The sequence below is a fragment of the Schistocerca nitens genome, chromosome 2, assembly GCF_023898315.1.
Source record: "Schistocerca nitens isolate TAMUIC-IGC-003100 chromosome 2, iqSchNite1.1, whole genome shotgun sequence".
Lineage (NCBI taxonomy): Eukaryota > Metazoa > Arthropoda > Insecta > Orthoptera > Acrididae > Schistocerca > Schistocerca nitens.
Genome location: NC_064615.1, coordinates 606999615 through 607071703, shown reverse-complemented (window position 1 = coordinate 607071703; position 72089 = coordinate 606999615). Strand labels below are relative to the sequence as shown.

General features: G+C 42.8%; 1 pseudogene; it reads left to right on the top strand.

The window, feature by feature from the left end:
* Positions 1 to 48717: 48717 nt before the first annotated feature.
* LOC126238611 (5S ribosomal RNA) lies at positions 48718 to 48835 on the top strand (annotated as a pseudogene).
* Positions 48836 to 72089: the final 23254 nt, after the last annotated feature.

Sequence of the window (72089 nt, the reverse complement as noted above, 5' to 3'; positions counted from 1 at the left end):
TTTTTAAATCGCCTCGGGACCGTAGACGTTAACATGTGACATAAATTTAAAACTGGTACGTCAACCCATTTGTGAGAAAAAGGGTTTCTAACAGTCGGAGAGACAGACAGACAAACAAACGTACAACATAGTAATCCTATAAGGGTTCCGCTCTTACAGATTGAGGTATGGAACCGTTGCAAACCAACTTTACAATACCTGCACAACAAGTTGGCCGACTGCACCAATGAAATGATTGTTACTTATCGGATCCAATCGGAACGGTTCGAGTCGGTAACCTTTTTGTCGCATGGCAGACAACGTCAACGACAAAGTCGTATCACCGCTAATTCCATGGCATTACAATAGCCTTATTTTAACTTCATATTCCTTTCTAAAAATAAGTGTCACATTTGAAGATGAAAGTCTGATTAATCGGCATTCACGAATCCATGTACTTAACGTGTACTATTTTCCCCATACCAGCTGTTGGGACGAGGCACGCTCGGCCGTATGTTGTAAGCCTTGATGACAAATACAAAAACATTTCCCTTCTTGCGTCTCGACACAACGCAGCGGCATTTCTGCTTTGCCTCAGAATATCAAACGCCCCGGTTCCATCGATCAACTTCTTGTGCCATTATTGTAGCAATAATACGACTATATTCCGATGTCGCCCTTGTTAATGATTACTGCACAGTCAATATAACATGCTATTATTAGACGGGTTACAGTCAATAAGTGGTTGAGGGAATCCCATTTAAGAAATCGGTGGGGCCATTATTAGAAGTAATACGAAAAAATGGCTCTGAGCACTATGGGACTCAACTTCTGAGGTCATTAGTCCCCTAGAACTTAGAACTAGTTAAACCTAACTAACCTAAGGACATCACAAACATCCATGCCCGAGGCAGGTTTCGAACCTGCGACCGTAGCGGTCTTGCGGTTCCAGACTGCAGTGCCTTTAACCGCACGGCCACTTCGGCCGGCTAGAAGTAATACGTCGAGGCTGCCTACTATAAATAATAAAGCTACCACACGAAGTTTCATTTTACGTCAAATCTGCCGCGCGGGATTAGCCGAGCGGTCTAGGGAGCTGCAGTCAAGGACTGTGCGGCTGGTCCCGGCGGAGGTTCGAGTCCTCCCTCGGGCATGGGTGTGTGTGTTTGTCCTCAGGATAATTTAGGTTAAGTACTGTGTAAGCTTAGTGACTGATGACCTTAGCAGTTAAGTCCCATAAGATTTCACAAACATTTGAACATTTTTCACGTCAAATTTCCCTAAATTCCTGTCAAAAAAAAAAAAAAAAAAAGATTTAAACCACGCGTAGTAAAGATGTTTCGCCTAAAAAAGGCCGAAATCTCTAAAAATGGAAATAATAGATATAAGTAAGCCGCGCTTTGTTCATCAGCGCATCTGTCGATTGTGACATGGCTGCCGATTATTGTAGCCGTTGGACACTATGAACCGACAGTATAAATTTCGGCTGTTTGTTCCCTTAATGTTTGATACATTTGCAGTGGTTAAAGCATGAGACTCATTAACCTTTGATGACATGTGTCAAGGCCATGACTGACAAAAATAAAATTGACTTAAACAAGCATAGTCGAACAAGTGAAACCTACACTGAGACTGAACTGGTTAGTGAAACAGCTGTAATTATACAAAATAGAACTGTAGCAAGTGAAACCACACTAACTGAAGTAAAGTAAACTGTGGGTGATGCACGTATACTGATAGGCGAAAACAGTCTGATCACAGTCTATTACGAGACTAAATGCCTCTAATGGCGTTGTGGGCATGTAATGCGGCAAGGAAACGATATCGTGCGAGCAGAGACGAATGGGGAATCATTTTAGCGACGATACAAGTCCCACATAGTGGCATACAGTAACAAAATGGTTCAAATGGCTCTAAGCACTATGGGACAACATCTGAGGTCATCAGTCCCCTAGACTTAGCACTACTTAAACCTAACTAACGTAAGGACATCACACACATCCATGCCCGAGGCAGGATTCGAACCTGCGACCGTAGCAACAGCATGGTTCCGGACTGAAGCGCCTAGAACCGCTGGGTCACAGCGGCCGGCGGCATACAATAACGTAAGCGACAGTTACAAATGACAGATGATTAGAGCCCGGGGCCTGGGAACGAGCATACCGGAAGCGTGTTAGCTGCTCGACTGTTCACGTGCTACTGTTACGAACAACTATGGAAACTGGAACAAGGATGGTGAATAACGAGCAGGCGGCACAATAGTGGACGCCCATGTGCCATCACATAACGTGGGGCTCTAAGGCTTGCCCGCTGTGTAAAGCAGGATAGGTGGCGATCTGTGGCACATACAACAACAGTGTGCAATGCGGTACTGGCACACGTGTTTCGAAGCACACCGTTCAGAACACGTTCTTGACCATGAGGATCTACAGCAGACGACCTTTTCGTGTTGCCATGTTGACCCAGCGACATTGTTGATTACCATTCCAGTGAGCAGAACAGAGTCGAAATTGGATCATGGATCAACGAAAACCAGTCGTCCGGTCAGATGAATCACGTTCCTTGTTAGACCAGGATGGTGGTCGCTTATGGGTATAGATACGTCGTCATCCAGCTGCTCAAGACAAGGACAGCGCCACAGATGCAGCCTGGTGAGTGGCAGTAATGTGCTATGGGGGACACTTACCTGGGCTTTCATAGGAGATTTGGTAGTAGCTGAAAGCGCCATGACAGCTGTAGACAATGTGAACATTATTGAGGAACTTCTGCATAACTTAGTGCTTTATTTTTTCCCCGGCTGCGATGGAAAATCCCAGCAGGATAGCTGTACATGTCACAAGATCAGAGCTTGATAGTGAACTCAGGTTGATGCCTAGGCCACTAAACTTCGCCTGATCCGAAACCGATGCTTTTCACGTTGGACGCTATTGGACGCCAGTTCTGAGTCCACAAATCAGCGGCCCGTAATTTATGACAACTGCTTGACCCGTGCCTGAAATCTGGTGGCACATACTTCTGTAAACCTACCAGGGACTGATTCAATTCACGCGGAATCGCTACTGAACTGCGTTCCAGAAGTGAACCAAGCAGTTGGTCGTAATGTTTTGGCTCATCAGTGGAAGTGGAAGGTGTAATGTACGAAGCAGTCTGGATAGCTATATTTGCATTATGTGCAGTTAGAAATGGTAAGTAAAAGAACTGTGATCATTCAGTACTATCAGTAATTAAAACTTCCGGGCTAAGAGGCCGTGAAAGCCTACACGCTATATTCAGTACTATGTTTGGGCAATAGCCGTATGTTCACTAAATTCTATTATTTCAGCGTGGTTCATATTCCTACATTTCTGGATGTTGTGTAGGACTTCATGTGCGTCTTCTTAGTGCGGCCTTCATTAAGCAAGTAATGTGCAAAGTGAATCCCCTTTCCTAATCTTGTAATGTTTATAATGTTTCTACAATCTGGTATATTTTGCTAGACTGATCTATCTAGATAATTTTATCATGGTTTTCGGCCGCAGTCATGTAATGCTTTTCAAATAAAAGTTCCACTATTTTGCTGTATTGATAATTTATTCTACTGTACAGTCGTTATTTCATCCTTTCTCCATTTTCAAGTACCAGAATGTAGGGCATGATCAGACTTCTGTAAACGAAGTCATCGTAGAAACATATTAAACTTGATGACGTAACGTTGGTGTCACAGCATAAAAACGAGTGCTAGACACTTTGTAAATACATTCTCGTTTTTATGTTGTGACACCGGCATCATACAACCAAGTTTAATACATCTCTACGACGACTTCGTTTATAGAAACATAATCATGCCCAACGTTGTGGTACTTGAAAATGGACAACGGTCGAAATCATTACTGTACACTACAATAAACGATATAAACAGTCAAGCGCTGGAAAGTTCATAAAACGGGCTACACAGAATTTCCACTATTACTTGTTATCTTGTAATTCCCACTCTTAGAAGATGTACCTTAATTAGCATTCAACAAAACGTGACCACTGGTGAGGTTCGCATAGAGTGACATACTAAAATTCCTAGATTTAAGATTCGTGGCCACATCCAGAGAGGATTTTCCTCAATAGGGAACTGTGCAGTATTCACTGAGGCCATGGGCCGAGTATGAAACCTGAGTCACAGAGCTGGGGAGTGCTATTGATAGCTCTCAGTGTTCTACATCTACGTTCATGTGCCTTCTCTGCAATTCACTCTCAAATGCCTGACAGAGGATTCATCGAGCCACCTTCTGACAATTTCTCTACCGCTCAGTTCTCGAGAAGCTCACAGTAAAAGGCGACATTTAAATCTTTCCGTGTGAGCTCTCATTTCCTTTATTTTATTACGATGATAATTTCTCCCTGTGTAGGATGGCGGTAACAAAATATTTTCACGTTCGAGAAAATTGGCGATTGTAATTTCGAGAAAAGGTCTGTCCACAACGAAAACGCCTATATTTTAATGATTGCCTCTCCAGCTCACGTATCGTATCCGTGAAACACTCTCCCCTATTTCTGATAGTACAAAACGAACTGCCCTTCTTTGCAGTTTCTCTGTCTTTCCTGTCTGTTAAGGATCCCACACCGCACAGTAGTACTCCAGAATAGGGCGGACAAGCCTAGTGTAAGCAGTCTCTTTGGTAGACCTGTTGCACCTCATAAGTCCTCTGCCAATGAATCGCAGTCTTTGGTTTGCTCTACCCATAATATTATCTATGTTATGGTTCCAATTTAGGTTATTTGTAATTGTAATCCCTAAGTATTTAGTTGAATTTACAGCCCTCAGATTTGTGTGAGTTATCGCGTTATCGAAATTTAGCTGACTTCTTTTAGTACTCATGTGAATAATTTCGCATTTTTCTTTATTCGGGATCAATTGCCACTTTTCGCACTATAGAGATACCTTATCTAAATCATTTTGCAAGTCGTTTTGTTCATCTGATGACTTTACAAGACGGTAAATGACAGCATCATCTACAAACGATCTAAGACGGCTACTGAGATTGTCTCCTACGTAGTTAATATAGATCAGGAACAATAGAGGGCCTATAACACTTCCTTGGGGAACGCCGGATATTCCTTCTGTTTTATTCGATAACTTTCCGTGTATTAGTACGAACTGTGACCTTTCTGTGGTGTCACTGCCAGACACCACACTTGCTAGGTGGTAGCTTAAATCGGCCGCGGTCCATTAGTACATGTCGGACCCGCGTGTCGCCACTGTGTGATCGCAGACCGAGCGCCACCACACGGCAGGTCTCGAGCGACGTACGAGAACTCGCCCCAGTTGTACGACGACGTTGCTAACGACTATACGGACGAAGCCTTTGCTCTCATTTGCCGAGAGACAGAATAGCCTTCAGCTAAGTTCATGTCTACGACCTAGCAAGGCGCCATTAGCCTTAGATAGCTTGTATCTAAAGAGTCGCACTTGTATCGCCACAATCTCCAGACGTCTCATCAAGAACGATGTATACAAAGGAAGGATTAAAAGTTAAGTAGTCCAGAAGATATGTACTTTTCTTTATAGCATTCATTAAGTCTCCTGTTTCAGACCTCACTCCATCCTTCGTGAGTTAGCGCGTGCATCTTGGCCTCCTCTTTCAATTAGTGTACGTAGTGTTGGCAAGTCTGCCGACACAACACTTTCTCACAGGAAATCACGAATCCAGTCGCACAACTAAGGCGATACTCCGTAGGCACGCAGTTTGATTAGAAGACGCTTGTGATGAACGGTGTCGAAAGCCTTCTGGAAATCTAAGAATATGGAATCAATTTGACATCCCCTTATGACTTATCATGAGTATAAAGAGCTAGTTGTGTTTTACAAGAACGATATTTTCTGAAACCGTGCTGACTATGTGTCAATAAATCGTTTTCTTCGAGGTACTTCATAATGTTCGAATACAGTATATGTTGTAAAACCCTACTGCAAATCGACGTTAGTGATATAGGCCTGTAATTCAGCGGATTACTCCTACTTCCCTTTTTGGGTACTGGTGCGACTTGAGCAATTTTCCAGTCTTTAGGTACGTATCTTTCTGTGAGCGAGTGGTTGTATATAATTGCTAAATATGGAGCTATTTAATCAGCATACTCTGAGAGGAACCTGACTGGTATACAATCTGGACCGGAGGCCTTGCCTTTATTAAGTGTTTTAAGCTGCTTTGTTACACCGAGGATATCTACGTCTATGTTTCTCATATTGGCAGTTGTTCTTGATTGGAATTCAAGAATATTTATTTCGTCTTCTTTGGTAAAGGAGTTTCGGAAAACCGTGTTTAATAACTCTGCTTTAGTGGCACTTTCATCAGTGACTTCACCGTTGTTATCGCGCAGTGAAGGTACCGGTATTGATTGTGTTTTGCCACGGTTGTGCTATATGTATGACCAGAATCTCTTTGGGTTTTCTGCCGGATTTCGAGACAGAATTTCGTTGTGGAAATTATTAAAAGCATCTCGCATTGAAGTACACGCCATATTTCGAACTTCTGTAAAATTTGGCCAATCTTGCGGATTTGCGTTCTTTTAAATTTGGCATGCTTTTTTCGTTGCTTCTGCAATAATGATCTGACCCGCTTTTGGGTACCATGGGGGATCAGTACCATCACTTATTAATTCATGTGGTATATATCTCTCAATTGCTGTTGATACTATCTCTTTGAAAACATTCCACAACTTTTCTACACTTACAGGATCAGATAGGAAGGAGTGAAGACTGTCTCTTAAAAAGGCGTTAAGAGCATTTTTATCAGCTTTTTTTAAATAGATATACTTTGCGTTGCTTTTTGATGGTTGTAGGTTTTACGGTATTCAGCCTAGCAGCAACTGCCTTGTGGTCGCTAATCCCTGTATTCGTCACAGCACTCACTATTTGTCCAGGATTATTTGTTGCTAAAAGGTCATGTACGCTTTCGCAACCATTTACGCTTCGAGTGGGCTCATGAACTAATTGTTCAAAGTAATTTTCTGAGGAAGCATTACGTACAATTTCGGATGATGTTTTATGCGTGCCGCCGACTTTAAACGTATAATTTTTCCAGCATATCGAGGGTAGATTGAAGTTACCACCGACTATAATTGTATGAGCGGGGTACTTATTTGAAATGAGACTCAGGTTTTCTTTGAACTGTTCAGCAACTATGTCTTCTGAGTCGGGGGGGGGGGGGGGGTCGGTAAAACAATCCAATTAATAGTTTAGTCCGATTATCAGGTATAACCTCTGCCCATACTATTTCACACGAACTATCTACTTCAATTTCGCTACAAGGCGAACTATCTCTGACAGCAATAAATACTCCACCACCAACTGTATTGAATCTATCCTTTCTGTACACTGTTAGAGCGTTTGAAAAAGTTTTGGCGGAGCTACAGTAAACAGTTACAAAAATAGATAGTTTTATATAATAGCTGATTGTTGGCATTCTTCTGTCAGCATTTCAGTTTATATGATCAGTGAAGTTTAATGATTGTCTATGCGGTCCGCAAAACGACTTTCTCGATAGAAGAAATAATTGAAATTGTGAAAGCATATGTGCAAACAGTTTCCATTAAAGAAACTCGCGAAATTTTCGGCGTCAAGTAACCGGACAGAGGACTACCAGCAAAGAGAGGAACACGGAATCTTTATAGCGACTGTCGCACCTACGGACCTGTGCAACAAGTAAAACGACTAAGAATTCCTCCAGCTGCACGCCAGCCATTACTGCAGACATTCGCCGAAGAATTATTAAGAGCCCAAAAAAGTCTACACTTAAGTTGACCCAACAGGCGCATATAAATAGGAGGACTTGGCATCGGATACTGAAAAGTCTTAATATGATGCTATATCGTGGGTCGGTGACGCAGCAGTTACGGGAGGATGATAGTAAGAAAAGTGTAAATTACGGCAAGTGGCTTCTGAATAACATCGGCGATGTTTTGCTGGACCCTTTCCATGAAATCATGAGCGATGAAGCCCGGTTTCATCTTTCCAGTCATGTGATTTCACAGAACACGAAGTACTGGGCAACGGATAACCCTGACATTGAGTGTCAGCAACAACTCGAAGATGAAAAAATCGGCGTATGGTGCGGTGTAGCAACCGACATTTTTTGACACTACCCTCAACACGGTTGCGTATACGGAAATATTTGATACATTTTGTGCTCGATTCACTGAATACGAAAGACAACACCGGTTCTTCGAGTAAGATGGGGCTACACGGCACACATCTAAGGTATCCATGGAAGGAGTTCATGGTGCCTTCAGTGAGAAACGCAGAGTCAGTAAACATTTACGTCACCACATTCGCCAGATCTAACAGCATGTGACTTTTCCTGTGGGGTCACTTGTAGAGCAATGTCTATGAAACAGATCCACACACAATACATGAAGTCGTGAAGCTGCCGCCGTCAGTATCCGAACTTTACGCCGGGTCTATCTGAATACACTTAGACGTGTACAGCAGTGTATCGATGTTGCAGGGGATCACATGAAACATCTTCTGTAAATGAATTTTTCAAGGTATTTTTCATTTTAAGTAAGTGGTAAGTCCCTTTCAACTCTTCGGTTCTGTAATTTCACTGAATTTCCTTTATACTTTCACGGGCTACTTTTGTCTGCGGCCCCCCTTACCGTGTATACGCGGTACTATAGCCCTCTGTATATGTACATATCGGTATCCCATGACTTTTTGCCAGTTAAGTGTGTTGTCTCTCTACTCAGCGAATCACACTGAGTAGTGTAGACCAGCAGAGATACATGCTACAAGCATGTTTTAAGAATTGTGTCCAGTAAATGTGATACTGGAGTGTCATCTGAATACATCATCTTGATACCAGCTCCAACTGAAGAGACCACAAATTTTTGCACGGTCATGATACTATTCTTTACCCTGCTGTCACAAGAAGTGGCTTAGAGACATCCGCATCTGTCCACGGCGCAGGCAGCAGTGCGTAAGGTGCGAGGCGGGCGGCCCGGCACCAGTGAAAAACCGCAGCCCCAGAGCCTGCTTGCCGCTCGAGGCGTGGGCCGTTCTTTGTTCAAGGGCGGGCAGGGTGCAGCTGTCACAGGGAGCTACTTTCTCGCCGTGTCGCCGCTGCCAGAGCCGGAGATTGAATGCAAATTAGGTTTCGCTTCCTTTGTAAAGTCACCTCCTCCATGACTTCTTTCACGCGACACCGAAGGATACCTTTTAAGCGCGAAAGAAACAGACTTGTTTGGTTATTTCAGCGCGGGAAGCCCGCCATCGCGAGCTGCCGCCGGAGCCTCAGTTCTCCGAAGCATAAAGGCGACCCGTAATTATTTTGTGAAATACGAAATGTAGCGAGACAAACATGCTTCCTTTCCAAGAGCTTTTAAATTACACCTACGCCGACATCTACATCTAGATTTACATCCGCATTTATACTCTGCAAACCGATGTGAAGTGTATGGTAGAGGGTACGTCCCACTCTACAAGTCATTATGGCTTTTTGCCGTACCATTCAGGTATGGAGTGCGGGAGTAATGATTAATAATACACCGCTACACGCGCTGTTGTTCATTTAATCTTGTCTTCGCGATCCCTACTGAATCAATAGACAGATTCGTCACTGAAACTTGGATCAAGAAACTTTATAAACAGCCTTTTACGGGAGAGCTTGCGTCTGTCTGGAATTTTTACTTGGTAGGACTGATAAAAGAAATAGAGAAGATACTACGACGAGCAGCGCGTTTCCCCACGTGATCGTTTGGTTGGCGCCAGAGCGTTACTGGGATTCTCAACAAACTCCAGTGGAACACGCTACAAGAAAAGTATTGTGCATCAGGAGAGGTTTACTACTGAAGTTCCGTGCGAGCACTCAACATATTGTAAGAGACTCCGATGCGAATGTGTAAGCACTGACTTGTAGGAGAGGGATTAGTGTGGCTTTCCTGTCTTTCCGATATCCATAAGATAAATGCGTAAACGTGATCTATGGTGATGTTATTACCAGATGCGCCCAAACAACACCAACGTGCTGTTATTATGTTATTGGCTTCCGAAGTTTCAAACACCGGCAGATATCCGTCGGAGAATGAAGAATTTGTATGGAGGAGCATGTGTGTCGAAAACTGCTGTCCGCGAAAACTGCGACAAGGGCTGCTGCTGCTTCATGAAAACGTACGTCCCCTATCGCAGATGTCGTAACTCAGAGGATTCACCAACTCAAGTTAGAATCAATTGGGCAGCCGCCCTCTAGTCTGGATCTCTACCCACGTAATTATTACACCTCCGGTCTCTAAAGAAAGGCCTTAAAGAGTCGACGATTCCTGTCGGACGTTGACGTGCAGCAATAAATTACGGACTTCTTCACGCGCAGGACATTGTGTTTTACTAAACGGGTATCTTGAAGCTGGTGCGTCGGTGTGACGGTTGCCTCAGTGCTTTTGCCCCATTGGCAAACCGAGTCTGGATTGCTCGGACTTCGAACGGGAAGTTTCTTTATCGCTCCTTATACTTCCCCCACATATATATCACGAAAAGACCACGAAAAGGATATTCGAGAAATTAGAGTTGGTACAGAGGCTTAAGATAACACAGGTCAACACTCATTTTCTTACCAAGGATATTTGAGTGGCTTTAGGATGGGTTAGTGGTGCTGAGGACGAATATAGCAACCATTTATGCAGTTTGGCTCTAGTTTTTGAGATAATGCATGATTTATTCAAAAAATTAGAAAAAATTGCTAATACTGAACTCGAGCGCTACAAACTGCAATGAAAAAAGAAAATAATCTTTATAAATAGCTTCTATGAAAACCTGATAGGCATTTGTCCACGTATAAAACATAATTGAAAAGTTTCTCTATAAGTATATCATTTTCCGTCCATGACGAACCGCTTCCTGCACGCTTTCCTTTTATAGGTCTCTTCAGAACAGTCACGTTGCAGATTCCAGCAATAATCTGCCATCATATGCCTGTCCCATCTTCCTTTATATCTTTCCTCTATTCCTTTCATATCTTGATGGAACCGCTCTCCTTGTTCCTCACTGAAATCACCTAGATTACGAGGAAATCAATCCAAGTGGCTGTGAAGGAAGTGCAATTTTATGCTCATGTTAGCTCCTAAGTTTTGAAAGTTAGTGAGCATGTTTTTGACCAGTTCCTCGTAATTGGGAGCTTTATGATTGGCCAAAAAACATTTTACAACAGCGACAAAACTGTTCCAGGCCGATGCTTCAGTGACAGTCATGACACTTGTAAAATTGGTATCGTTGATGAGCCTGCGAATTTGAGGACCATCAAATATTCCTGCCTTAAGTTTTTCACTACTGAGTCCAGGGAACGTATTGCAGATGTATGTGAAGCAATTACCATTTCTGTCTAAAGCTTTGGTGAATTGCTTCATTAGTCCTAACTTAATATGTAATGGTGGAAGAACAATCTTGTCCCTATTAACCAGAGGTTCATTAATGATGTTTGCTTCACCAACAGCCATATGTTCCCTTGGAGGCCATGTTTTCTGCTTCCAATGTTCGTGCTTTGCCCTACTATCCCACATGCAGATAAAACATGGGTGCTTTGTGTATCCACTTTGTTGTCCAAGCAAGAAGTTCACCATTTTCAAATCAACACAAATGAACCACTGGTGCTGCATATACTGAATTTTCTGCAGAACCATCTTGATGTTAGCATATGCTTCACAAAGTTTTGTTGAGTGGGCAATTGGAATAGATGCGTAACGATTGCCATTGTGTAGGAGAACACATTTTAAACTTCTAGTGGAACTGTCTATGAAGAGACGCCAGTCCTCTGGTCTATATTCCGGCAGCCCCAATTCAAGTAAAAGTCCAGGTATATTGCTGCAATACACTATAACCTCTTCTTGGTTGAAGTATGGAAGAAGGTTTTCTTCTCTCGTCCGGTAAGCTGTTATTTTAACACTTGGATGAAGACAGTTCTTTTCCTTAAGCCTGGATGCTAAGAGTTCTGATGCTTGCTTTGAAAGATTGAGTTCTCGTATCAAGTCACTGAGCTCCTTCTGGTCGAACTGCTGGGGTTGTGTCTCACATCCTTCGTATTCCGAACCACTACTTGTACATTCCTCGCCGTGCACAATGTCATCTGATGATGTTAGCGTGGGTAATGTTGTGAAGGTTGGTACAGGAACATCGTTGCTGTGCACCACCGGTCTTCTTGCTGACTCCAAATCGGGATATTCCCACTTTCGTTTTTTGAACCTATTAAAACCTTTCACATTAACAATGCAAAAATAGCAATCATCTGTATGATTCTTCTGCTCTCGCCATACCATAGGCACTCCGAAGTTTAAGCTTTTCCATTTTCGTTTTGTCCACTGCCGTAAGCACTCCACACAGCATTTACAAACTTTATGGGGTGCCCACGCCTTGTCTTGATCTCCAAGTTTAATTCCGAAATATGCCAGATACGCTTCCTTCACAAAAGGAGTGATATTCTTCCTGTTCTTTTGATGAACGTATTCACCACAAATGTAGCAGAACTCATCTGGATGGTTCACGCAAAGACGGCGTGAAGAACTCATGTTTCCCTAAAACAAAATTGCACAAATACTACATATTATGCAGAACTTTCTTGTATTTGCATGTCAATCACATCCAACAAACATCATTAATTGTTTTGTGTGAAATGAATACTCACCTCTTATTTGCTACGTCACGATGAAAAGGTTCTATCTCCTTGAAGCTGCACTGCACATGTGTGTGACTTTCGACCATCGCCATTTTTCTTGTTTACACTGAACGCTACCTATCGGCTGTTGCGGGGATTACCTCGGCCAACAAATGAATGTCGAGTACCGCCGAATTCAAATCTGCACAACCCTCAATATCTTCAACACACGCACCGCACAACAGGACTGAACACATGCTGACAGTGTGATGTTTGCATGATGTAATCCTCAACCACACAGATGCACTCCCTGAGCACAATTGTTTAATAAAGATAGTACAATATCACTAATTAAAAAACAGGTAGCAAATACATTACACCATATATGGACCCTGCAGTCGATATTATCCACATGAAACTCTCATTTCCACAAATAACCTATATCTCAAAAACCAGAGCCAATTTGGAAAAAGTACAAATATACTCGGAATGAGTATCATAACAATATCCCATTTTCGTTCAAACTTCCCTGGCAACGAAAAAAAAATTTTATTTTGTAGAGCTGTGTAATCATTCTTTCCAAGTACCATTGGCGTTTGGAGCAGGGAAAGATTCAGTTAGTGACACCATAACTACCATTCACCACACACCGTCAGGTTGCCAGAGCAGTATTGATGTAGATGATATAGATGTCTTAAACTATCTGCCACTGTATTTGTTTCAACATCTTCGTGGTTCGTACTAAACTGAGGCCATTCGTGCTGCTCTTCTTTGTGTTCGTTGAATAACCCTGTTAGTCCTATTTGGTACGGGTTCCACACATATGAGCAGTATTCTAAGATGATAAGGAGGAGTGTTTTGTATGAATATACTATGTTGATTGATTGTGTGTGTGCGTGTGTGTGTGTGTGTGTGTGTGTGTGTGTGTGTGTGTGTGTGTGTGTGTATGTATGTGTGTGTGTGTGTGTGGGTGTGCGGTTCACAGGCTCTCAAGTATTCTGACAACGACCCGCAGTGTGTCAGCTGCTTCATCTACAACTGAAACTCATTGTTGGATTTCACTTCTCTTAAATTGTTATACTAAGGTTTTTGGATGAGTTGGCCGATCCCAACTGTGAGTCAAGTGATAGTGTAATCATAGGATACTACATCTTTTTCTTTTTGTAAAGTGCACAGTTTTACTTTTCTCAACATCTTAACCAAACTGCAAATCTTTAACCCACATACAAATGTTATCAAGATCTGACTGAATTTTGGTGTAGCCTTTTGAAACAGTCCTGTCATCTCCGTCAAAAGGATAACGAAAAGGTATCATGCAATAACGTGAGATATTGACAGATTAAGAAAGAAATGTAAAAAATTATAATCTCGTATGTAGTAAACACCAGGCCGAGCTAAACGCACGCAAATCTAATAGAAGAGAAATTGACTGCAATAAAATAAGGCAAAGTATAAGGGCTACAGTATTATTATAAAAGAGGCGACAGATTCCTGGTTAATTGAAAATACTCCAGATATCAAAAGAAAACACTGGAAGGATGAGCACTTATAAATGGCTTAACAAGTTGTGCTAGGACGCTAAATAATGATCGATCAGAGAAACATCAATAGTTTCCGGAAAGTGGTGTTAGCGGGAAAATTTCATTTTATGCACAGGAAGCGAACACATGTAGTTTAATGGTACGTCGGAAACAGATAATCTGGCACTACAAAGAGCGGAAAGGGAAAGGGAGGATTCTAGGGTACAGACGATTATAACTCGTACAGTAGATTGTGAGTGATAGGGGATGCTGCATGCGAAAGACGTGAAAATATTAAAACAAGATGGAATGAGATGAAACGACTTGAAACCACTCGAAATACAAATCAGTTTATGATAAGTATTTCGTTTAGAATGTTGCTGTATTATACATCACCGTATACTATTATGATGACAGATAAATTTATCGAGATTATTCATGTCTCAATAAGGTCATTACCTATCTGTAAACTGGACATCAAAAGAACCAGAGCACCGGCACTTGTACTATCGATATTGCACTGCTGTGTTAGTAACTCCGCCATCATGCCCCGTGCATCATGTGTTGCCTGTGGGCTGCTTTGCTATCCTATTACAATTATGTAATTAATTAGTGACAAGGTTTGAAAGTAGTTTTGGTATAAATTTAGTGATAATTTCCCATCTCCATTTCAAAAACATTTTTGCAGTAAAGCACATAGGCTGTACTATTCTCAGATTGGTGGCGTATGGGATACGCCTATACCTACATTTCGGCGACGGGAGAGACATTCGCCATCAGAAGAAAACTACAATTTAATGATGCATTGATATTTGTCACACGTGGAGCCAATATAGCACTCAATAGATTGTCCCATATTTTCTGAAACATCCTTACGAAAGGTAAGAATATAAGTAATTTACCGTTATACAAAGACAGCAAAGATATGCACGTGACTTCAAGATGTGCAGTTGCCTTATGTAAATTGTACACTGAAGCGCCAGAGACATTCGTATAGGCATGCGTGTTCAAATACAGAGATAAGTAAATAGGCAGAATACGGCGCTGCGTTCGGCAACGCCTATATAAAAAACAAGTGCTGGCGCAGTTGTTAAATCGGTTACTGCTGCTACAATGGCAGGTTATCAAAATTTTTGTGACTCTGAACGTGGTGTTATAGTCGGTGAACGGGCGATGGAATACAGCATCTCCGAGACAGCGATGAAGTGGGTATTTTCTCGTACGATCATTTCATGAGCGTACCGCGAATATCAGGAATCCGGTAAAACATCAAATCTTTGTCATCACTGCGGCCGGAAAAAGATCCTGCAAGAACGAGAGCAACGACGACTGAAGAGAATCGTTCAACGTGACAGAAGTGAAACCCTTCCGCAAAATGCTGCAGATTTCAATGCTGGGCCATCAACAAGTGTCAGCGTGCGAACCATTACACGAAACATCATCGATGTGGGCTTTCGGAACCGAAGGCCCACTCGCCTGGGCGGGTCAAAATTGACATTGGACTGTTGATGACATGTTACCTGGTCGGACGAGTCTAGTTTCAATCGATATGTATCGAGCGGATGGACGTGTACGGGTATGGAGACAACCTCATGAATCCTTGGACCCTGCTTATCAGCACGGGACTGTTCAAGTTGGTGGAGTCTCTGTGATGGTGTGGGGCATGTGCAGTAGGAGTGATATGGTACCCCTTATACATATAGATACAAGTGACACTTACGTAAGCATCCTCTCTGATCACCTGTGTCTATTCATGTCTACTGTGCATTCCGACGGACTTGGGCGATTCCAGCAAGACAATGCGACACCCCACACGTCCAGAATTGCTCCAGAGTGGCTCCAGGAACACTCTTGTGATTTTAAACAATTCCTCTGGCCATCAAACTCCCCAGTCAGGAACATTATTGTGCATATCTTGGATGCCTTGCAACGTGCTGTTCAGAAGAGATCTCCCCACCTCCTCCCCCTCGTACTCTCATGGATTTATGTACAGCCCTGCAGGATTGATGGTGTCAGCTCCTTCCAGCACTACTTCAGACATTAGTCGAGTCCATGCCACGTCATGCTGAGTCACTTGTGCGTGCTCGCGGGGGCCCTACACGATATTAGGCAGGTGTACCAGCTACTTTGCCTCTTCAGTATGAGACGGATAAACAACCAAACTGTTACAGTAACCTACTGTAGATCTCAGCCGGTATACTCTCCTCACCACAGATCCCCGTAAAGACTCGAATTCCTATGTAAGACGCATCTCAATGTATATCGCCTGAGCGGGCCGCTGTGACCGATCGGTTCTAGGCGCTTCAGTCCGGAACCGCGCTGCTGCTACGCAGTTTCGAATCCTGCCTCGGACACGGATGTGTGTGATCTTCTTAGGTTAGTTAGGTTTAAGTAGTACTAAGTCTAGGGGACTGATGACCTCAGATGTTAAGTCCCATAGCGCTCAGAGCCATTTGAACCATTTATATCGCCTGAACTATGTTTCGTTCTTTGGTCTAATTCTGCAGACACAAGCATTTATACAAAGAATACAGTCTGCCAAATGTCTTGTGAATGCAGACTGAGGCAATAAATTAAACATCACGCCTTTTGCTGAAGTTTCGTTGGACGAAGAACGAAAATGCAGTAAGAAGTCAACATTTTTTCCTTTCATTACTTTGGGGTGGGTGTCAATTATTTTGTGGTCAGTGTCAACGAGAAAGTCAGTTGTTTTGTGTTGCGTGTCAGCGAGAAAATGTTAACAACAGTTAGATATCATTGTTGAAAGTCGCTATGTGCTCTCATTCTCAAATTCTGCACGAAAACAGTGTGGGTAATTTTCGGACTGTCGGCTTTGCTGCCACTAGACATACATACAGTTTCTAACTGTAATACTGGACCAAACGTGTGTATCCTTTAATATAAGATGAGACCTCTTAATCAGTAGGTTATGACAACGTTGTAAGTTTTTAAATTCGGTCATTAATTATATGAAATTTTCAAAATCAAGTTTTGTTGGCCTTCAAGCGTGAAGGGGTGTCCGTTTTAACCGTTTCAAGGGTCATGCACTAGAAAACCGATTTTTTTAAGGAGTCTATTACGAGACTGGTATACGATTTATTTATTTTCAACGTAGTCCCCCTCTACGCAGTTATGGCATCGCTGCAGAAGCTTCTCAATTCCATATGGAAAGAATACTTGGGGGCATGTCTTAACGACGTATGTATTGCAGCCTAGACCATCATCAGAGAACCTTGCGCCAATAAGAGCTTCTTTCAGTGGGTTAAAAGTGTGATAACATGAAGATGCCAGATCTGGGGAATGCAGGCTGATGTGGTAGTAGGAGGAAGGAGGATGGAGGGGAGCAACGAAACAAACATCAGGTCTCTTTACACATCAATTCTTTCATTCCTGGGCACAAATGTTTTGGAACCCACGTCCCACACACATTTTGACACATCAGTACGTCATGAAAAATATGCTGGGCTGATCCGACACTGATGTTCATCGTTACTGCAGTATCACTCACCGTAATGCGCCTGCTTTCACGTATCACGTCATTAACACTCTCAGTGTTGGTCTCCGTTGTTATATCCCGTGTGGACTGCTCACTCGTACACACGTGTTGGACTCAAACAAGTTTGACCATATTGCACTGCCTGGATGCACGGATGCCGCCATGTTGTTTCACTGATTCCCAACATTCCGTTTGTAAGGCAGGCGTGAGGACCCCATCTGATAATAGTTCTAGAGCACCCCCGAAAAGTAACAAAGAATGACAGACTCTGTCGAAATTTTGTATTTTTTATACAACTTTTCAGGTTATTTGTGGATTGTACCCTGTTTATTGCCCTTGTTGGTATGCTATGTTTGTCAAAATTTGCAACACAGAAAGGTGTATGGGGAATTTAGAGTTAAGACGGACATGCGAAAGGTTTGTAGGAAAGATGCACACGTCGTCAAGGGTTTGTTTATTCAGCGTGAGACTGTCACAGAAATGATTAACGTGCGAGACGAAACGAAAGAGACGTTGTACGTCGACGAGAGCCTTACAAAATTACGAGAACTCATGTTTGAAAACTAATAAGGAAACAGGAAACCTCTCAAACACACATCTTCTGTAATGATCACGGCAATGAAACTAGACCTGCAGCCTTCTCCCTGCGAACCATTTGTGAATCGAAACTGGAGGGGATGAAGCTGGTACTCCGCGTGCCCTCTGCCACATTCCGTGCAGTCGCAAGGGGAGCGCATATATTGATGGGCTCTTTTGTCTCTGTTAATCCCACTTCTCCGGGCTGGAAGAGAGATACGTAGAACGGTATGTGGTGCTACTGTCGGGTACCATTTGAATGAGCCACGATCTCGGAGTCTTAAAATAAATTTGAATGTTCTTGTTTATAGTACTTGCTAAAAACATCCCTCCTCTAGTGAACTTACTTCATATCTACGAAATCCTAGGAGGCCACAAAGTATAACCAGAACTACAGATTATACGCTAGTTATATGTATCTTCATCTACGTCTACATCTACATCGTACTCCGCAATCGACCTAACGGTGTGTGTGGAGAGTACTTCTCGTAACACTTACAGATCCCTCGTTCCACTCGCAAATGGCGGCGCGTGGGAAGAATGACTGTGGCCTCTGTATTAGCTCTAATTTCTCGTATTTTGTCATCGTGGTCATTTTAAGAGATGTATGTGGGAGGAAGTGATGAGTTGTCCGACTCTTCCCAGAAAGTACCACCTCCAAGTTTAAAAAGTAAACATAGTGAGTCGCAGAACGGAACTGAATTTGTATGCGATTGTCTCATATTTGCATGGAAGCTAGTGAACATTTCTTTGTGAACATGACGTTACACGAATGGCACTTCGAAGACAAGAAGAATCTCTTACTTCCGAATAGCTATTTCCTGGACTGATTCCCGGTTCCGGTCTTGGAGGCACTATGGCTAGCTTCTTAAAATGTACGTACTGAAGACTCATTCATGATCATTTCTGTCATCATCTCAGCAATTAGCGGCGGCAGGCAAACAGCTGTAACATATGTAAATTCCATATCCCAACAGTCAAAGGGAACTTAACCCGAGACACCCTTTTCATGAAGCAAATACGACAGTCCTGGACCACGCAAGTTCCCAGAACTATGCTTCCGCGCGCGGTGAAATGATGACAGCAGCCTCACTTCGCCAGCGGCTGTCTTTCATTTAAATGGACTCCGCTGGCTCCCGATTCTGCAAGCGCCATGCAGACTCAGTTCTCTCTCTTTTTACTCATTTCCAGACAGAAAAAATTTAGTTTCATAATGTGCGTCATGTATATCTAACATCTATGTGGTAAAGGTGTACTACCTGTCTCTCCATGTATTTATCGCTTCTGATAGTAACATCGACAAAGATATTTTTTTTTATATTCTTCAACCCCGAGAGGAGAGCTTCATTTACGAAGATTATAAATTCCACCCACCTTACGACACTAACTGCTAAATGATATTAAATAATTCCAGGAAACGTCTCGCTTCCTGCCCGCAAAAGAGAAGGTGTGAGTACACTTTCTCTCCAGGGTCGGCCTTCTCCGACACAAATATCGCCGTAAACGGCGCCGTGAAACAACTCTCCAGAAGAGACACACCTACAGCAGTCGCGGCTAATTTGCCCAATCCAATATAAATATTGGTACTGAGTCTAAAACCCGTTATTCATTAAGATAATGACTTTAAAACACTATAATATCGTTCCTTGACATAATTATTTCGTGGCATATACACTTCGCCAGTTGTACGGCTTGCACAAAACGTGAAAAATCAGTAGAGAATCTCAAAACTGTATCAGAGATTTGATGAACCGTTCTCAGTCTTCCTGATGTTTCAAATTTGGTTAAATACTTATCAAAAATTGCCCCTGCAAGAGACGGACGGCTCAACGACACATAACACTGTCGAAGACTTAGTATGGATAGATAGCCTCAGACATGGTTTAATTCAGATTCAGCATTTTTTCACTTGGGAGTGTACTGCACTTCATTTAATTCCAGATAAACAAAAGTGTTATGATTGTATAGAAACAGCAGTGAAAGTGTTAAAACGTTTGACTAGTATTTCGGAGCATCGGGATTAAAATGCTCTACTGACTGTAGTTTCGGAGTTTTCGCTGAATGATATCAAGTGACGAAATTAACCTTTTATTAAGGCTACTATATCATGTTTACCTTACGTCTGCAGATTTCGCCTATTGTTCTTCCTGCAGTAGCATAAGAGACGTAAGAACTATATATGAATAGAATCTGTCAAAATACTAGGTGAATTTATGGAGACGGTGAGCTCTTGTGACAGGACCATACGCCGAACCAGTGGTTACAACAAGCAGAATCAAAGGTTAGCGCTCGCTTCCCTTTCTTATTGCGGTTTATCGTGTTTTGTAGCTTTCTATTCAAGCACTCATGGAATAGTTCGTCAATAAGACTGTGGCCGATTTCGTAACTCTTTTTTCTTTAATTTGGTTCTAAACGAGTTGGTGCAACTTTACGGATCTCGACGTTGACACTGGGTTTGACCAGAACCTTCCTTTATTTTGTACTTTCCAGCTATGATAACGCGGAGAATATGAAGAGCCGTATGACGACAAATTGGGGACTTGCACGCAGTTACAGTTATCACTTGAGCGATCGCGACAGCAAAAACATAACACATAGCGTATAATACAGTTTTTCGTTATGCACAGAATCAGTTAATTTTGTGTGTTATATTATTTGTTTGTAACCCACTTCTAATGACGTGTATCTCGTTTTATTTTATGAGGAGCCTGCGAGAGACGCAGTCGTCTCCTGCAGAATCTTCACACTAGCAGCTGTATACGCTGAGCCGGACATTGCCACAACTTACATGATAACAAGCCATCACTTTACAGCGTTGCAGAACTCCACTTTCATCATTCTACACAGAAGAAAACTATAGTATTATGTAATATAATATATTGTGAATGATTGTAATGTACTGCATCTCAGTAGGAGTTTAGTCAGTTCCTTCCTAGTTGTCAATGAGACAGCAGATACTGTTTTATAACTTTGACCTAAAAGTAAGTCATTGATTTTAATAAATTCGAACTACCATGGTGAACATGTAAACAGATATACCTGAATAATTATTGTTTATTCACATCAGCCTTACTTACTGGAGGAGAATATTATTTATGGAAATTTGACAAAGTGGAAATATCTATGAAGATTTCTCATCTAATTGAGATTACTAAAGAAAATAATAAAAACTTACGTTGCTGTTAATACCTAATGCTAATAGGAACTCTAAGATTACCTCAATGATGAATTGTATAACACGAAAACTAATAGAGGTACCTGTGATTTTGACTATCACAGAAATAACGTAAACTTTTATCCTTCAAGGCATTCTAACCTACGTACAAGAAATACCTTCGACTGTTTAAAGGAAAACAACAGTTGTGAATTTAGAAATAAAGGTGAAAATAAGGTTCTTTTCAAGTTTCCGAGAGCCGACTGAATTCAATCATGTTCCAAACAGAGTCATAAGAAGAAACTATACCTTACAGAGCATAGATGGCATTGAATTACCGAGCTCAAAGAATCTGGACCTAAAATACGGAAACAGGGAAAATAATAAATAACTTGTTGTCACTACCAGCTATTCGCAAACTTATCTACAGCCTAATAAGTGAGGAATATACGAGTGATTACTTCAATAAGTTGTGTGTGCTGTATATGTTGGTATGAAACAATGATGAGGATGCATTGTGGTGCCGACTCATAGCCTATTCTCTAGAGTTACTCGAAAATATTCTCATCACATACAAAAACCAAGACGATCTATCAAAAAGATGTGTGAAGTGTTTTCTACAACTGCGGTAACAATTACCATTTATTATATATAAGTTAAAACGTTATGTTTTTTCTCGTCTCCTATTTTCTCTCCTAAATGAACGTAAGCTATAAGAAATCGCTACAGAAGTCACAGGAATAACAAAACGAGCGAAAACAGTTGAGCAAGGCGGTGGAGATATTTACATATTATGAGAGAATGGCGCTTAAAACCTCCGTTCCCCAATCTGTATGTTTTACGTCATTTATCTGAATTATTTCACGTCATGGTGAATGATTCCTTCAATGAAAAAAGCAATTTCTCTCCTATACTTGTCAAGCTGAGACAATGAGTAGTTCGGCTCGTTAACGATCTCGACGCCAGCGGCCATTAAATAACTACATTTCTTCCTCCCTGCAACTCCACTTGAAAGTGCAAAGTTATTATGTAAATCACCCAGTGACACCTAGCTTCGTTTTATTACTTCAGTCCTGAATTCTATTGCTTGTTAAACATGTGATGTTTGAGTGCAAGTAAAAAATTGCATTAAACAAAGTAAATCAGGCATTAATTTGTTAACATGGCTAAATGATTCTGGCAGCTAATGTGTCAGAGACAAAACGAATCGGAGCCCCATCCATTCATTAATTTCATTTATTAGGACCGCATTATTCGCGACATACGCAAAACCTGCACTTTCCTGCATGAGAACTCATCATTCACACTGCACAATGTATATTATTCGCAGGTTGTTGAACTATTATTGCGTTATATTTCCTTTCATTGGAGCAGTGACTCGAATTTGTAGTCATGTGGCAGGAGAGGTGCTTGTTCTATGAAACGTACATAAAAGAAATATACCATTTCTGTGCCGAGTTATATACAGGGTGTAATGGGTAAAATTGCAGATATTTTATATGTGCTACCTTACTATGTACACACATCTGTATGTTAGTGGCTTTTTCTCTGTGTCGGACAATCTTTCCAAAAACGTGTCACATGATTTACTAACTGATGTTTTCTGCATGGTCGAAACTGCACCACTAGGTGGACTACCTGTCAGTATAGACTAACCATTCTGCATCCACGTGTCCACACTTGAAGGCTGACCTGATGCCCAGGGAGAAAAGAAGCATTAATAGTTTGCTGCTGTAACATGTAGTTGGTGATATTACCCAACCTAAAAACATAGTTTACGACTAGTAATAACTATAATTATTAGTCTGAAAATATCGTAAATACTGATTTAATGTTTTCCTGAGTCACCAGTAGAAGTATCTGCACTTATACCTATTACTCCCTGTTCACGTCAGTTTGTTGTTCTAACGGTTCCTGTTGTACCTCTAGAGGGCATCATTCGCTCTTCAGTTTTAATAGCTGTTTCATATCCCATTTAGTTTTATGTTTTTACTCGCCACTGTATTTGTTTACTAATGGAGCAATACACATAGAGTATACGGATGCGGCTTTATTAACAACAGTATCCCAATCACCGTATTCAACATCACGCGCATCATTCTACGTACACTGATGTCTATCAACATCTGCATGAAACTGGGTCATTCAGTTGATTACCTGGGCAGGGAAATGGTCGCACAATACAAACTCTGCAATTTGAGGAAGCTGTCTTGCAGCATATGGACCAAGTTCCTTCGATCAACACTCGTGCAATTCGCGTAACATTGGGATGTCTTCATAAGCAATTGTTACATCTGTTTCATTTACAACGTGTGCAGAACCTTGAACCTGACTATTATCCTCTCAGAGCACAGTTTTCGCAGTGGTACCAGGAACAGTGTCAAATGTGCCCATACTGTGTGCTGTTTACTGACGAAGAAACGTCCGGGCGTGAAGGGCATTCAAAACCCCAATTCGCATGTTTCGAAGGAGTTTAATACACACGCCACATTTACTCGCGCTCATCAAGTGCGATTGTACATGAATGTGTGGGCAGGTGTTGTTGGTGACTCTTTAATTGGGCCATATTTTCTATCTTGGCCATTAAATGGCAGGTATTACTACAATCGGCACAATTGCTGGATGAAATGTCACTCGTTACAAGACAGCGCTTGTGGCTCCAGCAAGACAGGGCGCCGACAAATTCAGTCGTAGTGTCCGTCGATTCTTGAATCGACTTTTTCCATACAAGTGTATTGGCGGAGGTAATCCTGTAACATAGCCTACTCGTTTCCCTTATTTCTGATATCTCTCTACATTTTTATGCGGGGAGAGATGCGCACTCTGGTTTACGAAGCGCCTATTTGAATCAGAAGAGGACATGGTTGCTCAGAAGAAATTAAGAACATCCTGCAGTATTTGAACGTGATAGAAAATCGCCGGTTTACCTTTGTTTACAAGTCAGTGGAGGCATTTTTGAACGTCTAGTGCCACTGAAGCAATTCTGTTAATGCTATTGTCTCTTGGAAATTAGAATGGTTGGCCCGCTAGATGGCGCTGCCATAGGTCAAACGGATATCAATTGCGTTTTTTTTAAAATAGGAACCCACATTTTTAATACATATTCGTGTAGTACGTAAAGAAATATGAATGTTTTAGTTGGACCACTTTTTTCGCTTTGTGCTAGATGATTAGCTTTTCCGAGCATTCACACAAGGCTGGCGCCGGTGGCGACACCTACAACGTGCTGACATGAGGAAAGTTTCCAACCGATTTCTCATACACAAACAGCAGTTGACCGGCGTTACCTGGTGAAACGTTGTTGTGATGCCTCGTGTAAGGAGGAGAAATGCGTACCATCACGTTTCCGACTTTGATAAAGGTCGGATTGTAGCATATCGCGATTGCGGTTTATCGTATCGCGACATTGCTGCTCGCGTTGGCCGAGATCCAATGACTGTTAGCAGAATATGGAATCGGTGGGTTCAGGAGGTAATATGGAACGCCGTGCTGGATCCCAACGGCCTCGTATCACTAGCAGTCGAGATAAGAGGCATCTTATCCGCGTGGCTGTAACGGATCGTGCAGCCACATCTCGATCCCTGAGTCAACAGACGGGGAAGTTTGCAAGACAACAACCATCTGCACCAACAGTTCGACGACGTTTGCAGCAGCATGGACTATCAGCTTGGAGACCATGGCTGCGGTTACTCTTGACGCTGCATCACAGACAGGAGCGCCTGCGATGTTGTACTCAACGACGAACCTGATTGCGCGAATGGCAAAACGTCAGTTTTTCGGATGAACCCAGGTTCTGCTTACAGCATCATGATGGTCGCATCCGTGTTTGGCCACATCGCGGTGAACGCACATTGGAAGCGTGTATTCGTCATCGCCATATTGGCGTATCACCCGGCGTGATGGTATGGTGTGCCATTGGTTACACATCTCGGTCACCTCTTGTTCACATTGACGGCACTTTGAACAGTGGACGTTACATTTCAGATGTGATACGACCCGTGGCTCTATCCTTCATTCGATCCCTGCGAAACCATACATTTCAGCAAGATAATGCACGATCGCATGTTGCAGGTCCTGTACGGGAATTTCTGGATACAGAAAATGTTCGACTGCGGCCCTGGCCAGCACATTCTCCAGATCTCTCACCAATTGAAGACGTCTGGTCAATGGTGGCCGAGCAACTGGCTCGTCACAATACGCCAGTCTCTACTCTTGATGAACTGTGGTATCGTGTTGAAGCTGCATGGGCAGCTGCACCTGAGCACGCCATCCAAGCTCTGTTTGACTCAATGCCCAGGCGCAGCAAGGCCGTTATTACGGCCAGAGGTGGTTGTTCTGGTTACTGATTTCTCAGGATCTATGCACCCAAATTGGGTGAAAATGTAATCACGTGTCAGTTATAGTTTAATATAGTTGTCCAATGAATACCCGTTTATCATCTGCATTTCTCCTTGGTGTAGCAATTTTAATGCCCAGTAGTGTACATCTCAGCCAATTACATACCGCGTGACATTGAAAAAGCGTAGAATACAGTGTTTTCCTTGTAGGGAATGCTCTGCAGTAAGTTACTTTTTCCTAGGCTGGTGTCCTAGCAGTCATACTTCACTTCTAGAGATTTCTCCAGGCTCATCTGGGACTAGACGCTCTTATTTAGCTGTGGCGAACTTAGGTGCAGACAGAAATGAATTGTTGCTTCAGAGAGAATGACTGATATTGCAACCACTGTAGCCACCACTTGCAAACTATGAGTATGGAGCGAGTATGTCGTGCTGATGTGATATATCAGAAGCTATATCATTAAGGCCTGCTTTCCGATGATGTTGTGCACATTGATGGAAGAAAATGAACATGCTTAACTTATGTAACGGAAGAATTTATGCAGGGTGGTCCATTGATAGTGACCGGGCCAAATATCTTCTTCCTGTCGGTTAAATTTCGCGTCTGTAGCATGTCATCTTCGTGGTGTAGCAATTTTAATGGCCAGTAGTGTAGTTCTTGTGGGTGCAGAGCAATAAGAAGTTATCTTACAGATCATGGTCTCCCTCCCTATGTCGTGTTTCAAGTGGTTAACGAGCTGAAAATCTTGTTAGTATAGGGATCCAAAATATGTCCTACTTTCTCCCTCTCTCTGTTCCCCCTAGTTTCATGCGCCGAGCAGCCTGGAAAGGACCTCTGCTAGCATAGTCACACTCCTTACTCCCACTTCTAACTTTTTTTGTGAAACTAGAGTAGCTGTTTTTACAGTCCTTTAACCTGGGCAAGATGTCGGCGTCCCACGAACTTCAAAGGGACCCTAAACCTGCTATTCAAATTCCTCTTTCCAAGACGATCAATAGGGAATTTTGAAAGCCTGCTGTTTCTCTCCACCATTGTAGTTCTTCCGGGAGTCTGATGTTAAGTGCCATATAACCTGTGACCACAGAATACACTAAGAGCAGTGTCTGTTGTCGCTGCTCGTCGTTGGTACATAACCTGCATTGTCTAGCTGTGGATGATCGTCGTCAGGGCGGCCTCCTTTCGAAAAAACAGTCCGACCCGAACCTATGTCTGCTGGCGTAATCCTTCACCTGGGGACGAGCGGCGGTAGGGGACTGATTCCTTCCCTACAGCAGTTCCATCGTTCTCCACGGAGTCTGTTTCCATAGTGGCTTCTCATTTAGACTTGCCTGCAGTTTGATAAGGAAACGGTAATATAATTCGTTAAGTATCAGTACTCACTGTTACTCTTTAATATTTCATTATCTGGTGGAGATTAATTTCTTCCAATCAGATTTGACTCTTTCTAAGGGATTTTACCGAAGTTAAAGGGCGTTTTGAAAAAATGGTCACGTAACATTCCCAACTCGCGTATATCTAGGCTTTGTATAATGATGTTTTCCATAATATTTAGTTGCACTGTATACTCTCAGAACCTGACATATTAATGATCTACGCCCATGGTCAAAGATTTTAACTGGATAAATAAATACCAGTCTTAAGTTTAGATTCTTGTTATGTACTTAATAACAATTCTTCTGCTAGAATTGCATCTGCGAAGCATTTGCCTGCGTTAAGAACAAGAAGATTTTCTCCTACTGTTACTAACTAGAGAAGGACTTCATTTACCATACTTCGCTACACTTTTACGACATGCAAGGTATGTTTCACTTAATTACAAACATCGCATATGGTATACACACCTGATGAGTGTTGTTTCGACGAACACGTACAAGGTAGTTTGTACTGTTTTAAGGGAAAACATTAATACGTAATCTGTTCGGAAAGTAAGGTCCGTTCGGTCGCGAAGTGGAAAGCACAGCGAAGAAGCGGTGAAGCGCTGCACAGATACGTTGGGCAGCGTCTGTGACCATAGATCGCGTCACATCGCTCTTTCTTGTTCTGAGTGCATGGTGAGCACATAAAGGTGCCTAGCAAATTGTGTCTTCAGCCAAGCATGAGTGTTTGGTGAGAGACCTCGCCTTATTTCAAGCAGCCCATATAACGCAACTACCACACACTTCCTCCTTCATGACAATGCTTGGACGCACGCTGCAGGGGAAATGAAGGCGCTCCTCCGGCGTTTACGATGGAAGTGCTTGATCTCTCTGAATTTCATCTCTGCTCACAGCTGGCTATGAAGACAACATTTTGGTGTAGACAGTGAGCTGCAGACTAGCATCGAGAATTGCTGGAAAGCACAGGCACTTTCTATGACGAGGTTAGTGAAAAGTTAGTACAATGCTACGACAAATCTTTAAGTCGGATGGATGACTATGTAGCGAAGTAGCTAGAAAGCAAATAAATTTTCACTGTGGTTTCCATATAGCAACCGATTAGACGTTACTTTCCGAATAGCCCTCGTAGAATAACTGCTCGACTGAACCTTTATCACTACGTAAAAGCTAAGCTATCGAAAGCTTAAGTAAATAAACAATACTAATGCAATGAAGTGCAGTGGTATGGTATCATATTGTTTTGATCATGTATGAGGAAGATATGTCTGAGAATATTTTTGAAACACAGGATTGTATCTCGTAGCGAATCATTGTTCGTGTATGTGGAAGAATTTTATGAGAATGTACGTTTGAAATACAGGATTATATATCGTAGTGAGTCACATTTAAAATTAGGTCGACCGATAAGATAAGGAATGAAAAAGTTCTCCACAGATTCGGTGAAGAAAGGAGCGTATGTAAAACAAAAACATAATCAACAAGAAAAGGTAATATGATAGGATATAGAGGGTGTTTCAAAATGAACATACCGATTTTAAGGCGTTGTTGCATTTATTACGTTCAACTTACAATAGTAAATGATACACCAAATGAAAGAGCAACTCAAACAGTTTTGTTTGTATGTCTGTGCGCAATGGGAAGAGTACGGAATGACAAAGAGTGACTGAAAAACGTGTTGAACGAGTGCGAGTCTTTCACGCTTAGCCCCATGAAATATCCCAGTGGAAAGTTTATGGGCCTTTCTTTTTCGGTGAATCAACTGTAACTGATGTTTCTTATCCTGATATGCTACAGCTATGGCCTGTGCTTCAATGGGAAGAAGCTGAACAACACATCTTTATTTTGGAGCAAGGCGGTGCGCCGCCACACTGGCATAACTCAGTAGGCGACTGGTTAAACGACGTTGTATACGACCGGTGGATTGGCCGCAAGAGGCTGGTTGACACAGCATTTTATGCATGACCTCCACGTTCACACACGATCTCACGCGATCATGTGTATGTGCCTCCGGTACCAGCTGATCTATCCGACTTTAGAAACAGTGTTATTGCAACAGTTACTCATGACACATTGATCAAGGTTTCGGAACAACTCGCCTATCGACTCGATGTGTGATCGGTGTTCACACTGAATAATTGTAAGAAAAACTGTTTGTGTTTCTCTTTCATTTGGTGTATTATTTATAATTTTAAAGTGAATGTAATATGTGCTACAAAGCCTTAAAGCCCGTACATTCATTTTGAAACACCCTTTATATTAAGACATCACAGAACAACTTTTTTCCGCGATGCTAGAGGTAGCTGTAGAGGATAAAAACTGCAGGGAGAAACAGAAATTGGAACACTTCCAACAAATAATTGACGACATAAGGTGCATGTGCTACTCTGAAGTGAAGAGGTTGGTAAAAGAGAACAAACCTTGGCTATCAGCCTCAAATCATTTAAATGTCTGATGACTTACAAAGAAAAATATGACGACGTGCAAGTGGTCTCAAAGAAGCCTATCACAGCAGAACATAAGAACTGAGTAGCACTGTAGAAGAATCATTGGAGCCAAAGCATGCGTCACTAAAACATTTCTCGTGTGTACAGATCAACCACAAAAATGGCTTGTTGGCTACCTGATCTTTGTTCTAGGTGTCTCTGACCATCAGCTTAGAATCACTTGTATTTTGACCCTCCTAACCATCCTGCACGAAACTTCCTGATCTGAGGTACGGATCGTGTCCTTAACACCGCAGTAGTTTACTGCTGTACTCCCTGAAAGAGAATCCACATCATTAATTACCATCTAGCGTGAGCCTGCGTGGCTTCACGATCACTGCGTCCATCCTGCGTAAATCACACAAGCGAATTCCTGTGTGGTTAAAAGGTAGACACTTGTGATATCTGCTGTAGACGGAATTGTATAGTCAACGTGATATTTGCACATAACTCAAGCCAAGGAAGGAAAGCAATATCTAAAATATATCTTGGCTTCCACAAAACGTGATTGGTCACCAGTCTAGCTTCTGTCTTGGGTGTGATTGTGTCATAAGGTTTGTTCTGCCTACGAGAAACGAATTATGTACTTATTTATGTTTTGTACAAAATCATACTCACAATAGTAACCCATATTTCTAAAATTAATTAATTTGCGTACACATCGCACGTCGTCACAAAGACTCTTCTCGTGATAAGTTCCTACTAAATTATCTGGGTTGTCTCAAGAGAGATGCGCGTTCGTCGAATGTACAGTTTTAGTATATAACTCAGACTGTTATACTTAAAACCTTCCACACTGCCACTATAAAAAAACTTTATTACTTTAATTATAACCACTCAGGAGACATTATCCGACATATAAACTAGTTGAGAAATCCGCCGTTGCCCGGTAAGATTTATAGTTTTGCCCAAGACTTTATATGTGTGGAACTTGTTTTGGACTTACAAATCTTCTTCGTCTACACCGTTTGAGATAGTATTATTGGGAACATGAACGGAGAGCTTATTTTCTTCACTAACATGGGAGAGAACCATGCAGAGCCGGCCGTGTGAAGGACAAGTAACACTAAGATCCAAGCCGGCAGCATGCTGCGTCTAGCCTTTTGCTTTGTTAATGTTTATGACAGAACATAAAGTGATCATGAATTGTACATGTTTACTGCGAAAGGTAAAGTGTTAGGAATAAGTGGGGGGGGGGGGGGGGGGGTAGGATGGTTTGGGGAAGGAGACCAGACAGCGAGGTCATCGGTCTCATCAGATTAGGGAAGGACGGGGAAGGAAGTCGGCCGTGCCCTTTCAAAGGAACCATCCCGGCATTTGCCTGGAGCGATTTAGGGAAATCAGGGAAAACCTAAATCAGGATAGCCGGACGCGGGATTGAACCGTCGTCCTCCCGAATGCGAGTCGAGGAATAAGTGGAATTCGGGGTATAAAAACTTCCTGGTCGGCACCACCTCCTGTCAAACTTCCACTTGTAATATGTTACGTTCGAGAGAAATAACTATGAATGAAGGGTTCTGAGAAGAGAGATAATGCATGAGGCTCTGTATCAGAGTTACGTCATGCCTCGCTTTCAGGTGTTTCGTTAGAGCGAATCAAAGCCTCACGTTCTCGAGCCACAGCAAAGCCTTGCTTCATAATTATCGCTGGATTCTTCAGACTGCATAGTCCTCAGTTCGTCCTGGTGTATTCAGAAAGACGACTGTCTTATTGGCGTTTTTATGTGTAAACAAAACGAAACCAAAATTTAATGAGCAGGCACCCAAATCACAAACCAAACATAATAAAAGCATTTTTCCTAGCGAAGAATATACGGTACATAAAACCTATTGAAAGAAGCAAATCAGTGTCGTCAAATTTTTAATCCACAAGCAAAATTGGTAAATCTGTATATCCTAGCCAAGGAAATTCGCTGTTATTTTGTATTCGTAAAGGTAAGAGAGAGATGCTTAATTCTTTCACTAATACTAACTTCCGAAACTACATCTGTCACGAAGGTTAAAAAATTAGCATCGCCATCTATTTTGTGGTCGTGCGGTAGCGTTCTCGCTTCCCACGCCAAGGTTCCCGGGTTCGATTCCCGGCGGGGTCAGGGATTTTCTCTGCCTCGTGATGACTGGGTGTTGCGTGATGTCCTTAGGTTAGTTAGGTTTAAGTAGTTCTAAGTTCTAGGGGACTGATGACCATAGATGTTAAGTCCCATAGTGCTCAGAGCCATTTGAACCATTTGAGCCATCTATTTTTTCTTCGCTGTACTAGAAACTAACAGCGCCATATGTTCGTTCAGTGGTGTATTCTGACGTGATGATTAAACATCCAAACTACTGAGCTGTGGAGATGATTTCAGATAAAACATTAAATTACGATACTTTTTTTCTTCGTGATCTGATTTGGATGAAATAAAACCTACATGTTACCCAAGGATACGCTCAAGTTATCGTGTAAACGGCATGAAAATTCATCTAGTAGTTCTGACGTTCAGCGTATTTAAACACACAAAGAGGCAGAGACGACGGTTTTACAGTTTTGTTATCAGTAGAGATCTAATTCCTCTCCGTGTTTTCCTGTCTGTATGTGAAGGCCAAGCTTTGGAACTACTCTGGGGATTTTGATATGATTTTCACTAATAGGTACACTGATTCATTCGCTAACTTTAAAACATAATTTGTTACCGTTAGCACAGAGATGCCGTCCGGCTGTACATATTTAGCGCTACCCGTGTGAAGTGAGAGCAGATCGCTAGTCTGAGAACAAACAGTAAGAGGCTAAATCATAATTTCTTTTTTTTTTCTGTTGGTAGTTGCCGGTTCCGGTTATCATTACCATCACATAACCAAAATTAATTGTGCTATTATTGGTACTCTTTGCCACGTACAATATGCTAGCTATTGATCGTGGACAGATGTAGGTGAGTACTTGGTTTCCCGCTGATACTCTTCACAGGTTATTTCGTTACTAGTAAACCTCAGATTCCTTAAGTAATAGAATTCCGATGTCTAGAACAACTTTAAACGTCCGATTACTTTACAGAGGAGTTAATGTGTTAAGTAGCCTATTTGACGTTAAGCATGTAAGTGAGAAAAAGTTTAAAAAAGGTTTGAAATTGTTGTGGTTGGCAGGAGAGCCAACACCGTGTTATTAGAGGAGGCCGAAAGACACGCGTTTTAGCTCACGCAAGCTGGCGTGAGGTCTGGAACAGGCCAAGGAAATTAGAATATAGAAAAACGGACGTAGCTGGTGGAATACTTAACTTTAATCTATTAATGATGAACGTCGGTCTTGACGGTACATGATTCACAATATCAATAGTAACTGATAATGCCACCTTGCTAGGTCGTAGCAAATGACGTAGCTGAAGGCTATGCTAAACTATCGTCTCGGCAAGTGAGAACGTAAGTAGGCAGTGAACCATCGCTAGTAAAGTCGGCTGTACAACTGGGGCGAGTGCTAGGAAGTCTCTCTAGACCTGCCGTGTGGCGGCGCTCGGTCTGCAATCACTGATAGTGGCGACACGCGGGTCCGACGTATACTAACGGACCGCGGCCGATTTAAAGGCTACCACCTAGCAAGTGTGGTGTCTGGCGGTGACACCACAGAAATTATGTTTAAAGTTTGTGGTGTCACCGCCAGACATCACACTTGGTAGGTGGTAGCCTTTAAATCGGCCGCGGTCCGTTAGTATACGTCGGACCCGCGTGTCGCCACAATCAGTGATTGGAGACCGTGCGCCACCATACGGCAGGTCTAGTGTAGAGAGACTCCCTAGCACTCGCCCCAGTTGTACAGCTGACTTTGCTAGCGATGGTTCACTGTCTACATACGCTCTCATTTGCAGAGACGACAGTTTAGCATTGCCTTCAGCTACGTCATTTGCTACGACCTAGCAAGGCGCCATGTTCTGTTACTATGAATGTATTCTGAACAGATAATATTGTGAATCATGTACCGTCAAGAGCGACGTTCATCATTAATGGATTAAAGTTAAGTATCTAACTAATTACGTCCGCTTTCTGAATTCTAATTCTTTGTCATGTTCCAGACCTTATGTCAGTATAGCTCTTCCCTCCTCACGCCAGCCTGCGTGAGCTAAAACGCGTGAATTTCGGCCTCCATTCGTAACACGGTGTTGGCTCTTCTTCCAACACAAAAAAGTTCGTTGGAATTAGCTAAGTGCTCTCATCATGAAACACTGAGTGAACGTAGTCTGTGCAATTTGCGCTGCATTTTAAGCTAAAACTAGTTTTTTACGTATCTCAATGTTTATGATATGTCTCCTGAGCTATGCGTTGTATAATGATGTAAGTTTGAAGGTACATTCTGTGATAGATGTACATACTGTCTGCAACGTGTGTTGCGGATGGAGTTAGTGGTATAGAAGTAACACAGTAAAACATCAAACCTGCTGTTGGAATATTGTTGTGTGCCCTTTTAAGCAAAGTTTTTCACGCATCTAAATGTCTATGACGTCATATCTCCTCAATTACTCGTCCTACAATCGCTTACAATCCTGCAGGTACATTCAGTTGTATGTGTGGATACTGTCAGCAAACTGTGTTGCCAGTACAGTTTGTAGTAAGGAAGTAATAAATCGAAACCTCATATATGATGCTGAATTTCTATTGCATGAACAGTGAAAATGTAGTAATAGATAACTTTTTTCTTGCATTATTTTGTCTGAGGTGTCAGTGAGAAAAAGTTTCGTAAGGCTTGGTAGTGCATGTAAGGTTTGCTGGAAGTCGCTAAATGCTCTTATTCTCAAATGATTGGTGAATAAAGTCTGGATACCAGCTCACCTGCAGTTACGCTGCCTCAAAACAAACACCAAGTTTCTGTCTGTTACTGCTTAAACATTTAGCATAGGAATATACCGTTTAAAGAGTAGATTATGAAGAAATTTAAATTTTTTCGATTAGGTCAGTAATTACGTGAAACGTTGAAAATAAAATTTTTGTTGGTAGCCTCTAAAAAGCCGTTAGTCAGCAACGTGCAGCTGGATTTCGGGATAGTCGCTTGGTGATACAGATATGAAGACGTGATCCAGGCGACATGCTGTAATGGCTTGACAGTACACAACAAGCAATCGCACTTCCATCACTCTCTGCTTCAGACAGTGCACCTACCTAGAAAGTAATCCTATAAGATACCATCTTAGTATAGATATAGTTAAGGCTCACCGGCCACTTGACCATCTTCTTCTTCTGTGCGAATGCACAAACAGTGCCCGAACTCTTACGACAATCGGTAACGCGCAGCGAGTAATGAGTATAATGGGCGGGGGCACTAAGAATGTAGTGCGGGACAATACGTTGAGAATGTGGGTTCCGCGGGAGGCGTACCAGAGTTAAATCCCTGCAGTTGCGCTATCCTCTGTGTCCTCGGTGGCTCAGATGGATAGAGCTTATGCCATATAAGCAGGAGATCCGTGTTCGAGTCCCTGTCGGGGCACACATTTTCATCTGTCCCCGTTGACGTATGTCAACGCCTGTAAGGAGCTAAGGGTGTTCATTTCATTGTGATTTCATGCTATTAGATATTATTATGCTCAGCGAAAACCGGATCTCGAACTAGTCTTAGATATTCTGTGATGATCCGAGCTGTTGCAGTGAGTTGTTTTGTGTGCGCGGATGCTTCCAGAAGCGATGCAGCATGCTCTTCAGCCGTGGAAGACAATGCTAGAGCTACCGCGCGTAGAACTGCTGGCTGGGGAATCTGTATAACACTCGTCCCTCTCGGAGTGAGTAATCATGCGACGAATCAAGGAGCTGCACCGGGAAGTGCTCTCCCCTAAATAGAGGCGGAATGGAGGCGGATCACTGTAGTGGGAAATGACGGACTCCTCGGTGTAGGAGCTGATGGCTTCCCATATGGCAGCACGTGGGCCGTCACGCACAGAGGCGGCAGCGTCTGAACCCTTCGTTATGCGTCAGCGCTTGATGATAGACGGTACAGAGTGGATGATTAACAACTGGAATCATGGAGTTTCTACAAAAGGGCTGCCATTTAGCTCTCCGTGAAATCAGACGACATTTACTGAACATTATTCTTATACAGGGTGAACCCAAACTCCGACTACAAAATTTCGGTGGTTATTCGAGGACGTATTCTGAATATTTTGGGTTAAGGACACCTCGTGGTCACCAGTAGCTAGTTACAAAGTAATACTGTAATTATAGTTTATTCGGTTTGCTACCCCAGTTATCTCCATTTCCGCTAGTACACCTTCACAACACAGAGAAAGCAGGTAATATGCAATGGCCGAAACGTGCATACAAAACACAGAGCACTGCATCAGTCCTCTGACGAAACACGTGCAGAGTAGTGTGGTTGTCGTAACTGTGGCAACAGCTCGGCACAGATACGCTGTGTGCCTCTTACAGAGCATTCAGTGAATGCATAAACAACGTGCTTATCGGCTATCGATTCACCAGTAAACTTATCGATAACGTTGTGTATCAGTGTTAACGTTCAACTAACACTGCTGATAAACATATCGGACATAGAATCGATAAACCTGATGGCGAAGAGTAAATTGTGCATTACTGTTGGAAGTAGCAAGTAGCTCGCGTAAATGTAACCAGTTTGTTTCTAAACGAGACACACAGTGAGTACCGTCGACATTTGCACTTTCGTTCAGATAACGTCAATATGATACAGATACAAAGGTAAATGGGAGAAAGAAATTAAATGAATTACAAGTACTCTAACGAGCCACCAGAGGCCACGGGTACCATGTACGAAAATACCCGTACAATTTGCATGGTCAAACCTCCGATATTTTATAGGTGGAGCCCGCAAGCATTTGTACATCGTCATTGTTATTGATAAGGGAGTCTGCTTCCGTAGTTGAGGCTGAACACATGCCGCTCCATACTGTATTTCACCATTGGCAGAGGATGACGTGGCGGTCGGGCGAGCCCGACTGGACCTTCTACGTCCGGAACGCGGGACTTTAGTGTGACCTCTAACAAAAGAACTAGATGAAATGTACGAAACCTTGACACTATTAATGCTAGTGAACATGTTGTGAGGCGCCTGACAGCCAGTTTCCCTGTTTTGGTATATTTTTCTATGATCTCACAATTACTGTGTGTCACCTATCTACCAAAAACTTCGAATTGAAGAAATTATAAAAAATATCAAGGAAGAAAACAACATAAGATGGCTGAATCTAAGAAGATAATGGGAAGATTATTGTGGGAGGGAAAAAAAACTATAGGACAAAATAAGTTGTGTGTGGCTTTGGCTTATAACAGATAGTACGGAAGCATCTGTAGTTAGAACAGGAATAATTATTACAACAGAAAAAAACTAAATACAAAATGCATTAAAAAGTACTGTCTGTTACGTACTTTGTTCTCATTTGCGGAGAATAGATCGTACTATATGGGTGAAGAATGCATACAAGAGCTATAGGTCGGGATTTTAGTGTTTTAGGGAACTGAAACGTGGAGAACATGATTCTAGAAAATACTTATAAACGTACCACGACAGTGGGTACAGTAGTTGGTAACTGAATAAATTTAATATCATTTTTGCTGTCCTTTCCCACTAATGAAGTGGATAATGATCCAAATATATTTTTCTGACCAAATTCAGAATTCTGAAAAGTCTCATAGTAAAAGCGCGGGATAGTTCGTGAAAAACAGAGTCAGTCCACAGATTACAACTTTTATTAAAATGATGTAGTTCGCACGGCTCACTTACGATTTGTAATCATATCGCTTTCGATTGACAGCAGCACAACCCATTCGTGAATATGTAATCGAAATTATGAAATGGCAACGTTTCTCATTCTTTGTGAATTTGATCGTGATCCTTTTAATTTTTTTTTCAGGTTTATGGCCCCATATGTTGATCGCAGCCAAATTGTTTTGTGACTGGAACTGATGTCTACTTCGCGTTGATTTCTCTCTATATGACTGACTCGTTATTGCCTATGTAACTATGTTATTGGAGCGTAAGTTCGTAGCATTTTTCCATAACTTTATCAAACTCAACAGATACACAAAGCGAAGACTTTAGTCATCAATAATACAGTCTTCCTCACTATTTACAACAAGCTGTCAACGCTGGGGTAACTTCTCGTTTTCGCAATTGCAAAACCACGTGGTTTTGAGGCGACGAACTCGTCGAACCAAGTTCGGAGCGCATTTTCATCCGGAAAGGAAGTTCCTTGAAGGTTGTAAGACAGAAAGCGGGAAAGGTGCAAATCTAAGGTGAATATGGTGGGTGGGGAACGACTTCCCAACCCACCTCCTGTTTAATGATTTTTGTTAGTCTACCAGAATGCTGGCGGGCGTTATCGTGGAGTAGCATCACTTCACGCAGTCTTCCTCGTCGTTGTTCTTGGACTACATCTGCAAAACTTCTCAGCTGTTGACAATAAACGTCAGCAGGGGTGGTTACACCACACCATCGCTGTTCCATTATCTTTTGTGGATGCGCGCAAGTCTTCATACGGGGAGTTACTGCTATGTTTCGGTTCAACCATTCCTTTTTTTTTTCCTTGTGTTAGCATAAAGACATCATTTCTAATCACCATTAACGATACGGGATAGAAATAGTGGGCTTTGCCCACGAGCCAATTGATGACGAACAAGCAGATATGCACATTTGGCCACCCACAGATCTTTGTCACTTTGGCTTATAGCAGTAGCCATAGACTCGAATTTAGAACATTCCCCATTGAATGGAAATGCCCTGGGATGATTGAGCACAGCTCATCACATCTGCCAGTTCTCGAGCACACTGACGTTGATCATTGAGGATTGTTGCGTTTCAACGATCTTCATCAAACCCCGAAGGCCTTCCAGAACGTGGAGAGTCACTAAGTCAAAACGATCCTCCTTAACCGGTAGTACCAATATCCGAAACAAAAACGTTGCGAGCTTATGCACAGCCTATTATTTTCAGTTAATATATCGACGTAAATATATTTCACTATCACCGTGCGTCACGTTCTTCGCGTCCACAATTTTTAATCGTACATCAGTCTTTTAATAGATTTCTCGCAAATCCTAAGCAGAACTGAGAGAGGTTCCACTATAAATATCACCAGATTTTCCATCTTTAAACTATTTAATCGTTGCTGTCTGCATTACTGTATTCGTTGTGTGTGTGCGTGTGTGTGTGTGTGTGTGTGTGTGTGTGTGTGTGTGCGTGTGTGTGCGTGCGTGTAAATTCCTTAGGTACCAAACTGCTGAGGTCATCGGTCCCTAGGCTTACACGCTATTTTAACTTACGCTGACACCTGCTACGAACAACACACACACACATGCCCAAGGGAGGACTCGAACCTCCGCGCCATCTGTGACGTGGCTCCTCAAACCGCGCGCCCACAACGCGCGGTACTGTATGCATGTAGACAATGGGAGAACAAATGAGCACTTTTATCTCAGGTACTTTCTGTCGCAGCGATTTTGCTGGTAAAGAACGTGCTTTAGTGTAAAGAAACAGCCGTGTCAGATATGCTTCACTTTCTTCTCTCCAATGATAGAATATAGTGGCATGTAACCACACAGGTTACAATTATCATTTGAAAGCATTCTTAAGTAATTACACATATTACGTATTTTTTACAATCGTTTGCTGAACCAAGAATAAAATTGCACGAAGCTTAACGTCATTATGAGATTTCATTTGGGCTGGTAGGCATCCTGAAACGTGCGCAAGTTTCGCACCTTATTTCTCATTAGGCTTTCTTTCCGTTCTATTATAGTACGGAGCGAGGAAAGAATGATAGCTTTACGCCTTGTCAGAACCTATAGGGTACTTCCCACTGACGTAGAATCATAAAATTAGACAGAAAGCAATGTTTCACTGTACAATCCTAGGAAAAATTCCGAGACTGTAAATTCGTAATTATATCACACGAAAAAACATCTTTCCTGACATTTGTTATCCCACTGTTTGTCTGTCCGTCAGTCTATAAAGAGCAGTTTTTCTCAGGGATGGGTAGACATATCAAATTGAAGTTTGTCACATACTAAGGTCTGTGGTAACTTGTCATTGCAATAAATGTAAGTCTCTGGTCAACTAAGTCAAAACATACGGCCATTTACGTCATATACTCTAATACTACTAGAGTCACTCATCAAAATCTATAGTGTACTTACCGTTGGCCTAAGATTCATGAAATTTGGCAAGATGCAAGATTTCTTAGTATAAGTAAAAGAAAAAATCCGAAAATTTTGAATTATTGGTTGATTGGTTGTTTTAGGGAGAGGGGCCAAATAGCGAGATAATCGCTCTCATCGGATTTTTTATTTATTTATTATTTTTTTTTAGTTAGGTCCTATGACACCGAACTGTTGAGTTCGTCGGTCCCTAGGCTTACACACTACTTAATTTAGCTCAAACTAACTTACGCCAAGGACAACACACACACCCATGCCCAAGGGAGGACTCGAATCTCCGACGGTGACAGCCGCGATAACCTTGGCAAGGCGCCCATCGGATTAGGGAAGGATGGGAAAGGAAATGGTTCGTGGCCTTTCAAAGGAACCATCCCGGCATTTGCCTGAAGCGATTTACACGGAAAAGCTAAATCAGCATGGCCGAATGCGCGCATTGAATCATCGTCCTCCCGAGTGCGAGTCCAGTGTGCTAACCATTGCGCCACCATGGTCGGTTGTGAATTTCTAATTATAGCTATTTTCTCTCAGCAGTATAATAAACTTCACCTACTAAGTCAATGCATTTATGTCACATATTTTGATGTAAACTCACTCTTCAAAACCTATAAGATGCCGCCCGTTAGTCTAGAATTTTGAAATTTGGCAAGAAGCAAGGTGTCTTAACGCAAGTAAAGGGAAAAAAAACCTGAAAATTGTTAATTTGTTATTATATCACACGAAATAAATATGTATTTTTTTCATTTGTTATCCGACGTCAGATTTGAAATTAAAACGTTTTCGAAAAGCTTTGACTCTCTGGGACCAATATCTTGCCAGTATCAACGTCGATAACAGGCGTAAATTGTCAAGATTCCCGAATCCCGGAATGGATGAACCATCTGTACACCCAAATATGTTCGTACAGAATCCTGAGTGTAGGGGTCTTACTCACAACTAGCCAGTTTTATTTTATTTAATTTTTAATCTTATCAAAATCTAATTGAATATTTGTTCAGCTATTCTCAGACAGAGGCGCATTGTACTGTGTGTTTCAACATTCGATGGCGAAACTTAAGGGCTGGATTTCTCATATAACGAGCAGAATGAAGTGTAGTAAACATGGAATCTAAAATACATACCTTAAGAATTATGGGCACTTCTTCATCTTCGGTACTATAAAACATAACTCTTCTGCTGGAAGCATATTGCTTTCCTTATTTTGGAATGAGGTAGTATGGACGAAAACAAACGAAAAAAGTCCAATAAATACGGGCTCGGCAATGCATACCTTAAGAGCTATTAGCACTTGTTCAAACGAAAAAATTTATTTCACAGTAGAGGAGATCAACAAGTGCACATACCTTTTAAGGTATTTTAATAGACTGTTTCTCTTCCTGTTATATGAGGAATCCATTCTTGAAGCTTGGCTTTCGACTTTTGAAACAACCTGTAGACTACCGCATCATCTGCGAAATATTTTAGGGTAGTGCTAACATAGTCTGCAATGTCATCAATATACAGTATCCACAGCAAGGGTCCTAATACAGGGATCGTAACACACTTCTCCGGGGCACACCTAAAGTTCCTCTTCGTTGTCCAAGTAATTTCAAGTACATGCCAATTCGGTGATGTTGCCCTCCATCACGTTACGCGCTACTAGCTACTCAGTTGCGTCTGTGCTCGTCTCTTGGGGGACACCAGCAGCAGCTGTCCCGTGGGGCTCACGTCGCAGTACACCTCGACAGCCAGGCGGCTCCAGCCGCAACCGTAGGCCGCAAGCCGCACCTGGAGAAACGTACGTTACGCTTGACGCATCAGCAAGTGTTTCTACATCGATAGTTCTCTGATTCCGTTCTCTGATACCATTTGAGCCTGTCTCACTCCAACATACCACACCCCTGTCCTTCAAAGCCGCGTTGCATCAACACTAGGTTCAGCATAAGCCGTCGCCACTGCTCGGAGCAGGCCGCACCGCCTCTTCCAGTTACGTCTGTCCTAAAGCTCCTCCACTTCATTTCTCCAGTCCCGACAGGGCGCTCATAAAAACGGAACAAGTATCGAGGGATCGCCGGACTCGTAACGGCCTTTTATTTTATATCTGCCGGCCCATCTTCAGTTTTCATTTTACTACCGGTCATACCCGGCCCTTAAAAACCGGCATTTCCCTGCGCAGAGAGGAGTAGTAAAGCGTCTTCTTGCTCCTGCGAAACGACAGAAGCACCTATCAAGAAGCCCCATTAAATTATATCAGCTACACAACAGGCGCACACAACTGCCTGTTTAGCAATTTCGTTTAGCGAATTTACCCTACTAAGTGACGCAACTTTGTAAGTGTTTCGGTGCAAGAAATTGACGCACTCTGACACATTCGCATTCAGAAATATATATATCCTCTTTGCAAACAATTATGTATCAGCGCATCATAACAATACCGCATTCAAATATATTGATGAATATAACCATTGTACACACGACACAAACACATTCACGTCAATCCATGCGATGAAGAAAACAATGCATATAAGTTACAAGCACTTAACTGCAAGTGATATCATCCTAGAGGTGTCGTAATAGATTAAAGAAATGGAACAAAAGTACAAATCAGCAGGTAGCTAAAATGTGGTCCACTTTAACGAAATCCAAAAAACTGTTGTAATTGGATGAAAATGATTAAATGGGTATTCAGATGAACAAAAAAAAATTGAAATCGCTAAAAGAAAAAGCACGAAGTATATAAATGCTTATATTTAGAAACAGTAGGTTCACTAGCGCAATAACTGCTATTTTAGGACTTAAATCGTTAAAAGTCTATAGACGGAGAAGGGCAAGCAAGTTGAAAAATATATTATTAATCAAATAATTTTATAAGTAAAATGACAGAATAATTGTATAAGGATGTACTTTTAGATAACAGACTTCAAAAATGTGTCATATCCATAATTATTTTAAGAGTATCAAGAGTTTTACTGTGAAGATGAGCATGAAACGATGTTTACCATTAAGTATCAAACTATCTAACGAATATTTAGTGAGTAAACATGGATTCTTTAGAATATAGTAAGTTTTTGTGTCATCGAGAAAATTTAATTCTTGTGGTCTGACGCATCTCTAAACTGACCAGTTACCTTATTTAAAAAAAAATGAAAATTCTTGAGCCTTGCCTGTACCTCCTGCCCCCCCCCCCCCCTCCACCGGGAAAGTTTCTGTGGACGCCCATGAGAACACATACTATCTCATGACATTTGTTGTAAGTAATCCATTATAATTTAGGCGGTATAATACCTTACGCTATAAAGTGCAAAAAGAAGAATTATTTCTCTGTTAAATATGACTTTAGCCTATTGCAGGGAGAAAAATGTTGCCGTTAAGAACTTCTTTCCTGGTGACATGACTATGTTCAAAAACATCTAGACGTAAATTTGAAATTAAGGTGATAAAAGAAATAACATTTTGGTAAATTCTTCATTTCGTAAAATAATTGCTATTTTTTCACTTTTAGCATGAAAAGCCTCATTGTCGAATGTAATATTTTACGTTTCTGTAATAAATTGGTTAGCTGATTAGATGCTGGTCACCATCTTTTATATTTGTAGTTTGATTTCCGTATTGACTTTCGATTCATTTTATAGCTGAAGTTTAATTGAAATGATTTACATGGATTGTAAAAGTGGACAGCTTTTTGGAACAAACATAAACGTACAAAAAATTTGGACAGTGTGCATATACTTATTTCAGAACAACCAGTAAAATTTTGTAGACTTTATTCTGACCATGCTGCGATATAAATAACATTCAAACTATTATAAAACCTGACTTGAGATTTCTTGTCAAGGACCACCTTACGGGCGACTGGACAAAAGTCCTTTGAACTTTTGAACTGGACTTACAGAGATGTTTGGCCCCAGATAGTGCACTGATCGCGCTTACACACGGCTTACCCAGCAAGGAGACGTACTGAATGACCATTTACTCGGCTTTGGACGCTTCTCCAAACGAAGTATTCTCTAGTTTGTCGTGTGATGCTCAAAATATTGCTCATTTCCCCCACTTCGCATGCTTGGGCACCATATGTCGCAATTTTACACAGTTCTCCTTCTGATACGTTGGATTTTTTATCCCCTTCCTTTCAGAGACTCGCATTCTGGAGGACGACTGTTCAAATCCGTGTCGGGCCATCCTGATATATATTTTCCGTGGTTTCCGTAAACCGCTCCAGGCACTTGCAAGGACGGTTGCTTTGAAAGGGCACGGCAGATTTCCTCGCCCATGCTTGAGCCAATCCTAGCTTGTGCTCTGTCTTTAAATAACCTCTCGAGATCAACGAGACGTTAAAACCTAATTTTCCTTCCTTCCTTTCGGGGAGTTTAATAGTGACAACTTCCCACACAAGCGAAGCTCTTGTTTTGTCTTCGATCACATAGTCTACTGTTACCAACACTCGTTCTCTGGAGATATCAGTTTTACAAAGGTGTTTATTGCAGCGGGCAGAATTCGGCACCATTTTTGTTCCTAGCCACGAGCGTTTGTTAATATATTTGTTGTATTGATCTCAGCAAACTTGTTGATTCGGATGCAATATTTCCAGCAATCAATAAGTTAACCTTCTGCCCGCTGGAAACGACACTCGATGACATCAGTGTCCAAGACCCAATAAATTCCTGCTACTTCATCCTGTCCACAGTTACTAGCACAAGTTATTACGGAAACGATTAACATTCCAATAGATTTTATTTGTAATTGATTTGATAAACTATAAAGTGAATCAATACACGCTTCTATAACATATGTATCACAGGAATGAATAATGTTACATGTTACTGATGAGTAAAATTAGGTAATTCATATCGCTGAGCGACGAACAAATAGCCAGATAAACAACTAGCTACGAACTGGTTTTCAACTTGCGACCGAACGCAGCTTAGTATGGGTAGCACGAAGTATATATGACCGAATGATTTGTCTGGCGTAGCGATGATAAATTACATACATAAACCTCGATAGTGGGCTTCCGGGTGTTCAACCGAGTTATTGTTTCCATTTTCTGCGCAGTATTTCGACGACCTACTCAACAGTTCTCTTCAGGTTCTGCGAGATTTGCTATTTAATTACGAGTACTCACTGCCTGGACTGCAGACTGCGAACTGTTGTTGGTCTCACGCCGCTGTTTATGGCCGAGTTCGATTCCCGACATCCATTGCGCCATTTGATGCTCTTTTGTGTTACAGAGCGCGCAATGATAGCCCGTGAAACGCTAATTCTCTCAGCGTTTCCCAACTCTGATAGATGTAATCGTCAGCGATATTTTAATAAACTGACTACCGAACTCCAAGCGTTGTTTAAACGGAACCCTCTACCTTTTTACTAGGTTTAGTGACATATTTATGTCGATAGGCCCCTTAATTTAAACCGTTCCAAAAACTTGGCGTTTGCACCACGGTACAGATCTCATCGTATTTCATTTGATTATTGTATTCGAGGTTGTACTCGATGACAGTTGATTTCCTTGGTCGTTTTTGTGTGGTGTGTCGCTAATGCTCCTTGAATCGCTCCTCACTGTTCTGATAGCCTGCCCTATGAACATGTGCGACATTCACATGGACTGCGATACACATCCGGCTTTCGGAGATCTATATCACCTTTAACATTACAAAGAATACTTTTTATCCTAGTTGAAGGGGGTGAAATAAAACGATTTCCATGTTTCCGTAAGGGCCAACCTATCTTTCCGGATATGTGGCCAGCATAAGACAGGTTAGCGATTTTTTTCTACTCTTCCTTGATCTCAGTCTCAACCTCTGTCTCAGGCGTTCTTAATTCTGACTGCCTCAACCGTTCAAATTGATGCTCTGAGTACTCGTTCCTGGTGTGTTGGTTTCATACATACACTGTAGCTCAGAGGTACATCCGGTCTTCTCTTAAGTAACATGTCGAGGAAAGGTAGTTGACCCTCTTTTTTAAGCTCCATCGTGAGTTTTATATTACGAGAGATAAAGTTTAAATGTTCCAGGAACTCCTGAAGCTTTTTCGCTCTGTGTACCAACGTCACAAAAGTTTCGTCCACCTACTGAGAGAAACACGATCCCAACTTGGCGGATTCTGGTGCCTTTGCTTCATAGCGTAGAGTACTCACCAAGGCGCCTATGCTAAGGTCACGTATCTCCAAGGGACAGGAATAACACTGAAAAATCTGCGGGAGGACAAGGAAACTGTAGTTCTGCTAGCTGACAGCGGCATCTCTACGATCATCTGCGTTCAGACAGGTAGATGACGATCCTGCGAATAATATTGAGAGGACAATGATGATTCTTCTCAATGATTCATGCTAGCCACGTAAAATCATTAAGGCTCTTAAAATACGAGCAGCAGTGCCATCACGACTATATGGTCTTCTTAAGGCACACAAGGAAATAGTTTTCGAAAGACTCATACTAATGTTGGGGCACCTATACACCAGCTGGCAAAATACCTGAAACGAATTCTCAGTGAATATGCGAGGCAGTGGAAACAGCACATACGTAACTCGGTCGACTTTGTACATTATCTCAGTCCAATGTGGCTCCAGAATACGGATATTATGGTCACTTTAGAAGTAGTCGCCTTTACGAGAATTCCAGTTTGTAATTCCTTGGAACTCATCACGGAAAAGATCGACAAGTGTTTCAAACAACTTTATAGGGACGTTCTTACATCAGCTTATTTCCTGTTTAACAGAAAATATATGAACAAACCAATGGCGTGGCAATGGGCAGTCCGTTACTGTCCGTTTTTGCAAAGCTATACATGGAACATTCTGAGGCAAAGGCACCAGAATACACCAAGTTGAAATCTACATGTTTCCACCGTTTGTGGTGTGGCCCCATAGAGTGTAAAAGTTTCAAAAGTTCCTGGATCATTTAAACCATATCTTTTGTAATATAAAATTCACTATGGAAATTGGAAAAGAGGACGAACTACCTCTCATTGACGTTAGTTAAGAGAAGACCGGAAGGATACCTAGGTTACAGTATATATAAAAAACCTATACACTGTCTCCACGCGTCGAGCAATAGCAATCTGTCACAAAGAAATCCTGTGTTAAAGACTGGTCCAAAGAAGGCAATGAGAACCTCGCCGGAGAATTACGCCACCTTCTACTGGCGTTCCGAAGGTGTGAGTACTCAGAGCATTAAGCTGAATTGGCGATGAAGTCAAAATCAGAAACGCCTGACAGAGAGGTTGATACTGAGGCCAAGGAAGAGAAGCCAAAAATCGCCTATCTGATTCATGCTGGCAAAATGACCGACTTATCGGTAGACTTATATGGAAACGTAGCTTCCAGTGTATTTCGCTCCCTTAAACTAAAATGAAAAACGTTCTTTGTAGTGTTAAAGATGATCTAGGTCCCCGAAAGCTGCATGTGTATCGTATTCCATGCTAATGTGGCACACTATGTGATCAGAAGCATCCGGACACCTCCAAAAACATACGTTTTTTATATTAAGTGCATTGTGATGCCACCTACTGCCAGGTACTCCATATGAGCGACATCAGTAGTCATTAGACATCGTGAGAAAGCAGAATGGGGCGCTCCGCGGAACTCACGGACTTCGAACGTCGTCAGCTAATTGGATGTCATAGGTCTGACTTGTGTCATAGGTCTGTATGCAAGGTTTCCACACTCCTAAACATCCCTAGGTCAGCTGTTTCCGATGTGATAGTGAAGTGGAAACGTGAAGGGACATGTATAGCACAAAAGCGCACAGGCCGACTTCGTCTGTTGACTGACACAGACCGTCTACAGTTGAAGGGAATCGTAATGTGTAATAGGCAGACGTATGTCCAGACCATCACACAGGAATTCCAAACTGCGTCAGGATCCACTGCAAGTACTATGACAGTTAGGCGGGAGGTGAGAAAATTAGGATTTCACGGTCGGACGGCTGCTCATAAGCCACACATCACACCGGTAAATACCAAACGACGCTTCGCTTGGTGTGAGGAGCGTAAATATTGGACGATTGAACTGTGGAAAAAATGTTGTGTGGTGTGACGAGTCACAGTACATAATGTGGCGTTGCTGTGACAGTGTGTGGATATGTCGAATGCCCGGTGACCGTCATCTGCCAACGTGTGTAGTGACAAAAGTAAAATTCGGAGGCGGTGGTGTTAGGGAGCGGTGATGTTTTTCATGGAGGGGGCTTGCACCCTTTCTTGTTTTGAGTGGCCGTATCATAGCACAGGCCTACACTGATGTTTTAAGCACCTTCTTGCTTCCCACTGTTGAAGAGTAATTCGGGGATGGCGATTGCATCTTTCAACACGATCGAGCACCTGTTCATAATGCACGACCTGTGGCGGAGTGGTTACACGACAATAACATCCCTGTAATGGACTGGCCTGACCCGAATCCTATATAACACCTTTGAGATGCTTTGGAACGCCGACGTCGCTCCGGGCCTCACTTAACGACAGGGATACCTCTCCACAGTGCAACACTCCGTGAAGAATGGACTGCCATTCCTCAAGGAACCTTCCAGCACCTCATTGAACGTATGCATGCGAGAAGGGAAGCTGTCATGAAGGCTAATGGTGGGCCAAGTCCATATTGAATTCCAGCATTACCAATGGAGGGCGCCACGAACTTGGACGTCAATTTCAGCCGGTGTCGGGATACTTTTCATCATAGAATGTATGACTTACGTTGGACAGACTATCGCTACTGTCCAGGAGAGATGCGAAGAACATAAGTAACACACCCGACTAAAAGAACCATGAACATCAGCTGACACCGAGCAGGGCCTCGAATATAATCATGAAATTAAAGACTACGAGACCAGTATCGTGGTGCAAATGCCATGTTTCTGTGACAGCAGAATTAAGGAGTCTCTGGCGATCTTTGTGGCTGTGCACACAGGCGGACAAAAGGCAGAGAATGGAGCTTTGGTACAACAAAGAACGTTTATTTACAATGTAGAATTTATATATCTTTCTTTGAATAGTTAATAGTGACCAACTGAGTTTCAATAAAAAGACTTACAGATTACTTTCGCGGGTGAGTTACGTGGTAATTGTATTATTCACAGCATAATTACCCATGCCAACGGCCTTGCCACAGTTGTCACACCGGTTCCCGTCAGATCACCGAATTTAAGCGCTGTAGGGCTTGGCTAGCACTTGGATGGGTGACCATCCGGTCTGCCGAGCGCTGTTGGCAAGCGTGGTGCACTCAGCCCTTGTGAGGGAAACTGAGAGCTACTTGATTGAGAAGTAGCGGCTCCGGTCTCGGAAACTGACATACGGCCGGGAGAGCGGTGTGCTGACCACACGCTCCTCCATATCCGCAACCTGTGACGCCTGTTGGCTGAGGATGACACGGCAGCCGGTCGGTACTGTTGGGCATTCATGGCCTGTTCCGGAGGAGTTAAGTTATAATTACCCATAGTGGTGAACCCAGTGTGATTTGATAAAGAAGAGAGTCGGAACTGAAATTTTTTTTTTCTTCGCAAACGATAATGGCAAACGCACCACCTCTTTCGACGGAGAGAGTAGTTACAGCAGAGCCAATCACGTCTTCACCTACGCTTCAGTGAGCAATGGCCAGCAGCAGTCAGTAAGATTGGTACAGAGCGAACAGACTGGCTCACTTCAAGCTCCCACTTCTGGCGTAATAGTCCACGGCCGTGGTCCACGCGTATAGAATACATCTTCCAGCAACATGGAATGCGTGCAGGCGAAGACAAATATGTAATAACTGTAGAGCACTTAGAAGGAACAGTTATAGAGAAAATCGAAGATATTCTAGAGCAACGCTACTATTCGCTGATGCGTCGTTGTACTTTGGCACCAGAGATTCGGTTGAAAAAAGCTTTTAACGAGCAACAGGTAGCACCTGATCGCCATCACAGATGTTGTGACCTTTAAGTGCTCTACGTGATCTGGTGTTACTACTGCGAGAACAGGCGAAGAAAGCCGATGCAACAGCGACAATTCGGCTCGAAATTCCAGAAGATGTTCAAACAGAAAATATTGTTGTTGTTGTGGTCTTCAGTCCTGAGACTGGTTTGATGCAGCTCTCCATGCTACTCTATCCTGTGCAAGCTTCTTCATCTCCCAGTACCTACTGCAACCTACATCCTTCTGAATCTGCTTAGTGTATTCATCTCTTGGTCTCCCTCTACGATTTTTACCCTCCACGATGCCCTCCAATACTAAATTGGTGATCCCTTGATGCCTCAGAACATGTCCTACCAACCAATTCCTTCTTCTGGTCAAGTTGTGCCACAAACTTCTCTTCTCCACAATCCTATTCAATACTTCCTCATTAGTTATGTGATCTACCCATCTAATCTTCAGCATTCTTCTGTAGCACCACATTTCGAAAGCTTCTATTCTCTTCTTGTCCAAACTATTTACCGTCCATGTTTCACTTCCATACATGGCTACACTCCATACAAATACTTTCAGAAATGACTTCCTGACACTTAAATCTATATTCGATGTTAACAAATTTATCTTCTTCAGAAACGCTTTCCTTGCCATTGCCAGTCTACATTTTATATCCTCCCTACTTCGACCATCATCAGTTATTTTGCTCCCAAATAGCAAAACTCCTTTACTACTTTAAGTGTCTCATTTGCTAATCTAATACCCTCAACATCACCCGACTTAATTCGACTACATTCCATTATTCTCGTTTTGCTTTTGTTGATGTTCATCTTATATCCTCCCTTCAAGACAGCATCCATTCCGTTCAACTGCTCTAACAGAATTACAATGTCATCGGCAAACCTCAAAGTTTTTATTTCTTCTCCTTGGATTTTAATACCTACTCCGAATTTTTCTTTTGTTTCCTTTACTGCTTGCTCAATATACAGATTGAATAACATCGGGGAGAGGCTACAACCCTGTCTTACTCCCTTCCCAACCGCTGCTTCCCTTTCATGTCCCTCGACTCTTATAACAGAAAATGTAGCCGACATAAATCACGTAACAAGATTTGAAGTAGTACATTTTAATACGGAGACAGAATCGCATAGCAACTGGCGCAGATGCACCAACGCAGGGAAAAAAGGAACGGAGAAGTTGGAAGATCAGGCTGCGCGGCTAAATTTGAAGCTATCGGAACAACGCAATTCGACGTCACTGTCAGCGTGCTTCTGTACATCGGATAAGGCAACGGAAGTAAAATAAACGCAGATCTGACGCAACTTCATCGCAATAGCTCTTGTATCACAGCCGTTTAGAGGAAGTAGCTCGGCAGTATACTAATACTTGCGGCTACCAAAACACAGTAGACGAACGTTAGAGGACTCCTCCGTTCGTTCAAAAATGGTTCAAATGGCTCTGAGCACTATGGGACTCGACTGCTGAGGTCATAAGTCCCCTAGAACTTAGAACTACTTAAACCTAACTAACCTAAGGACAACACACACATCCATGCCCGAGGCAGGATTCGAACCTGCGACCGTAGTGGTCGCGCGGTTCCAGACTGTAGCGCCAGAACCGCTCGGCCACCAGCGGCCGGCTCATCCGTTCATCACTAACAATGTGTGCGTCCACGAAGCAAGGCAGAGAGACAGGCGCCTACGCAGCATATGCTCACTGCAGCTAACGCCTCTCACATTGACACGTGGCCAACAAACGACGACGTTGGATCTATCACTTCGTCATGAAATTACGTGGACGTTTACTGTCGTCAATGTTGCCGACCCTATACTCGGCGCAGATTTTCTACTGCATTTTAGTCTGTCGCCGAACATGGTGAACAGCCGCCTGATCGATGTTATGGTAGATGAAGAGTCAAATGAAACTAAATGGTGAGACCGGAACTTCTTTCACTCGTCGGAAATTATCACGGCGGTTTAGGACAGCGATCTCTTCGGTCGTCTGCTAAAGGAATTTCCATCACTTACCCGTCAGGTCATCGTTGACGGAATGAGGTACCACACGACAATTCACAACATCAACACTAGACACGGACAGCCCGTGGCTTCTAGGCCATGGAGGCTCCCGTCTCACAAGCTCCCAGCAGAAATTGCGGGTTTCAAATATATGCTGAAAGCAGGTATCATGAACAGTTCTAATAGTTCTTGGGCATGCCAACCCCACATTCAGAGCAAAAAAGAGGGAACCTGGCCATTGTGGCTGGATTACAGAGCATTTAATGGCATTACTGTTCCTCATCGGTACCCCGTACCTCTGGTGACGGACATCAACTACGCCATCACACAAGTTCAAATATCTAGCGTAACTGTCCGTAAAAGGACATGTTTACAAATTCCTGTAATACCAGAATATGTGCAGAAAACGGCTCTATCAACACCTTTCGGGCTTTTTCAATTCAGCTTCATGCCCTTCGTTTTGCGGAATGCTGCACGGGCGACAGTTCCATATTCTCTGCAATCGCGGAAGAGCATGCCTCACACCTAAGGCAACTTTTTCATCACCTACAAGATTTCGGTGTAATTAATGAAGTGAAGTGTGTTTTCGGCAAGACAGGGGTCCAGGTTTTAGGACATTTAATCTCGGCAGCAGGCCTCTCGAACAGGTCGGGTCTCAACAGTTCGTGCATGACATGCCTTTGCCGGCAACATGCAAAGGGCTGCACAGGTTTCTAGGTATGGTCAATTATTACCGGCGATACTTTCCTGGACTACTGAAGCAAAGGGGGAAGAGCTTAACATACTGCTTGCAGGCAGGAGTACATCTGAAACTTCTTGGTAGATCGAAGCTGTGTGACGGACCTAGAAGCGAACTTGGAGGGGATGCATTTCGTGGGCAAGTGCTCTACCGACTGACCTACCCAAGCACGACTCACGACTCGTCCTTACAGCATTAACTTCCGGCAGTACCTCGTTGCCTACATTCCAAACTTCACAGAAGGTCTGCCAAACTTGAAAGGAAGGATAATGTTTCTAGAATGAGATTTTCACTCTGCAGTGGAGTGTGCGCTGATGTGAAACTTCCTGGCAGATTAAAACTGTGTGCCCGACCGAGACTCGTACTCGGGACCTTCGCCTTTGTTTTGTTTCTACCAGGATTGCCAGTGTTATTCGCATTTATATCCTTAAAAGATCTGAAGATATGCATATGGAACGGCCACATAAAATTAACTGCGGGTAAGACAGATGCCAGACTGTAAGTGATTGGATGAGTCCTCAGTGATCTTCTGCCGTTGTTTCTGCATTCTGATAAAATAAGTACTTACAGAAAAAAGTTCTTTTCCATGTTAACATATCTCCCTTCTTTATGAAAATGTCTCAATTTTCTCTAGTCTGAATATTTATTTTAAAATACTTCATCCAGGTTAATGGAACGACAACTTCGTCTTGGTAGTTGAAAGTCTGGCTTGCAGGCAGGAACTACTTTCATCGCCCAAAAATTTGGAAATCTGTGGCAAGTTACTATGGGACCAAACTGCTGAGGTCATCGGTCCCTATGCTTACAAATTACTTAATCTAACTTAAACTAACTTACACTAAGGACAACACACACACCCATGCCCGAGGGAGGACTCGAACCTCTGACGGGGGGAGCAGCGCCAGCCGTGACACGGCGCCTGAGACCGGGCGGCTACCCCGCGCGGCAATTGCCGGAGAAAGATAACTAGTACATCATTCTAGATGTCTCCAATAACTCAAGATTTATTGTTGCAACAGTGCATATGGAGCACATGAAGTGATCACATGTACAGATCAACAGGTCAAGCGGTTCTGATGTACCAGGTATCGACCTACGCAGAAACACCCGTGTTGGTACGAGGTGTAGCCTACACGGGTAGCAATACAGGTGCTGGCTCTGACATGTAGTCGATCGTACAGATAGCGAATACTGTGCCGGAACACATCATCCCACGCCTGCTCGGCCTGTTGACGTAGTACGGTAGGAGTTGTTGGTTGACGAGATACGCGAGTCACTTCTCGTCCCATCAAATCCCACACATCCTCGATTGGAGACTCGATGAGAGACAAGTGCCGAGATCGTGCTGACGAGGAAAGTCGCTGTACTTCTTGCCGAGCACGTTGAGTTTCACGGGCAGTGTGTGGGCGAGCATTATCCTGTTGAAACAGCGCATCACCTTCCTGCTGCAAGAACGGCGAATGAACGTGTCTAACAACACTCTGCACGTACCGAGCGCTGGTTAGCGTCCCCTCCAGAAGCACAAAAGATGAACGACAGTTGTGTCTCATCGCACGCAAGACCGTAAGGCTTGGGGTAGGGCCAGTGTGTCTATGAGACAACATTCAAGCGCCATCGAGCACCACTGGCTTGCAGGCAGGATCTGCTTTCATCGCTGAAGACCATGTCGCTCCATTTCAAGTCATTCTGTCATTCTCTGACGACATCAGTCGAGCCGTGCGGGTCAGCGCTGTGGTGTGAGTGGAAGACGGGCCAGAGGTGTGCGTGTCTGTTGTCCAATTGCTAATAACCGGTTTGCAGCAATTCGTGGTGACACGTGTGGCTTCATAAGCCCTCTTATCTGTACTGTGGTAGCTGTGGGATGTGCCACTGCTGCCCTTACAAGACGACGATCCTGGCGGGCGTCTGTGGTGCACGGACGTCCAGAACTTCCTCTAGAGCCGTGTTCAAAAAAGTGTTCAAATGTGTGTGAAATCATGGGACTTAACTGGTAAGGTCATCAGTCCCTAACCTCACGCACTACTTAACCTATATTATCCTAAGGACAAACACACACACACCCATGCCCGAGGGAGGACTCGATCCTCCACCGGGACCAGCCGCACAGTCCATGACTGCAGCCTACGGCCGTGTGAATGTTCACGTGATCACTGACGGCGGCAGTGATGGTCGTTGCACAATTGACTCAGTATGTCAGTTATCCGAAAGCACCTCCCCAGCACTCGGAAGGAAACAATCTTGCCCCTTTCAAACTCACTCAGTTGGCTGTGGGAAAGACGGCTGCGTCTCCATGGCATGGTTGCCTGCTTGCTTAAAACGCTTGCACCACACTGAACCTTCTAGCTTTTTTTCTCTTGTGGTAGGTTGAAGTACAGCATCACCGGTGGATCTCGGTCTTACTATCGCGGTGTAAGGGTAACACTGTTCTATCCAACAATGATGTCATTCCAATGTCGTATGAGCCTTCTGGCTGTGAGCATTCGCAGTTAAAGGGTAAACACAGATGGCGCTCTGGTAGCTATGCCACTACGCTATCTCTTGGCGAACGCGTCGAAACCATTATCAGTACACCCGTGTCCAAGGAATGGAAAAGCAACTGGAATCACTCAACAGAGGAAAGTCCACTGGACCTGACGGGATACCAATTCGATTCTACACAGAGTACGCGAAAGAACTTGCCCCCCTTCTAACAGCCGTGTACCGCAAGTCTCTAGAGGAACGGAAGGTTCCAAATGATTGGAAAAGAGCACTGGTAGTCCCAGTCTTCAAGAAGGGTCGTCGAGCAGATGCGCAAAACCATGGACCTATTTCTCTGACGTCGATCTGTTGTAGAATTTTAGAACATGTTTTTTGCTCGCGTATCATGTCGTTTCTGAAAACCCAGAATCTACTCTGTAGGAATCAACATGCATTCCGGAAACAGCGATCGTGTGAGACCCAACTCGTTTATTTGTTCATGAGACCCAGAAAATATTAGATAGAGGCTCCCAGGTAGATGCCATTTTCCTTGGCTTCCGGAAGGCGTTCGATGCAGTTCCGCATTGTCGCCTGATAAACAAAGTAAGAGCCTACGGAATATCAGACCAGCTGTGTGGCTGGATTGAAGAGTTTTTAGCAAACAGAACACAGCATGTCGTTCTCAATGGAGAGACGCCTACAGACGTTAAAGTAACCTCTGGCGTGTCACGGGGGAGTGTTATGGGACCATTGCTTTTCACAATATATACAAATGTTCTAGTAAATAGTGTCGGAAGTTCCATGCGGCTTTTTGCGGATGATGCTGTAGTATACAGAGAAGTTGCAGTATTAGAAAATTGCAGCGAAATGCAGGAAGAACTGCAGCGGATAGCCACTTGGTGCAGATAGACAAATGTAATGTATTGCGAATACATAGAAAGAAGGATCCTTTATTGTGTGATTATATGATAGCGGAAGAAACACTGGTAGAAGTTACTTCTGTAAAATATCTTGGAGTATGCGTGCGGAACGATTTGAAGTGGAATGATCATATAAAATTAATTGTTGGTAATGCGGGTGCCACATTGAGATTCATTGGGAGAGTCCTTAGAAAATGTAGTCCAGCAACAAAGGAGGTGGCTTACAAAACATTCGTTCGACCTATACTTGAGTATTGCTCATCAGTGTGGGATCCGTATGAGGTCGTGTTGACGGAGGAGACAGAGAAGGTCCAAAGAAGAGCGGCGCGTTTCGTCACAGGGTTATTTGGCAAGCGTGATAGCGTTACGGAGATGTTTAGCAAACTCAAGTGGCAGACTCTGCAAGAGAGGCGCTCTGCATCGCTGTGTAGCTTGCTCGCCAGGTTTCGAGAGGGTGCGTTTCTGGATGAGGTATCGAATGTATTGCTTCGCCTTGCTTATACCTGCCGAGGAGATCACGAATGTAAAATTAGAGAGATTCGAGCGCGCACGGAGGCTTTCCGGTAGTCGTTCTTCCCGCGAACCATACGCGACTGGAACAGGAAAGGGAGGTAATGACAGTGGCACGTAAAGTGCCCTCCGCCGCACACCACTGGGTGGCTTGCGGAGTATAAATGTAGATGTAGATGTACTATCCCCCAGGTGGGGTATACCGTCATCGGATTAAAATCGATGTCTTGAAAGACATTTCACGTGACTGTGAATCCCAGTTATGAAAAGTTAAATTCGATGTCTCTTTCCAGGTGCACCATTCTGTTTTCCTCCCAGCGTACGTGGATCACGGATCGCGGTTCTTTTCTCACCGTTCGGAAGTCTTGGGAATGGGAGTGACTGTCGAAGCACGCAAGACTCGACTGCAGCGAGGCGTGGCGAGCCAGTGGTGGTATCTCTGGCAGGCGCCGGACGGCCTCGCGGGCAGATAACGAGCAGCAGGGGGCGCCGCGCCGCGCCGTGCCGGACAATGGCGCCCTCCCTCCTCCCCCGCCAGTCTGTGTTTGTTTTGCGGGCGCGCTAATACGGCGCTGGCTCCCTCATCCGCATCTCTGTAAACCAGCGATCGATGCCGCCGGGATAATCGAGCAGAGATCACAGCGGACAGTGCAGCGCCGCGTCCTGGCCATTTTAATTAGTCAGTCGCGCCGGCTGCCCCCCCCCCCCCCCCCACCTGCGGCACCTCTGCCCCTGCGTCCCTCCTCGGCGGGCTTCGCGACCACCGCGGCCTCCCCGCGAGTTCCCACGTCGCATGCAAAACAAGTCGGCCGAGCGGCGCGGGATTAATATTGATGGTGCGTTAACTGTGCGCCGCGCCGCGCCAACTGTTTAAACAGTCGTTTCCAGGTCATTTCGCCGCTGCCGACTTTAGCATACAGTCCGGTGCGCAGCGGAACAATTCCATTCCTCCTAACCCATCCAACCGGACTACCTCCCCCCCTCCCACTTTTTTTGGAACATTTTGTTTCACGCCTCCATTTTTTTCGGCTGCAATGGGACGACGCTCGTCGCTTCGTTTATTTATGACAAGTTGCGATGAAAAATTGTTTCACAATTTTCAGTGACAGGAGCCGACGACTGTTTAAAAGCACATTGGAACTGCTGCAATTTTTATGCCACGCCTACGGCTCGCGGGCGCAAGAGATTCTCTCGAAATTATTATTTTGGTCATTTCTGACCGCTTTCGCCCAACAAACACTGGAGCCATTCCCTTTATTACAGTAATCTGTTCTCGAGTAGCCGCTGACGATAGGTATAGATCAGTATTTAACATATACTTAACCCATAACAGAAAGACTTCAGTTGTTCCACGAATGTGGTTATTTATTGAAAGGGAAAAGATCGCAACACTAAAACATAATTAATGTAGAGCAATGAAATTTTGAGAATACATTTATCTACGTAACACATTTCATTCATTAACATAGCGGGTAAATGAAAGCGCGAGATACGACATTGCAAATGTGAAATGCTGGTACATTGATAACTGATGTAACTGCCAGAATGTTGAATGCCAGCGTGCAAACATGGATGCATTCACTTGTACAGGTGCCGGATGTCAGTTTGCGGGATGGAGTTCCATGCCTGATGCACTTAGTCGGTCAGTTTAGGAACGCTTAATGCTGTTTGTGGATCACGATACAGTTATCGTCCGCTGATGTCCCACATGTCTTCGATTGGAGACAGATCTGTTTATCGAGCTAGCCAAGGCAACATGTCGACACTCTGTAGATGGCTCAAGTGGCTCTGAACACTATGGGACTTAACATCTGAGGTCATCTGTCCCCTAGAACTTACAACTACTTAAACCTAGCTAACCTAAGGACATCACACACATCCATGCCCGAGGCAGGATTCGAACCTGCGACCGTAGCGGTCGCGCGTTTCCAGACTGAAGCGCCTAGAACCGCTCGGCCACTCCAGCCGGCACTCTGTAGAGCTCGTTGGCCTACAACAGAGGTATGTGGGTGAACGTTATCCTGTTGGAAAACTCCCCTTGGAATTATATTAGAACAAATAAGCCCTCGGCCACAAATATTAAGTCAAAATTGACCAGGTTTCGTCGCTACTATGAGCGTCGTCTTCAGAATTAAACTAACTGTCCCCTTGGAATGCTGTTCATTAATGGCGGCGCATCGGTTCGGATCATCGGATTGACGTACAAATTAGCAGTCAAGGCGCCTGGGATGGTTACGAGAGTACTCCTGCTGTCATACGATATCGCACTCAGGATAAAAATGGCAGCCCTCGACTGTCCTCCTTCTAAACAACACACGGGCATCACTGGCACCGAGGTAGAACCACCTATGATCATAAAAGAGAGCCGACCTCCACCCTGCCCGACAATGAGCTCTCTTTTGACAACACTGAAGTCGCTAACGGCGTGGTTTGGGGCCATCGAAATGCGCGCTACAGGGCGTCTGTCTCGGAACTACCCTTGAAAGAACGTATCTGTAACAGTTCACTGTGTCACTGTCGCACCACCTGCTTTCAAATTGTTGTTGCAGACGCAGTACGATGCGCCAGAGCCAGATGCCAAATACGACAGTCTTCGCTATCGATGGTGCCACGTGGCCTTCTAGAGCCCGGTACTTACTCGTGACCACCACTGCGAGCAGTCTCGAACGGTGTCTACATTGCTACCAGGATTTTCTGCAGTTTCACTAATGGAACATCAGCTTTTCGTAGAGCTATTATATGATCTCGTTGAAACTCTGTGAGGTGTTGATAATGGCATCTTCGCCGTATTAATGGCATTATTGTCACCACATCGAATCTCAAAGTTAACTAACGTTCACGGCCGTTGCAGCGTATGTTTAAAGCAACTTTCTCACTCTTATGCGACTGTTGCAAAATTTGGATATACATCGTCTTTTAGATGTGGAAACACACTTAACAACTTTCGTTTATATCGCACAACTCCTTCTTCTTGTTGTGATTTTTTTCCGTCGTTGTAGTTCGAGACACTGGCGAAAATGCACTGTCATAATTTAAAAATTTGGCTCGGCTGTTAATGAGAACATACTACATTTATTTACTCACCAATAGCACACCTAAACCTGAAGTGCCACTCACAAGTAAAGGGAATGTGACCACCGGAAGTGGGTCTAAACTTTGCTCCGAAGGCACGCGTTTCTGACAAGGTATAAAAATTGGCAGCTGATGGTCAGTCGACCAGCATCCAGCATATGATGGTCTCCTCCCTGTAATCCACTGTGGCTGACGTACAGTTACGTGTCGGCTACGATTTATAAGCGAATGGTCAGACCTGTGATGTTGAAACCAGTTGTAACATTCCTTCTTTTTTTCTTTCCGCTACACCACTTGAACTATATAGTTAACACCACTTGAACTACACACTACCAACTTCAGCTGCCGATACCTACTAGTAGTCACCTAAAAATCACGAACACCGGAGATTTGTGGCTTGCTGTCTGCGACCAAGAGCTGGATGGCGCTGTATACCGCTGTCTGCTGTTAGGTACCTGTAGTGCGCACGACCGGGGAACTGCATCTAGCCGGCGTAACGCACTTCCAGCGGAATCTCGATGCGAGACTTTACTAAAAACGTTAGCTTTCTCGTAAGTGTAACTTTACTTTTTGGTAAGTGTTTACAATCATTTCGTTGTAATCATCTGCAAAAGGTATAATATTCAAGTAGTAGAGCCATGCAGATTCTACCCTAATCGACTCATTGTTCTCTAACGCCAGAAAAACGACCCCTTGCCGTACCTTAATTTAATGACCCGTATGTAAACAAACCGCTCACCTGACTACTTACTTTTGTTTATTTACAGTTTAATAAATGGCTCAAATTGTGATTTTAATTATCATAATTTATGACACATGATGGCTACCGAGTAATGCACTTGTGCTCATGTTTACTCAGGTGCCAACTGCTTCAAGCCTAATTTGATACCAGTTATCTAAATTTTCATAGTGTTCCTGAAAACTTAATGGCCGTAATTTGTGATCCGCTCCCACTTTCGTATAATGAATTCTTAACGGTCCCCCATCACCACTATCACTCTACAGACACCCAGAATCGTGAGGCATAACATAGCATTCATACTTTTTATCTCGGTGGAATACCATGAAGCGTTCTGAAGAAGCAGATATAAGTGATAGTCTCAACTTAGCTTTTCGCAATTTCCAGCAGAGTATCATGACCAGTGGTATTTTCTGCAACATATGACGCTGTTTATAGCTCTGCGGCTATTTGTTACAGTTCTGTCGAAAGTTTGGCAATCTTCAAGAATACACGCATTAATTCGGGACTTTAAATGTACAACAAACACCACCACTATGCATTTTCTGCTAGCAGCCAATATATGACGCTATTTACAGTTAGGGGCAATTCATTACTATTTGTGACGATTCTCCAATTTTCCAAGAGGCCACATGTAAATATAAGACTTTCAAATAACAAAATATATCTACAGCGTGTTTGTCAAAAAAGACACCGATCTCCAAACAGTTTAATGTCTCACAATTATCACAATGTGGCACATACGCTCTAGCTGCGTTTTCTCACTGCAAGGAATTTATCACAGCATTATTATCGTGTGAGACATCACTATCAGGTCACCTACGAGGAATATGAGGAATATAACGCTATAAGATTACCGTGAAATTGTATATAACAGTGGGAGAATAATGTAGGGACATTTCTGCGGAGTTACACAGGACTATTATCTCTGCTGCTGCTGGCACCACAACCGAGGGTAGGAAATAGGTGCGGAATGTACTGATTTTAAAACCAGCAAAATAACAGACCAACTCTTCAGCTGTCTGGAACGTGTCATGTAGGTTAGCTGCAGCTGACAGCTTCTTTGTGTGCATACAATACAGTGATTATTTCATCCAGGTCCACCCTGCCGTTTCCACTGCCACTGCACCATTGCTAATACCGTTTCTTCTTCACATGTAAGGATGCAACAAGCAACCAACGCCTTGTGTATTATTTTCAGTAGTGAAATGGTGGGTCGGGGGTCGTGCATCCATCGGACACGCAAGCAAACAGGAGACGAAGACCGTGGCTGCTTACAGAGGGGGCCTGTTGTGCGACATGCCAATACTCGCCACTGGGAGCGCTCCGACTGCCGCATAGGCCACCAGTCTTAAGAAATGAGTGCAGTGGCGTTAAAAATGGGCTGCATTGGCTCATCAAGCCACGATGGCTAATCAAACTTTAATGATTTGAAAGGGACGTGTAACAATAACGTGTTCAATTACGAAACTTATTTTGAGTAGACTACAAAACTGCGATGTGCATTGTATATTCTACACACTAAGTGTGTTCTAATTTTTCCAGACACATGATAATACTAATAATAATAATAATAATAAACCCCGTGGAGGCCAGTCGTAAAATGCGACGAAAAGAACAAACCACTGATAGGGCTAACCCCCCTTTTAGTGTGATTAGTTGGTTCGGGACAGAACTAAAGAAGCCTCGGACAAGCGCCGTCATGGTCGGGGACGACGCTTGAACCCTATTCACGCCCACAATGGTAACGGCACTGATAGCCAACTGGAAAATGATTTAAATCCAAGTAGAGGTGTTTTGCAGGATATGCTTCCTGCAACCACCCTAGAAGAAAAACGAAGACAGACGATGAGATGGTCAGATGAAGTTAACCGACACCTCATGTTCTGTTATTACCAAGCAACAAACCTAGGAACCAACACAACTGGATACAGATCACAAGTATACACAACATTTATTACCAGATACCCAGAATTAAAATTTTTAACAGAGCAACGACTAGCTGATCAGATCCGTGTGATAATCAAAAATAACGGGATACCCCAGTCAGAATTAGGAAACATCAAACAACAAGTACAACAAATACTGGAACAAAATAATGTGCAATCAGACGAAGAAGAAAATACAGAAATGGACTCACATACCAGAGCAAACAAACAAAGAACAACATGCATCAATTAAACAATCAGAGGAAAACGAAATCTTAAGACAGCTACCAGAACAAGCACAAATAGAACACGAAGTGACACACATGTTAGATATAGAAGAAAAATTTCAGCTGACATATATAGAATACAAAGACACAAATACAGACATTAGACCACTCTTGCATAGACCGCCAAATAACCCACAGGTCGAAACAACAATAAAAACTACCAACACACTCATACACAACAAAATAAATGAAAACACAACTATGGAAGAGTTACAACTACTGGTTTATATAGGAGCACTCACTACACTAAATATACACACTAGGCAGAGATCAGAACCAACCAACACACAGAAGAAACCCACAAAACCAGCATGGCAACACAGGCTACAGATCAGAATAGAAAAACTGAGAAAAGACATCGGACAGCTAACACAATTTATAAGAAATGAAATGTCAGAAAAAAACGAAAAAGGTTAGGTAAAATCTCACAACAAGAAGCGATACAGCAATTAGATGAAAAGAAGTAGAAATTACAAGCATTGGCCAAACGACTTAGAAGATACAAAAAAAGTGAAAGTAGAAGGAAACAAAACCAAACACTCAACACAAACCAAAAGAAATTTTACCAGACAATAGATAACACACACACATTAAAATAGACAATCCAGCAAACATAACAGACATGGAAAACTTCTGGAGTAACGTATGGTCAAACCCGGTACAACATAACAGGCATGCACGGCGGATACAAGCAGAAACAGACACATACAAGATGATACCACAAATGCCTGAAGTGATAATTTTGCAACATGAAGTCACCCGAGCAATTAATTCTACTCACGATTGAAAAGCCCCTGGAAAAGATAAAATAGCAAATTTTTGGCTAAAGAAATTCACCTCAACGCATTCACATCTAACTAAATTATTTAACAGTTACATTGCAGACCCGTACACGTTCCCTGATACACTTACACATAGAATAACTTATCTGAAACCTAAAGATCAAGCAGACACAGCAAACCCAGCTAAATATCGCCCCATAACATGCCTACCAACAATATACAAAATATTAACTTCAGTCATTACACAGAAATTAATGACACATACAACACAGAACAAAATTATAAATGAAGAACAAAAAGACTGTTGCAAAGGAACACGAGGATGTAAAGAGCAACTGATAATAGATGCAGAGGTGACATATCAAGCTAAAACTAAACAAAGGTCGCTACACTACGCATACATTGATTACCAAAAAGCTTTTGATAGTGTACCCCACTCATGGTTACTACAAATATTGGAAATATACAAAGTAGATCCTAAATTGATACAGTTCCTAAGCATAGTAATGAAAAACTGGAAAACCACACTTAATATCCAAACAAATTAAAATAATATCACATCACAGCCAATGCAGATTAAGCGTGGAATATACCAAGGAGACTCATTAAGTCTTTTTCTGGTTCTGCCTTGCTCTGAACCCACTATCCAACATCCTAAATAATACAAATTATGAATACAACATTACTGGAAAATACCTACACAAAATCACACATTTGCTATACATGAATGATCTAAAACCACTGGCAGCAACAAATCAACAACTCAACCAATTACTAAAGGTAACAGAAGTATTCAGAAATAATATAAATATGGCTTTTGAAACAGACAAATGTAAGAAAAATAGCACAGTCAAGGGAAAACACACTAAACAAGAAGATTACATACTGGATAACCACAGCGACTGCATAGAAGCGATGGAAAAAACAGATGCCTATAAATATCTAGGATACAGACAAGAAATTGGAATAGATAATACAAATATTAAAGAAGAACTAAAAGAAAAATATAGACAAAGACTAAAAAAAAAACTGAAAACAGAATTGACAGCAAGAAACAAGACAAAAGCTATAAATACTTATGCTATACCAATATTGACCCACTCATTTGGAGTAGTGAAATGGAGTAACACACACCTAGAAGCACTCAATACACTTACACGATCACAGTGCCACAAATACAGAATACATCACATACATTCAGCAACAGAAAGATTCACATTAAGCAGAAAGGAAGGAGAAAGAGGATTTATCGACAATAAAAACCTACATTATGGACAGGCAGACAATTTAAGAAAATTCTTTATAGAACGAGCAGAAACTAGCAAAATACACAAAGCAATCACTCATATAAATACAACGGCTACACCACTGCAATTTCATAACCACTTCTACAACCCTTTAGATCACATAACATCAACAGATACGAAGTAAGTAAATTGGAAAAAGAGAACACTACATGGGAAGCACCCGTATCATCTAACACAGCCACATATCGATCAAGACGCATCCAACACATGGCTAAGAAAAGGCAATATATACAGTTAGAAGGAAGGATTCATAATTGCAATATAGGATCAAACAGTAAACACCAGATATTACAGGAAGCATATTATTAAAGATCCAAATACCACAACATATAAACGCAGACTTTGCAAACAACAAATAGAAACAGTAGATCACATCACAAGCGGATGTACAATACTAGCAAATACAGAATACCCCAGAAGACACGACAATGTAGAAAAAATAATACATCAACAACTTGCCATACAACATAAACTAATAAAACAACACGTTCCCACATACAAGTATGCACCACAAAATGTACTGCAGAATGATGAATACAAATTATACTGGAACAGAACCATTATAACAGATAAAATAACACCACATAACAAAACTGACATCATACTCACCAATAAAAAGAAGAAATTAACACAACTAATCGAAATATCCATACCCAATACAACAAATATACAGAACAAAACTGGAGAAAAAATTGAAAAATACATCCAACTGGCTGAGGAAGTCAAGGACATGTGGCATCAGGATAAAGTTGACATTATACCAACTTTACTCTCAACTACAGGAGTCATACCACAAAATATCCACCAGTACATCAACGCAATACAGCTACATCCAAACGTATATATACAACTACAGAAATCTGTAATTATTGATACATGTTCAATTACCCGAAAGTTCCTAAATGCAATGTAACATATACCACACAGTTAAAAGGAAGTCACGCTTGATCAAGATCCGCGTCACTTTCCATTTTTATCCAGATATAACGTCTGAGAAAGGAATATAGTAATATTAATAATAATAAATACTATTGTAGCTGTCAGAGATACAAGCCCTCCCTAATGTTTTATTAACATACTTTTTTCCATATCTAGAGCAGTGCTCTAGTCATATTTACCGACTGGGAAGTCACATAGGGCTCTCCAATGTCGCTGGTCTCCACAGCGTCGCAGAGCGCACGCGTGCCGGAGCTTAAGTCCGCTGCTACACGCCCCTCTCACTACGGAAGAAATACGCATCGGTCGTCCCATATTGCACCGTGGCAGAGCAGTCGAGACATCTGCCCGCACGCAGGTTGTCTATGACACTCACACTGTACGCAGCTGGATACGTAAGTCTTCCGAGCTGATTCCATAAAACGGGCCCTTGTCGCCAGGAATGATATATTATTCACCTTTACAATATCCCGACATCTTATTCCGGTCTGTATAGTGCTATATACATACTCCGCCAACTTTTAGAATATTAAGCTCGTGTAATTCATGTCTGACGACGGTTTGACAATTCTAGTATTTGTCCCTCATTCCGATAGAATGATCTTTGGCGAACGGATCATCCACGAACTGATGTTCCAATTGCGACAGACAGCTCTCTCTTCGTTTCAGTATCACTACCGAATAGATCAACGAAACAGTGTGTCACAATAAGAAGTATTTTTCCTCTGGTAAGAGTAGCAACGCCGGCCGCTGTGACCGATCGGTTCTAGGCGCTTCAGTCCGGAACCACGCGGGTGATATGGTTCGAATACTGCCTCTGGCGTGGATGTGTGTGATGTCCTTAGGTTAGTTAGGTTTAAGTAGTTGTAAGTGTAGGGGTTGATGACCTCAGATGTTAAGTTCCATAGTGCTCAGAGCCATTTGAACCATTTGAGAGTAGCATCTGTTCCAATGAATGGTGCATGGAAGGATTGTCTGTCGGTAAGTCTCCGTAATTTCTGGTTATGGTCATTACGCGAGACATCTGTGGAATGTTGTATTCAGCTGAAAACATTTTTTGTAAAATGCTTCTTTGTGGATGATGTGATACTGCTTTTTTAAATGTTCTTGTTTTAACAAGTCTTCTGTTTAAAAATATCGTCTTTCATAGCGAAGGTGCTTCTCCAACACCTGTCTTACTCATTTCCAAATGCAGTTTGCCTATCGTCGCCTACACTTCTCTTTCGTTCTGTCAACTGCTATATTAAGCGTGTTTAGCTGCCGTGCGCCTCAGACATCCGCTGTGCTGGAGAGAGTCGAGCTTTCAAAGCGTCATGTATACTCTAAGGATCCTTCAGTTGCTTGATAGTGTGCTGTGTGATCCGCATTTAACAGGTCAGACACAACTGATTACATAAGGCCATTTTACCAGTAGTAAGCCCCTGATCAAGGTGTAGCGTCTTTGAGTAGTAATCAGAATGCTCTTGTCCCAGCTTAGAATTTAGCCACTGCATACATTTTGAACAAAAATCATCAGCAATGACGGATGAAGGTTTCCCGCAGAAGAAGTCACCCTCGTTCTACCAACAGACTTGTCAGAGAGGGCAGAGGTGAGGACAGAAGTACAGGACAACCTGTTGCCCTTGCGGTGTGAAATTGCACCTAAAATGTCTAAGAATCAGCAATGATCAGCGGCATGAGGATGCAGAAAGCAATGGATTCCACTGCACTTTTAAGAAACGTTGGGTATAAGCACAGAACATGGCTCCTCTAATCCTAAAATATCATGATGGTCTCTCCATTGGCAAAAGATTGCGGATTAGTTCCCATTTTGCCTTTGGGAGGACTTCCAAACGGTGGGTGACCGTGAGAAAAAGATGGAATAACTAATAAAAGGTTCCCATTAACGAGTCGGGAAGCGAAGGTCAGAAGTCTGTTAGTGCTATGGAAGCTAGAAAATCTGAAAAGGCAAATGCAAAGGCTCAATCTACACTCCTGGAAACGGAAAAAAGAACACATTGACACCGGTGTGTCAGACCCACCATACTTGCTCCGGACACTGCGAGAGGGCTGTACAAGCAATGATCACACGCACGGCACAGCGGACACACCAGGAACCGCGGTGTTGGCCGTCGAATGGCGCTAGCTGCGCAGCATTTGTGCACCGCCGCCGTCAGTGTCAGCCAGTTTGCCGTGGCATACGGAGCTCCATCGCAGTCTTTAACACTGGTAGCATGCCGCGACAGCGTGGACGTGAACCGTATGTACAGTTGACGGACTTTGAGCGAGGGCGTATAGTGGGCATGCGGGAGGCCGGGTGGACGTACCGCCGAATTGCTCAACACGTGGGGCGTGAGGTCTCCACAGTACATCGATGTTGTCGCCAGTGGTCGGCGGAAGGTGCACGTGCCCGTCGACCTGGGACCGGACCGCAGCGACGCACGGATGCACGCCAAGACCGTAGGATCCTACGCAGTGCCGTAGGGGACCGCACCGCCACTTCCCAGCAAATTAGGGACACTGTTGCTCCTGGGGTATCGGCGAGGACCATTCGCAACCGTCTCCATGAAGCTGGGCTACGGTCCCGCACACCGTTAGGCCGTCTTCCGCTCACGCCCCAACATCGTGCAGCCCGCCTCCAGTGGTGTCGCGACAGGCGTGAATGGAGGGACGAATGGAGACGTGTCGTCTTCAGCGATGAGAGTCGCTTCTGCCTTGGTGCCAATGATGGTCGTATGCGTGTTTGGCGCCGTGCAGGTGAGCGCCACAATCAGGACTGCATACGACCGAGGCACACAGGGCCAACACCCGGCATCATGGTGTGGGGAGCGATCTCCTACACTGGCCGTACACCACTGGTGATCGTCGAGGGGACACTGAATAGTGCACGGTACATCCAAACCGTCATCGAACCCATCGTTCTACCATTCCTAGACCGGCAAGGGAACTTGCTGTTCCAACAGGACAATGCACGTCCGCATGTATCCCGTGCCACCCAACGTGCTCTAGAAGGTGTAAGTCAACTACCCTGGCCAGCAAGATCTCCGGATCTGTCCCCCATTGAGCATGTTTGGGACTGGATGAAGCGTCGTCTCACGCGGTCTGCACGTCCAGCACGAACGCTGGTCCAACTGAGGCGCCAGGTGGAAATGGCATGGCAAGCCGTTCCACAGGACTACATCCAGCATCTCTACGATCGTCTCCATGGGAGAATAGCAGCCTGCATTGCTGCGAAAGGTGGATATACACTGTACTAGTGCCGACATTGTGCATGCTCTGTTGCCTGTGTCTACGTGCCTGTGGTTCTGTCAGTGTGATCATGTGATGTATCTGACCCCAGGAATGTGTCAATAAAGTTTCCCCTTCCTGGGACAATGAATTCACGGTGTTCTTATTTCAATTTCCAGGAGTGTAGATATGATGGCGATCAGTGAAGTGAAACCGAAGAAGATAAGGATTTGTAATTAGACAAATGTAGGGTAATATCAACAGCAGCAGAAAATGATATAATGGGAGTAGGGTTAGTTATGAATAGAAAACTAGGGCAGAGAGTGGGCCAATGTTAACAGTTCGGTGATAGAGTTGTTCTTATTTTTGTTATCAGACTTAACAGAAAACCGGTATCGATAACAATTGTTCGGGTATACATGCTGGTGTCCCAGACAGAACGTGAAGAGAGAAAGAAATTAGATGGGGACACTGAAAGTGTAATTCAGTACGGAAAGGGAGATGAAAATCTTATAATCATGGGGTTGTAAATGCAGATGTAGAAGATATGGTTAAGGAAGAATATAGGCTTGGTAGTAGGAATGTGGGAAGGGAAAGGCTAAATGAGTCCGGCAATAAAATTTCAGCTTGTAACAGCGAATACTCTGTTTAAGAATCACAAGAGGAGAAGGGTGTACACAGAAAAGAGACGTGGGAAGATTGCAGCTGTAATACGTCATTGTCATACAGAAAATCTTAAATCAGACATTGGATTGTAAGGCGTGCCCAGGAGCCGACACAGATGCAAGTCACAATTCAGTAATGATGAAGATTAGACTGAAGTTTTAAGAGAGTCATACGAAGGAATCAGTGTGGAAGGAAATCGGATACTCAGGTACTGAGAATTTTGAAACGGATTTGATATTTACTAATGATAGGGATACTGAGGTTAGTAGTACCACCGTAGGCAGTTCAGTTGAAGAGCGATCACAGAGGTCAGGAAGACAAATATAGGTATTATGAAGGTAACAGAAGAAATATTTCAATTAATCAACGAAAGAAGGAAGTACAAAAAAATTCAACTAAAGACAGGAGTACAACAATATAGTTTACGTAGGAAAGAAACAAACAGCAAGTGAAGGAAATAAAAGGTGAAATGGCTGCAGGAAGATGTGAAGAAGTCGAAATCACAATGATCGTCGGAAGGACTGATCCAGTCTACAAAAAATATAAAATAATCTTTAATGAAAGTAAAAGAAAGGGCCGCAACATTAAGTTTTCAATGGGAATTCCATAGTTAAATGCAGAGGAGAGAGCGATTTGAGACAGGCGGCATACTATCAGATTTTCGGAGAATTACCACCCACACAATTCCTAAGAAAGAAATGATGAGATCAAGAACTATCGCTAAATTAGTTTAACAGCTTATGCATCCAAGTTATTGGCAACAATAGTATACAGAAGAATGGATCTCTTCGATTATGACCAGTTTTCCTGTAGGAAAGTTAATGGACGAGAGGCAGTCCTGTCATTGCGCATGAGAATGGAAGCAAGTGTGATGAAAAATCAAGGCTCGTTCATAAGATTTGGAAAAAGGTTTCTACAATGCAAAATTGTGGAAGACGTTCGAAGTTATGAGAAAAATAGGAGTACGATACACGAAAACACAGATGTTATGCAATTTGTAGAAAAACCAAGAGGGATCAATAAGACTGGAACAATAAGGCTGGAAGACCAAGAAAGAAATGCTCGGATTAAGACAGAGAGCAGTTTTTTGCCTCTATAGTTCAATCTATACACCGAGGAAGCAATAACACAAATGAAAGGAAGTATCAAGGGCGGGATTAAAATTCAGGGTGAAAGGATGTCAATGATACTACTCGCTGATGATATTTCTATCCTCAATGAAAGTATTTCGTTTCTAAGTGCAATTGTGAAATTGATCACTGGTTATCAAAATGTTTTCTAAAATATGTATTGTAAACTACCAGTCACATGTACAAAGAATAAGACTGCTGGTTATAGCGAATCTTACATATACATTGCAGACTGCCTGGTTGTTAGAGTGAAATGCAGAGTACAAGAATTCTTTCGTTCAAAGGTAAACAACCCACTAAGACGACGGCGGAGTACTTGTCTACATCCAGACATTCAAACATAGCAATGTTCATGATCAATCTGGATGGCTTATTGTTCCATATTTATTTGTTTGCTTCATGAATCGACTGGAAACTCTGCACTACGTGTGAGAAGAGATATCTTCTGCGCAGGAAGTCTTGTGGCAGATACATCAACGGCCGATAGAAGGGGAAGGTAGAGTTAAAATGTGAAAATAAATCTCTTCTCCTTCTCGATTCTTGGTTAAGTCATAAAAATTCTGAAATATTATCAGCTGCGTTTCGAACTCACACTGACAACTACGTAAAGGTACTTCACACTCCATCCAGTACGACAAATGCACTTCAACCAGTACAGCGAAAATTTTTGTTAGTGCATTTCAGGTAACATTAACACAGACAATTACTGTGGAGAGTTGACTGTAGTTTATTTGTAAGGTGTCAGGCAAATCCAACACCTTCAATGAAAACCCTGACATGATAAGCAAATCCAGTAGTATGTCACATAGCTCCGAATAAATCGTGACACTAAATTAACCAAAGCAATACGAGTAACGAGTGAGCAAATGGAATACCACAGACTAACACAAGAATGCCTAAATGCATGTCATACCTTCCCACCGTGAGACAGATGCAGTTCTGAGGGGAGAAACGAGAACAGAAGCCGAAAGCAGAACCGTGATAAGCTAGAAGGCCCTACGATAAGGGACAGACACCCACGTCGCCAGCTAACCACCAGGACCACCCCCCAGCCCATGTTAAAAGCTGGAGCCCTCCGGAAGAACAGTATAGATCTTACGATAACACTAAAAGGGCCACACCAGTCGCAAGTTTTAGCGTGAGACTTTTTCGCGTCTCTGTTACATTGCAAACGTTAAAAACATTGCCCCACCACGAAAAGTAACCGCCAGGACCACCCCCAGCCCATGTTAAAAGATAGAGACCTCCAGAAGAACAGTATAGATCTTACGATAACACTAAAAGGGCCACACCAGCTGCAAGTTTTAGTGTGAGACTTTTTCGCGTCTCTGTTACGTTGGAAACTTTAAATACATTGCCCCACCACGAAAAGTATAACGTTTCTCATTGGATAGACAGAATTTTTGTAGGTGGAGCTTAAGGTTAACATTGAGACCCTGATTGGTCAGATGAAAACACAGCCAGATAGATTTTTTTTTAACCAACTTCGGTAAATTGTAGTAAGGAGAAGTTAGGAGGGAGTTGCTTCCGAGACGGCGAGCTGTATGGAGCTGCGCCGGCCGCCGCCCCCTGACGAACACCGACAAGGTAATGAACGCACGCGATGCCGCATTTTCGAGCGTATAAGGCTTCACTTAGAACTGCAGAAGTCGCATCTGTTACACCCCCGTTTTGCGTAATACTAGTGTCGATCGTCAATTAAAGCTCATGGTATTCACATTTGCTACGTAAGTTAAAAACTGAAACGCGATGATTTTTCTGTTATATAATTATTGAGAAGCCACATCAGCCACTGTAATTTACGACAAGTTAGATAATTAATTAAAGATGATTGAGGGTCACTGTAGACCATTTTGATAGCTTTCTCTTTTGCGAAACCTAGATTATA